This window comes from Lynx rufus, unplaced genomic scaffold (genome assembly GCF_022079265.1).
Source record: "Lynx rufus isolate CCGP_SWC_20201006 ecotype Redwood Valley unplaced genomic scaffold, mLynRuf1.p SCAF_6, whole genome shotgun sequence".
Lineage (NCBI taxonomy): Eukaryota > Metazoa > Chordata > Mammalia > Carnivora > Felidae > Lynx > Lynx rufus.
Genome location: NW_025814878.1, coordinates 79,827,924 through 79,899,609, shown reverse-complemented (window position 1 = coordinate 79,899,609; position 71,686 = coordinate 79,827,924). Strand labels below are relative to the sequence as shown.

The 71,686-nt window shown below is 41.9% G+C and overlaps 3 protein-coding genes across 3 annotated transcripts; 1 reads left to right on the top strand and 2 right to left on the bottom strand.

Annotated features, from left to right (window-relative positions):
* Nucleotides 1–12,347: 12,347 nt before the first annotated feature.
* Nucleotides 12,348–13,125, bottom strand: LOC124529148 (40S ribosomal protein S27-like). Its single transcript, XM_047103021.1, has 2 exons — nucleotides 13,007–13,125; nucleotides 12,348–12,943 (listed from the first exon to the last, which is right to left on the bottom strand). The coding sequence occupies exons 1-2, from the start codon at nucleotides 13,123–13,125 to the stop codon at nucleotides 12,712–12,714; spliced, it is 351 nt and encodes a 116-aa protein (XP_046958977.1). The 3' UTR covers nucleotides 12,348–12,711.
* A 36,426-nt stretch (nucleotides 13,126–49,551) lies between these two features.
* DPPA5 (developmental pluripotency associated 5) lies at nucleotides 49,552–50,399 on the bottom strand. The gene is made up of 3 exons (XM_047101668.1): nucleotides 50,288–50,399; nucleotides 50,035–50,214; nucleotides 49,552–49,610 (listed from the first exon to the last, which is right to left on the bottom strand). The coding sequence occupies exons 1-3, from the start codon at nucleotides 50,397–50,399 to the stop codon at nucleotides 49,552–49,554; spliced, it is 351 nt and encodes a 116-aa protein (XP_046957624.1).
* Nucleotides 50,400–64,895: 14,496 nt separating this feature from the next.
* Nucleotides 64,896–66,797, top strand: KHDC3L (KH domain containing 3 like, subcortical maternal complex member). The gene is made up of 5 exons (XM_047101936.1): nucleotides 64,896–65,064; nucleotides 65,256–65,435; nucleotides 65,695–66,080; nucleotides 66,117–66,368; nucleotides 66,405–66,797. Exons 1-5 carry the CDS (start codon nucleotides 64,896–64,898, stop codon nucleotides 66,795–66,797), a joined length of 1,380 nt encoding a protein of 459 aa, XP_046957892.1.
* Nucleotides 66,798–71,686: the final 4,889 nt, after the last annotated feature.

Sequence of the window (71,686 nt, the reverse complement as noted above, 5' to 3'; positions counted from 1 at the left end):
GTCCTCTTTGTTCTGCAGAGGCCTGGATAGCTGGCTGATGCCATCATTTGGCCGGCATAAGCCCGACTTCTCTCTCTGCCGAGTCCTGCTTCCTTCCCCACCCCTCCACAGGTGTTGATCCCAAGAGTGCTCCCTAATGAACATCCTACACAATGCTACCATCTCAAAATCTCCTTCCTAGGAAAGTTAACTTGCGTTCATTACATCACGAGTGGTGGGGTACCTGGGTAGCTCGGTTGGTTAAGCATCTAACTCTCAATTTTGGTTCAGGTCATGATCTCATGCTTCGTAGGTTTGAACCCCACATTGGGCTCTGTGCTGATAGTGTGGAGCCTGCTTGGGATCCTCTCTCTCCCTCTCTTTGCCCCTCCTCTGCTTGTGCTTTCTCTCTCTCAAAATAAATAAACTTAAAAAGAAAAAAAAAAAGTGGTAAAAGAAAGGGGGTGGGCAATAGGACGGGGTTTGGGAGCTAGATCACTACTGCTTGACTAGTAATGATCCAACCATCATTAGTGGTTAGTGGAGCACAGATAGCCTCTGTCAGAAGGCCATGATCCAATTGTTAGAGTTCCATCACTACTCAGTTTGAATAGTGTACAATATCAAGAAAATATGATGACAGTAGAATTAGGTGGCTACTAAGCTTAATTAATGCTCTAATCTAAAATAGTGATTCTCTGGGGGACCTGGGTGGTTCAGTCGGTTAGGCGTCTGACTCTTGATTGTGGCTCAGCTCATGACCTCACAGTTGGTGAGATTGAGTCCTACATCAGACTCTGCACTGACAGCACAGAACCCGCTTGGGATTCTCTGTCTCCCTCCCTCTGTGCCCCTCCCCTGCACACGTGCACACACATGCACACACATTCTCTCTCTTAAAATAAATAAACTTTACAAAATAAAATAAAATAGTAATTCTCAACTTATTGGTTTTTTTAAATTTATTTATTTTGAGAGAGAGAGTGTGTGGTGGTAGGGGCAGAGAGAAGGAGAGCAAGAATCCAAAGCAGGCTCCATGCTGTCAGCACAAAGCCCAAAGCAGGGCTCTATCTCATGAAATGTGAACTCATGACCTGAGCCAAAATCAAGAGCCACCCAGGTACCCCATAATTCTCAACTTTAAAATGCATTAGAATCACCTAAAGGGCTTGTGAAATGACAGATTGCTACACTCTGCCTCCAGAGTTTCTGATTCAGAAGGCAGTGAATTCTGAGAATCTGCATTTCTAACAAGTTCACAGATGGAGCTAGTGCTACTTATTGGGGACCACACTTGGCGAACCACTGCTTGAGAAAAATTCAGTGCAAGGCTGAATGCAATTAGCACAATTGAGAGTCAAGTCACTGCTAGTAAAAAGGTTCCCATCTACAGCAGGAAAGCAGAAAAAGCTGAGGCCCAGGCCTTAATCAAAAGAGAGTATGACTAATTTGGATGTAAATTTTAAAAATTTTTTTTAAAAATTAAAAAAAAAAAAAAGATGGTATGGGGCGCCTGGTGGCTCAGTGAGTTGAGCGTCCGACTTCGGCTCAGGTCACGATCTCACGGTCTGTGAGTTCGAGCCCCACGTCGGGCTCTGAGCTGACAGCTTGGAGCCTGGACCCTGCTTCGGATTCTGTGTCTCCCTCTCTCTCTGCCCCTCTCCTGCTCATGCTCTGTCTCTCTCTCTCTCTCTCTCTCTCTCTCTGTGTCAAAAATAAATAAACATTTAAAGAAAAATTAAAAAAAAAAAAAGAGTAGCTAAGGGGCATGCCTGGCTGGCTCAGTTGGTGGGGCTTGAAACTCTTGGTCTCAGGATGGTGAATTCAAGCCCCACACGGAGTGTGGAGCTTACTTTAAAAAGAGAGAGTAGCTGAGCTCCAAAGTTGAACTTCCAACAAAGGAAGGCCTACTTTGCCAAGGTTGGAAAAGAATGGGACCCTGATATATAGGATAAGACATCTGGATTGATGCCCCCGAAAATCTTTGAGTTTCCATATTCCTGTGAATCCTCTGAGGCTGCAAAATTGTCTTATCTGAAGAGAGCTACCTCACCCAAGGTCATACTCCCTTCCTGGGGCAGGCCACATTCAATAATTGATCAATGTAGGGATACAAAATCTTGGTCCTCTTACCCCAACTCAGGACAACTTAAGGCCTATTCCTGATCCAGAAATCCCCTGCTCCAGAGATCCAGATGAGGCCTTCCTTAGGCCTGCATCTTAACTCACTTAGCTGGAGTGGCTTCCTTTCCCTCCCCTCCACAGATGCTGATCCCTAATGAGCATCCTGCACATGGATAGGCTTAAAACACCTGCTTCCCAGGAACCCAAACTGCAACACACGGTGAGGCAAGACTGCCCAGGGTTCCTGACACTCTCACTGACAGCCACTCACAGCTTCAGATCTGCCAGAGATAACTAGTTACCAAGTCTCTGTCACACAGTTCAAGTCAAAAATGGGGGGAGTCAAAACTTGACATTGTCTGCTAGACTTTTTCACTCCTTACTTTATGGCAGGATGTAACAGAGTCAAAGTTTTACAAGCAGCCACTCTCCTTGTGTCCTGGCTCCTTCTAGAAAAGTAATAGAGACCAAATACTGGAGGGTAGATGATCCTAAGAACGCTGATGGGAACAAATTGCAGCTGCTGCTCTTGAGCCACTTTTTGTAATATAACTAGAAAAAATAATTTAGGTGTGAATTCATATTTCTTTTTTTCACTATATTTCTTATAGAATGAGGTATCATTAATCTTAAGAGTTTACCACACTGACAAAACAGTCGGTGGAAAGAAAGGATAAGAGAAATGCATATTGATGACTTCTGTCCTGAGGAGGATTAGGCAAGGACATTGGCCAAGCATTAAAAAAAGAGAGAGAGGGGCGCCTGGGTGGCGCAGTCGGTTAAGCGTCCGACTTCAGCCAGGTCACGATCTCGCGGTCTGTGAGTTCGAGCCCCGCGTCAGGCTCTGGGCTGATGGCTCAGAGCCTGGAGCCTGTTTCAGATTCTGTGTCTCCCTCTCTCTCTGCCCCTCCCCCGTTCATGCTCTGTCTCTCTCTGTCCCAAAAATAAATAAGCGTTGAAAAAAAAATTCTAAAAAAAAAAAAAAAAAGAGAGAGAGAGAGAGAGAGGTGAAAACTAGTTATGAAGAGAATAGAGAGCACCAGATAAATCCAGGCAACTGGGAGTTCCATTTGAGATAGATGATCATGCAATATCACTCGGTAAGTCTGTCTATGGAAAATGACAAGCTAATTCTAAAAGTATTTAGAAATACAAAGGATTAAGAAGAGCAGGACTCGCCTGTAGGGGAAAAATAAGAAGGTAGAGCTTTTTTTTACTTATTAAAGTTTATTTATTTACTTTGAGAGAGAGAGCGACTGCATAGTGGGAGAGGAGAGGGGCAGAGAGAGACTCCCGAGCAGATTCCACAATGCCAGTGCAGCACCCCAGGCAGGCTCCATCCCAGCAATCAGGAGATCACGACTTGAGCCGAAATCAAGAGTTGGACACTTAACCAACTGAGCCACCCAGGCACCCCAAGGTAGAACTTTTCTACTGCATATTTAGACCCTTTTAGATATATATTTTTTTTCCTTTTAGACATTTTTTAAATTGCAACAATTAAGACAGTGTGGTTTTGGTGTGAGAATAGACAAATACACCGATGAAAAAAGCAAGAAACCCTAAAATAGACTCATGAACATATGGAGACTTGATTTATAGCAGAAAAGGCACTTCAGGGAAGTGGGGGAAGGGTAGTCTTTTCACAAATGGTGGTAGGGCAGCTGAATACATATCATTGAAAAAGGAAATTAAAAGGGGTGCCTGATTGGCTCAGTCAGAAGAGCATGTGACTCTTGATCTCAGGGTTGTGAGTTTGAGCCCCTTGAGGGATGTAGAAATTACTTAAATAAATAAAACTTTAAAAAATAAATAAGTAAAAAGGAAATAAAAGGAAGAAATGTGATCCTACCTCAAACTATACACAAAAAACAATGGGGAGGAGGGGGAAGAGAAGTGGTTGTGATGTAAAAAGCACAACACAAGGGATCCTTATGGTATCAGAACTGTCCAGAACCTGGACTGTGGTGCTGAATACACAAACCTATAGGTCAGAAAAACTGTATAGACCTGAATTCACACACATATACACACAAACACAAACAAATACAAATAAAACCAGGGAATAGGTCTGTATCAATATCCTGGTTGTGATATTTTACTACAATTTTTCAAAATATTTCTATTATGGGAAATTGGTAAAGTGCACAAAGAATCTTTCTATGTTACTTCTTGCAACTGCATGTGAATCTACAATTATCTCAATAAATTTTTCAATTAAAAAATAAATTATAGGGGCGCCTGGGTGGCGCAGTCGGTTAAGCGTCCGACTTCAGCCAGGTCACGATCTCGCGGTCCGTGAGTTCGAGCCCCGCGTCAGGCTCTGGGCTGATGGCTCAGAGCCTGGAGCCTGTTTCCGATTCTGTGTCTCCCTCTCTCTCTGCCCCTCCCCCGTTCATGCTCTGTCTCTCTCTGTCCCAAAAATAAATAAACGTTGAAAAAAAAATTTAAAAAAAAATAAATTATAGATAAAGTGTAGATTAAATGCAAAAGGCAAAACAACAAACTTTCTAGAAGACAAATAGGGCCTTATGACCTCGAGGACAGGAAAAATTTATTAAATGGGACACAAAAGCACCAACCACAAGGGAAAAAAATTGATAAGTTGAAGGGCATTAAATTTTTAAAATATCTTCAAATGATACCATTAAAAAGGTGAAAAGGCAAACCATAGACCAGAGGAAATATTTACAACACATGTGATGAACAAAGGGCTCATATCCAAGATATATACAGAGCTCCAAATCAGTAAGAAAAATACAGACAACCTAATCAAAAAGTGGGGAAGAGACAAACAGGCACTTCACAACAGAATAAAACTATGAAAGGTGTTCAATTTTATTCAGGAAACTATGAAATAAAACAACTGTGAGACCCCATTAGTTTTCCATAGGAATAGTTAAATTTAAGATTGAAAATACTAAGTATTGGCAAAGATGAACAACATGAACTCTCATATACTATGTTAGGAAAAGTGTAAATGACAACTTTAGAGGGGCACCTGGGTGGCTCAGTCAGTTAAGCATTCCCCTCTCAGTTTCAGCTGAGGTAATGATCTCACAGTTTCATGAGTTCGAGCCCCACATCGGCTCTGCCCTGACAGTGCAGAGCCTGCTTGGGATTCTCTCTCTCTGTGCCCCTTCCCTACTCACGCTGTCTCTGTCTCTCTCAAAATAAATAAACCTTAAAAAAAATGACAAGTTCAGAAAATACTTTGGCATCATCTTTTAAGTTTCAGAAAACACACTACAACTCGGCAATTCTACTCGTAGGTATACCCAAATGGTATAAGCCCCTAGCTAGGTATGTATCACTACCCCCAAGAGATTTGCATTTGTACGTACACTGGGAGACTGTTACAGACTGAACTATGTCCCTCCCCAAAATTCATATGGTAAGGCCTTATACCCCATGGTGATTATCTAGAGTAGGACCTAATTAAGGTCACATGAGGTCATAAGATCTGATAGGACTGATACCCTCATAAGAAAAGAAAGACACCAAAGCTCTAGCTCATGCACTCACTCTTGCTCTCTCTGCACACTCAGAAGAAAGACCATGTGGGATACAATGAGTAGGCAGCCATCGGCAAGCCGAGGCCTCACCAGAAACCAACCCTTGGATCTTGGGCTTCTAGCCTCCAGAACTGTGAGAAAATGAATTTCTGTTGCTAAGCCTTCAGTCTGGTATTTTGTCCTGGCAGCCTTAGCTGACAAGTAAGAAACATACAAGAATGTTTATTGTGGCACTCATTATAATAGCCCCAAACTGAAAACAACCCCCAAACCCATTAAAGTTAGAATGGATAAATGAATTGTGGTATATTTATATAATGGAATATTATACAACAAGGAAAATAAATGAAACAGCTATAGGCAACAAAATGGAGAAATCTTATCCTGAATAAAGTTAGTCATGAAAGGAAACAATATGCATTCTTTTACTTTTACTTTAACATCCATTAAAAAAGAAAAACTTAAGTATAATGTTTAGGAATGAATGCTTAGGTGATATATAATTACAAAGACAAGGAAATGATTACCATACAAGAACTTTTGTTAAGGAGGGGAGGGACTGGGAAAGGCACAAGAGGGACTTCTAAGGTGCTTGTTGACAATAGTCTATTTTTTTTTAACTTAGATGATAAACACATGGGTGGTCACATTGTGATAATTCATTGACCTGTACATTTATCTGTGTTTTGCACACTTTCCTACTCATACACAGTAAAACCTTGGATTGCGAGTAACGTGTTCTGCAAGTGTTCCACAAAACGAGCAAACATTTCTAACAAATTTTAACTTGATAAACATGCGACGTCTTGCAATATGAGTAGTACCTGATACCAAATGTCACATGATCACAACTGAGCTCTTGAAACTCGCTTTGATATACAAATGCTTTGGGTTATAAGCATGTTTCTGGAACGAATTATGCTTGCAAACCAAGATTTTACTATATTTCACAATAGAAAAATTTTAAATATTTCTGGGAATGACAAAATATAAAAAAAAAAATTTCCTAGGAAATCACACTACAAATGCTCTCTCTTATATGATGGCTTATCATAGCAGAAGGCTAAAATTAACTAAATGTCCATCAACTAAGACCAGCAAAATAAGTCATCTTATTTTAATGTCATAATACATCTATATACTTAATTAGCATTTTTTCTTCTTTTTTTATTTTAGACAGAGAGCATGCACAAGTGGGGGAAAGGGGCAGAGGGAGAGAAAGAGAATCTTAAGCAGGCTCCAAGCTCAGTGCAAAGCCCTATGCAGGGCTCAATCCCACGATGCTGGGATCATGACCTGAGCTGAAATCAAGAGCTGGACGCTCATCCAACTGAATCATCCAAGTGCCCCTATTTAACATTTTTAAATGGTTTATTTCTATATGTACTAATATGGAAAAATCCCCAAGATAAAATTATGTTTAAAATATACAGATGAACATATGAAATGTGTTGCCACATATTAAAATATATGTGCATATATAAAATATGCATGTACAAACATATAGTATTTATTTGGACATTTTAGCATCTTGTGGTGCCAAAAAGTAAGGGAGTACTAAAACAAAGGATGGATACATATTGAAACAACACACCATAGAAGCCAACCTGGACAAACTTCCAACCCAAAAGAAAGAGCCAAAGTTGGGTCAACTTGAGCAACAAAAATGATAGTATTGAATTATACCCCAAATAATTTTTTCCCATGCCGCCTCCCCTCCCAAAGAAATTGTTTCAATCCACAGTGCATACTAATATAAATGAATAAATTGGAGAGAAACAACTGTTAAGAAAGATTCCAATTAATAAATGTAAATGAAATGAGAGAAATAAGAAATCACTAAAACAGCACAGTAATCATTGCCTCTGACAAGACTTACCAATAGATGCTAAAATTAGTAAGTTTAATTAGAAGGTTTAATGAGAAACAAGATATTTATATAGTCTCAGTGTATCTCCCCCCAAATATTTAACAATCACAAATGGAAAAACAGTAGGTTTACAGCACAGAATCTACGCAAGTGATTTTCTAGCCAAGTGATCAAGGTTAACATCAGAGTAGCACATACTGACATCATATATCCCCTGATATGCTGTAATGAGAAGAAAACATGGTCGCATCATCTCTGTGGCATCCTTCCCAATAATGCCCAATCAGCTAATCATTAAAAAACATACAAATCCAAACCGAGGACACTTTACAAAATAAGTGACCGGTATTTATCCAAATACCATGTCAAGGTCATGAAAGACAAGGGAAGACTGTGGAACTGTCAAAGATGAGAAGAAACAAAGGAGACAACTAAATATGATGTGGGATCCTAAATTGGATCCTCAAACAGAAAAAGTACATTAGGAGAGGCGCCTGGCTGACTCAGTCAGTAGAGCTTGTGACTTTCGATCTCAATCTCGGGGATGTGAATTCAAGCCCCACGCTGGGTGTAGAGATTACTTAAAAATTAAAAACCTTTAGGGTGCCTGAGTGGCAAAGACAGTTGAGCCACTGACTTCAGTGCAGGCCATGATCTTGTGGTTCGTGGGTTTAAGCCCCGAGTTGGACTCACCGCTGTGGGCGTGAGCCAGCTTTGGATCATCTTTCCCCCCCTCTCTCTCTCTGCCCCTTCCCTACTCACCCTCTCTCTCAAAAATAAACATTTTTTTAAATCTTTAAAAAACTGTTTAAATATTTAAGGGAAAAAACTGCATCAGTGGAACAACTGTTGCAATCCAAATGATTTCTTAGTTTTGAAAAATGTTCTGTTATATAAAATGTTTACTTAAGTAGAAGTTCAGTGAAGGATATACTGGAACTCTGTAGTATTTTTGCAATTCTTTTGTAAGTCTAAAATTATCTAAAAATTTCAAATAAAGGTATAGATCAATGTATGAAATATCCTGCCACACATTAAAATACATCTGTATATGTACATATAAAATATGCATATATAGACAGACATAATATCTCTTGAGGGGCAATAAATGAGAGGCTTACCTTTCTCTACATACCCTTTTGTATCTTCTGAATCTGCATGTACATGCATTACATATTTTTGAAACTAAATTGTTTTTAAGCAAACTCTACACCCAACAAACTCACCACTCCAAGATCAAGAGTAACATGTTCTACCAACTGAGCCAGCCAGGCACTCCTTGGAACTAAAATTTTAAGTAAAATGAGACTTAACGAGTGGTTGCTACACTTGACTATAAAATGGCACTTAGCCTAGAAGCACCTGGGTGGCTCAGTCAGTTGAGCATACAGCTCTTAATCTCAGCTCAGGTTTTGATCTCAGGTTGATGAGTTCAAGCCCTGCATTGGGATCCATGCTGGGCATAGAGCCTTCTTTAAAAAAAAAAAAAAAAAAAAAGGCACTCAGCTTAATGATGAGTTCAGTTTTCACAGAACTACCCTATGAAACAAGGTCCAGTTTCCTTCCAGAATCCATCAGCTACCAATATGTCTGATCTGAGAGGGTTTTACTTTCCTTTTGGGATCTTAAAAATTTACTGAAATCCAAAGAAAGCATAAACTTATTTCTGGGTAATATTATTGCAACTCTGGGAATATATCATAAATATCATTATATATATAATAATATATATATAATGATGCATTCCTAGAGTTACATATATATAATATATATTATATATATAATATATATAAGACATATATATTATATATAACTTATATATAATATATAACATATATATTTTATATATATTATATATATATAAATATTATACATATAAAACTTGTGCTCCACTCAGGTATTAAAATAAGTACAGAGATAATGAAGAAACTAAAGTCTTGATACTAGCATTTCTCCAACTAGTTTTAATGAAACTGTTATAATCTATTTTGTACTCACTGTAATAGAAGAGCAAGACACCATAAAAGCCTAGATTCCAATTCTAACTCTGCCACTCACAGGCTGTGTGACCATGGCCAAGTGGCTTCGTTTCTCTGTGTCTAAGTTCCAAGGGAATGACCTAACCACCCATCTTATGGGTTGTTTTGAATATTGAATAAGATCACACATCTAAAACAGAACATATCTAGCACTTAAACTTTCAAATGTTAGCCAATGTATTTTGAAAACCTTTTGGCTCCTTTTTAAAGCTTTTAGCATTTAAGAGAATCTAAAATATTAGATTTGTGACCTAATTACATTTTAGAAGTTTCATTAAAAATAATCATTTTAGGGGCGCCTGGGTGGCTTAGTCGGTTAAGCGTCCAACTTCGGCTCAGGTCATGATCTCGCAGTCCGTGAGTTCAAGCCCGCGTCGGGCTCTGTGCTGACACCTCAGAGCCTGGAGCCTGTTTCAGATTCTGTGTCTCCCTCTCTCTCTGACCCTCCCCTGTTCATGCTCTGTCTGTCTCTGTCTCAAAAATAAATAAACATTAAAAAAATTTTTAATAAAAAAATAATCATTTTAAAATTTAAGCAAATTACATTTATAAATACATATATTTTGGGTTATTATGAAGGAGTATATATGTATTTAGTTTTATTAGAGAAATGTTAATAGTCATAGAATAAGTAATCAGATATCAAACAGGTATATGTAAGAGTATCCTTTCTCTTTAGGCAGAATGACTCTCCACAAAGCCTCCTGAATCCTCACCCTTCTGGCTTCCTGTTATGTATGTTCCTCCACCTCACAGGACCTGGTCCCTCCACCACGGCTTTGGGCAATATCCCTCTTGCTTTCACAAGGGCTTGAAGGCCTCAATTATCCCCTTCTGCCTCCAGATTGTTAGCCTCTCCCTTCCATCGTGTCATCCCTACCCTGACCCAACATTCTGTCCTTTTCTACAGCAAATGACAAGCTCCTTCTCCATTGCCAGCTATTTCTTTGTTCCCCACCTCAACAAAAAACTATCCAGGTTTTACTATCCAGGAGCTTCATCAGTTCCACTTGTCAAAGAAGTCTACTAGACATACTTCATGTGCATCTCCATTTAAGTCCTTCAACTCATTCCAACCTAGTTTCTAAGAACCCCAGAGTGGCAACTGAACTGTTCTACAAAAGCTAGCAGAAAGCCCTGGGCACACAAACCAAGGACCAGTTCTTTGCCCTCATCTGACTAGACTGCTAGGCAGTATTTCCAGCAGACAACTCCCTCCTTTAAACTCTCCACTTTTACTGGCAGAGAACCAGGCAAGAAAGGAGAGATTGATTCTACAGCAGGGGGGCACTGGGGAACTGCTCCGAAAAAAATTTCACATGGCCCCCAAAAGTGAGAAGCTGAAAACATATTTTGAAAAATTTTGTCTTTCCCTCATCATAATCTGGAAGAAACACTGATCAACACAAAGCCAGTGAAAATTATTTATTATAAAACCATTGAAATGGCTCTTAAAAGTTCGAGTTTGTACTATCAACAATAGCCAAAATATGGAAAGAGCCCAAATGTCCATCAATGGATGAATGGATAAGGAAGATGTGGTATATATATACAATGGAGTATTACTCGGCAATCAAAAAGAATGAAATCTTGCCATTTGTAACTACGTGGATAGAACTGGAGGGTATTATGCTAAGCAAAATTAGTCAATCAGAGAAAGACAAAAACCATATGACTTCACTCATATGAGGACTTTAAGAGACAAAACAGATGAACATAAGGGAAGGGAAACAAAAATAATATAAAAACAGGGAAGGGAACAAAACATAAGAGACTCTTAAATATAGAGAACAAACAGAGGGTTGCTGGAGGGGCTGTGGAGGGGGATGGGCTAAATGGGTAAGGGGCATTAAGGAATCTACTCCTGAAATCATTGTTGCACTATATACTAATTAACTTAGATGTAAAAAAAAAAAAAAAAAAAAAAATTCGAGTTTGCAAAAACTTGAACGTGACACAATTAAGAACAGATGCCCCCACACCCATCCTCATCCCCATCTTTCATGGCACAAAACAAAACTGGATGGAGCCTTGGCCTCCTATTGCCTGGCCAGCACCTCTTCTGCAAGCAATGTCATTCCTGTCCCGAGGTCAGCCACAAGCATGCTGTCTGGATAAGGGAATAAGGGATTCCAGACAGGCCCCAGCCTTAAACTGAGCGTGGAGGTCCCGGCAGAATTTAGCAGCCATCTAAAAAGTGGCTAAAAAGAAAGCAGCTGGTCACGTGCATGTTTTGTGGTGATGACCCCAGAGCGGTGGTTCTCAAACTTTGGCATGCATCAGAATCATCTGCAGTCTTGCTAAAACACAAGTTACTGAGCCCACCTCCAAAATTTCTGATTCTGTGGGTATGGGATGGGCGCCAGAGTTTGCATTTTTTACAAGTTCCAGGTGACTCAGCCTCTGCAGGAGGGACAATGCACTACGTTTTGAAATCCGCTGGCCTAGGGTATCTAGTATATCCACAAAAGAGATTTGGCAGAAGCCTGACCCCTGAAGGAGCTGCCCAGAGAACTCACTGGGGACTTCTAAGCCTGGCGTGCACAGATATCCTAGATTTTCCACATTCAATCTAGCCACAGACTCCTTCCCAATCGCATCTCATTCTTCCTACTCAGGTGCCAGGGCCCACACCCAGGGATATTTAGATTTAGTGACTGTTTTCAGAACTGTCCCAGACTCTTACACTAAAGAAGTGGAGTGAACCAGAAAGATACGGAAAGCGAAAGCCCCCTTCCCAGATCCCTGGGCAAATGAAGCTTTCCGCACCAGGGCCCCTGAAGCTACTCACCTCGATTTCGGCGGATCCGAAGCTGAGAAGCCATTGTCTACTCAGGAGCATCGCAAGGTACTGGTAAAATGGCCACCCAATAATGAAGATCAGTACTCCGCATCCCGGGATGTCTTTCGCCACGATTAAGACATCGAAGCACCTCTGGAATACCGTCAGCATTTCGCCACTCTGGCCTGTGAAGGGAAGAGGACGCTAAACCACAGCCAGGGACAGCCCGGGTACCGCAAGGCCAGCCGGCAGGAAGGACCAGTTATGAGCTTTAGGTTACGAAAGAAAGGAGCACTCGGGGTCAGAGTCCACCCAGGCTGTAACAATGTACAGTTTTGAGTTTTTTGGATCCAAAATCTGCTTATTGGTATAGTTTCCCACTCATGTTGATTCAGGGTGCTTTTAGTGCTGCTTCCGTCCGAAGGAGCATCCTTCCGTGAGCCTTGCTTTTTCTCCGGTCGGCTGGCACAGGCCGGTGGTGCAGCCCACGCACACCACCACCGTCTGAGCGTGGCTGAACACTGTGGTGATTTTGTAGCACCCGGGGCACTCCACGTTCACGAAATAGAAGTTGGGGCTCTGCACCAGGCGCTGGGCGTGTTTTCGTGGGCAGGTCGTCACCGTCGGCAAAAACCTGTATCAATGTATAGTTTAGAGTTCCAGGAAATCTCGAGGACCACTAGGTTAAGGCCTCCACCCTGCGAAGGGAGTAACGTAGGCAGGCACCCGACGATATGCCGACAACGGGACTTCGAAGGGCAGGAGCTTCGCACGCACGCAGCAAACGACGTCGGTAACATCCACAACTCGACACATGAACGATCTCTGGGTTCTGACCGTCCTCTAACGACGGTCCCCGGCGCCGGCGGGGAGCGCGGAGCCACATCCCGCCCCCCAGCCTCCGGGACCGGGAGTGGGGCGCTGTGCTCTCGCAGCGCGCCGAGACCTCCCCTTCCGCGGCCGCTCCTCGCGGCCGCTCCTCCCACCCGCTCCCGCTGAGCTACCCCCCGCCGACTCCGCCGCCCGCCGTTTCCTGTAGCCTCCGAACGAGCATTTCCCGCGTTCAGTCATTCGGTTACCTACCCTGCCGTCTAGGGGCCCTGGAAAGTCCCCAGGACCGCCAGGCTCCTAGTTTTCGAGTGTCTCTGGCCGGCTGCGCAGCCACGTGCGTCTGGCACGGCTGAGACTGGAAATGGGGCCCCCGGGGCACCGAGGGACCAGCTAGTTAGGGTGAAAAGCAGGGGAATCTGGAAAAGGGGATAGGGGGAGAGAAGGGAAACCTCTGAGAATTCCACCATCTTCAAAATCTCCACACCTTCGAGAAGGCCCTTCAGTCCTGCGTCCTGCCACAGTCGCAGGAACCACACCTGCCCTCGGGGGGAGAAACTGTGACGGCGCTCAGATCGCGGCGGCGGGACTCAGAGCCGCGTTGACTGAGTGTCTTCTGCGCGCTGTGTGCTGAAATCGTAACCACCTACGAGAAAACTGAGGCTCCGGAGACTGAACTAGTTTGGAAAGAGGGGAACGTGCACTAGGATCCAAGGCCCTGTGGCTCGAAGGTCCGAGATGTCCGTGCGATACCTGATTCCCCTACCTGGGCATTCTGTCTTACATACTCTAACTTCAGATTCCGAGACAAAGCAGGTCCGCTGGAACCTTCCGGGCAGGTGAGCTCCGCCCTGGGCACCGCTTTCCTCATCCAGTCCCCCAGGCGCCCTTCCCATGTGTGCTCTGCACCTGGGCAGCTCCCACCATTACAGTGCCCAGCAACGCTCGGCCCCCCTCGCTTCTCCGACCCAGGCGGCGGGTAACCCTTGGCAATCATCCGTACCGTGAGATCACTGGGGACTCAAAGCAGGATGAGGTCCGTTCGCAGCCGAGAGCGAGCCCCAATCCCTGGCTCTTTGGAACCATCTCAGATTTAGCACCCCCGCCAGGTTCACCAGGCTCTCTGAGTTGGGTAAAATTTTTCATCTGCCCTTAAACCGCGGATCAACTTTGGGGCGCCTGGGTGGCGCAGTCGGTTAGACGTCCGACTTCAGCCAGGTCACGATCTCGCGGTCTGTGAGTTCGAGCCCCGCATCAGGCTCTGGGCTGATGGCTCAGAGCCTGGAGCCTGTTTCCGATTCTGTGTCTCCCTCTCTCTCTGCCCCTCCCCCGTTCATGCTCTGTCTCTCTCTGTCCCAAAAATAAATAAACGTTGAAAGAAAAAAAAAATTAAAAAAAAAACCGCGGATCAACTTTGTGAAACACATATATGCGCTGTTTGTGTTGTGGTTTGGTAATTGCTGCAATTCACACATAAGTGACGCTTTTTGGTGCATGGGGTTGAGTGTTGGGAGTTTTTTGCAGTCTGTAATAACTTCCTGGACCTGGCCTTTATCAAACCTCTTCTTTTTATTAATGTATTTTTTAATTAAAAAAATGTTAAGTTTGTTTATTTTGAGAGAGAGCAAGAGTGAGAGGGGAAGAGGGAGATAGAGAGAGGGAGAGAGAGATGAGAAGCAGGCTCCATACACCTGAGCCAAAATCAAGTCTGCTGCCTAACCCCTAACCCATTGAGCCACTCAGGCTGCCCTCAAACCTAGTCTTCTACTCTCCTTAGCACAGATTATTTCTTTTTCCTATTACATAAAAAAAAAAAAACCCTAAATATTTCTGGGTTCCCCATCTGCAAGGCAAAAGGCCTTACCTTAGACAAACCACCTCTCCTTCAATCACCGGCACACTTTTTCACTCCTTTCTTTGAGCCTTCACCTTACCTTTTATCTGCAACTGTGTTATAAGTTTCAGGTCTATATACCACCATTTATGTTGTGGTCCCAGAGCCTGAGCTATAGCTATTGGTAAGCACTGGAGACCTCACTTACAAGTCTGGATCTGGACGGCTCCTGGCGCATGTGCAGGACTATTAAAAGTGCCCAAACAGCCTTCACAGTTCACCACACATCTATCAACATGCAGGGAAGTGAGAACAAATTGGGAAGGTAGCCTAAGGGATAGTACTAGGCCAAACTTAAAGTCCTGATTTGGTCATTTACGGGCTGTTTGGTCTTGGGCAATTTATTTATAGGAGATTGGGTTTGCCAGCCTAAAAAGGAAAATAATCTTCTTCTCCTTGCAAGAATTGGGGGGGGGGGGCGGGGAAGATTTCAAGTATTTGAGGACTACTAGGCATAAACTATTGCTGGTATTATTTTTACATGTCTATGTTTCATGGAAAAATGCCTCCACTTGCCTTTCTACCCACCCCTCCCACACAATCCATTCCTCTAGTGGTGAATAAGAAAAGATAGAGGCAGCCTCTTCTTTAAATGTAGCTGCCTTCATGCCTTGCATTTACAATGGCTACTTTTAAGATACAGCATTCCTGAGCCAAAGGCACTAAAGCATATTTTTAAAAACCAGCTTTTCCCCTGTTGTGGCTGCTTGACATTCCATGGATTAATGGCTGTAGGACCCACAGTCAAGATCCAGGCAGTCACAGAATTTTGTAGACTCGTAATTTTTCATTTATTTCAAGGTCAGATACTGACCCCAAAATAAGGTAGGGCATGCTAACTATAGGAAGGGATTTACCTAAGATCCATACTAGGGTCATGGAATCTGTACAGGCCTCAAATTTGCATATGCGGGTCTCAACAAATTCTCTAGAACAGCACTAACGGGCCTTTCCTTTTTGCAATGATGGAAATATATATTTGTACTGTCCAATATGGTAGCCACTAACCACATATGGCTATTGAACACTTGAAATATGGCTAATGGTATGAGGAATTGAGCTTTTAATTTAATCTAATTTAATTGCAATTGCCGCCTGTGACTAGTAGCTACTGTATTAGTGCAACTTTAAGCAATCTATTACCCACCATCTCCCCCAAAATTAATAAGCATAGATTTAGAATTTAGAAAATTTTCTCATAAACATGTAATAACCTAAAATTAAATAACAAAATATTAAATTGAAGCAAATCCTTTCAGTGTTTCCCCCTCCTGAATGAATCACAGACCCAGCTTTGCAAAAAAAAATAACAAAATCTAAGATGAGAGGAGAGGACATTGGCATAGAAAAACAAAGTTGGGGATGTATGTGTCAGCTTTTGCTTTGTTACACATGTAACAAAGAACCACTAAATTTCAGTTGCTTACAATCACAAAGGGTTTTTTTCCCTCATTTATCTAGAAGTTGTCTTCACTCTCGGACCCAGATAAAGGGACCGCCTCCATGTAAGACATGCCAGTCATATGGCTGATATGAAAACAGGTACATGTAATAGCTCTTGAAACATCTTCATTTTTCATTGGCCAAAAGATGTCAAGCTTTGCTATATGACATGAATAGAGTGGGAAGTATATATGCTCCTCCCTCAGGAAGGGGAACCAAGGAAGAAATAAAGAAAAAGAAAGTAGCCTACCTTTCCATCATAGAAAATGAGTGAATAGAGTTATACATTGTATTAGAAAGCAACAAAATCTGTGGTACTTCCATACAATGGGCTACTATTCAGCAATGAAAATAAATGAGTTATCAAGACACAAAAAGCTATGGAGAAAACAAATGCATTTTGCTAAGAAAGAAACCAGTCTGAAAATGCAACACACTGTATGATTCTAACTATATAACATTCTGGAAAAGGCAAATCTACGAGACAGTAAAAAGATCAGTGGTTACAGGGGTTTAGGAAGGGATGATTGGTGAAGTACAGGGTATTATTAGGGTAGTGAAACTATTCTGTATGATATGATAATGGTGGCTACGTGACATTATTCATCTGTCAAGCCATAGAACTTTACAACACAAAGAATGGACTTTAATGTATGCAAATTAAAAAGAAATAATTTAGGAGATTGGGGGAATCTCAGAAAAGAAATCAAACTGTGACAAGAGAATCTAACTGTATTGCAAATGTATGAAAAAAAACTCACTGAAGGGGGAAGGGAGGGAAAGGTGCTGCTACAGGTAACTTTGAAAATGAATTAAATCTGTCAAAACTAAAAGCAAAAGAAGCTGCACATAAGCGGTGTACTCTAGTTGATAAAGTTGTTTCCCACCGAGACACAGATTAACAGTGCTGATACCTCTATACATACATACTGGAATGGAACAATTAAATAAGTGAATGGTGGATGGTGGAAACCAGGTTTCTCATTGTTGGAGTGGGAATTTACTAATAAGTAACGATCTATACCACACAGAATGATCTATATAGTAATGGATTAGAGTTGGGGACATCAGTAGGAACTCATATTTAATTTGATAGATACAGATGTTTAAAATAGAAATATTTGTAGATAGGGACACCTGAGCGGTTTAGTTGGTTAAGCATCCAACTCTTGGTTTGCTTCAGGTCATGATCTCACTGTTCATGAGATTGAGCCACACATGGGACTCTGTGCTGACAGTGTGGACCCTGCTTGTGATTCTCTCTCTTTCCCTCTCCCTCTGCCCCTTACCCACTTATGCACACACTCTCTCTCTCAAAATAAATAAATAAACTTTATATATATATATATATATATATATATATATTTGTAGATACATACACAAGTTAATAAACACTTGTATATTTCTTTCCTCTGTAGCTGAGATGGCCTAAAAGAAACAACATGCCAGTAGCAACAAGCACATTTAGCACCCAAATTTTGGTTTCTAATACCATTCTCCATTAAAAAGGGCTCCTTTGAAAATTGGCTGATGCTAGGAATGGGCAGGAAATATACAAAAAACTCTGGAGTATTTTTTTTTAAGATTTAATTTTAAAAAATTTTTAATGTTTATTTATTTTTGAAGGAGAGAGAGACAGCGTGAGTGGGGGAGAGGCAGAGAGAGGGAGGCACAGACTCTGAAGGGAGCCCCAGGTTCTGAACTGTCAGCGCACAGTCCGATGCGGGGCTCAAACTCACAAGCCATGAGATCATGACCTGAGCTGAAGTTGCATGCTTAACCGACTGAGCTACCCAGGCATCCCTTTTAAGATTTAATTTTGAGGGCACTTGAGTGGCTCAGTCAGTTAAGTGTCTGACTTGATTTCGGCTCAGGGCATGATCTCACAGTTTGTGAGTTCAAGCCTGCCTCAGGGATTCTCTTGGGAATTCTCTCCTCTCTCTCTCTCTCTCTCTCTCTCTCTGCCCCTCCCCCTGTTCACACTCTCTCTTTCTCTCTCTTTCTCAAAATAAATAAATAAGCCTTTTTTTTTTTAAGTTTATTTTTAAGTAACCTCCACACCCAACATGGGACTTGAACTCACAAGCCCAATGTCAAGAGTGGCATGATCCATGGACTGAGCCAAGCAAGCACCCCAAGCCTGGAGTACCCTGAAGTGCCAGAAAATAAGGAAGTTTTAGACAGGTAGGTAGGTAGGTAGGTAGACAGATATACATTGCAGGAACACAGGAGCCAAGTCAAAGAGTTCCCAATGGTCAAAGCTAGAATAATTTACAAAATAAGTAAATAAATATTGGATTGTAACCCAAAGTATAAAATAAATACCCTCAAGTCTATATACATATAAATGATTGTATAAAATAATAAATGCAGAAGAGACAAATCTATGCAGAAGAATTTCAAACAAATTATGTAGAGACTCCACCCTAAACATAACTCCTCACTCCTTAAGTGTGGGCTGTGCTTGGTCACTTCCTTCCTTGGTACTTGGTACTTCCTTGTACTTGGTGCAGCATGGAAGGGGGTGAGGGGAGTGTGTGGCAGGGAAGAATATCTCTACAGTAGAGAATCCTGACAAACACTGCCTTAGCCAGGTGATCAAGGTCAACATCGACTGTCATAAATGGGATGAAAAGGACACTTGACCTCTGTGATCTTCCTCCAAAAATGTATAACTCCAACCTGATCATGAGAAAAACATCACACAAATTCCAGTACAGGGGCAGACTATACTACATCTGACAAGTATTCCTCAAAACCATCAAGGTCATCAAAACCAGTAAAAGTCTGTAAAAATGTCACAGTCAAGAGATTAAATATAACATATCCTGGATGGATCCTGGAGCAGAAAATGTATAGTAGGTAAAAAAAATTAATCTGAATAAAGTATGGACTTTAATTAATAATTGTCATTATTGGTTCATTAATTGTAACAAGTATAATTTGTTAACAATGTATATGATACACTTAATAGTAGGGGATATTAATAATAGCAGAAACTGGGGGGGATATAGTATGGAACTCTACTATCTGCTCAAGTTTTCTACAAATCTAAAACCGTTATAAAAAAATAAATAATAAAAATGAAAGAGGAAATATTTACAAATATGTCTAGAACTTGCCTCAAAATCTAGACAGGGAATATGATAAAACAAGATTATTGATAATTCTTGAAGCTGGATAATACATTGGGCTCGTTACACTGTTCCCCCTACTTCTATTTATGTTTAAATATTTCATAATAGAAAGTTTAAGAAAAAAGAATGACTTAAATCTGTATGCCTAGATATATGAAAGAAAAAAAAGTCTGAGAGTAGGTTATAAAGAAAAGTGGGTTAGGAAAAGGAGTTTACTTTTCCTCTTGTATCCTTCTGTACTGTTGATGTTTGCCCATGTGTGTTAAAAAAAAAAATACAAAATTTAATTGAATAATTTGGCACACTTGCTACAGAAGAAGGAAAGTCCATTTGAATGACAATTCCATCTTTAGTTGATTCTCCAGTCTCAAGGTGTCTTTTTTTTATTATTTTTTTAATGTTTATTTATTTTTGAGAGAGAGAGAGGCAGAGTGCGAGCAGGGGAGAGGCAGAGAGAGAGGGAGACAGAATCTGAAGCAGGCTCCGGGCTCTGAGCTGTCAGCACAGCGACTGATGCGGGGCTCAAACCCACGAACCATGAGATCATGACCTGAGCCAAAGTCGGATGCTTAACCACCCAGGCGCCCCTCAAGGTGTCTTTTAATACAGACTCACTGAATTAAAAAAATCCAGTCGCATCTTGTTTCAGAAAAAGTTTTGTTTTAAATAAAATACATCATTTTTTTGATGCAATGGGAAAATAAATCTTCCTACCTGCCAGCCTAGCTTACTGCGTCATAAATTGGAATCCATGAAGGTGGTGATGAAATCTAGGAAGACATTTCAATAACTGGAAAAGCCCAATAAAGGTACATTTACAAAGAATAAAGCTGCCCAAGACAAAGTGCCAGGAGTTAGGGGTGCTTTTTGCTGTTGGTAGTTGATGTTGTTCTTCTTGATTCGCTTTCGTTTGGAATTATAGCAGATGCTGTGGTAACTGCTCCCCTTCTGCAGAGCCAAGGTTCTAAGCAGCTGTTGTACCATGAACCCTTGAACAAGCCAGACTCAGCAGGTTGAGACATCTGATTATTATTACTAAATAAAATCCTGAGTAGCAAATAAAAGGATCTTCACCAAAAAAATTTTTTTAATATCTGTCTTTAAAGTTCTCAATCTTGGGGCGCCTGGGTGGCGCAGTCGGTTAAGCGTCCGACTTCAGCCAGGTCACGATCTCGCGGTGCGTGAGTTCGAGCCCCGCGTCTGGCTCTGGGCTGATGGCTCAGAGCCTGGAGCCTGTTTCTGATTCTGTGTCTCCCTCTCTTTCTGCCCCTCCCCCGTTGATGCTCTGTCTCTCTCTGTCCCAAAAATAAATAAACGTTGAAAAAAAAAAATTTTAAAGTTCTCAATCTTATACACACTGATATATATATATATATATATATATTTTTTTTTTTATGTTTTATTTATTTTTGAGAGAGAGAGAGACAGTGCAAGCAGGGGAGGGACAGAGACACAGAGACTGAAGACAGGCTCCAGACTCTAAGCTGTCAGCACAGATCCCAACTCGGACCTCATGAACCTCATGCAAGACCATGACCTGAGCCGAAGTCGGGCACTTTGACTGAGCCACCCAGGCACCCCTGCTCATTGCTATTTTAAAAGAAAGAATCAGTTTAGGACCTGGTTAAAAAAAAAAAAAATGAAATGTTCTTGATTTTTGGCTACAAAGTCACCTAAACCATCTTGGGCAGATTGCAGAAGGCTGACTGAACACAGAACTTCCCTGACTCTGAGCACAGTTGTGAGACTCATCCTCAAGAAGAGATAGTTATTTTTTTTTTGATGTTTTTATTTATTTTTGAGACAGAGAGAGACAGAGCATGAGCAGGGGAGGGGCCAAGAGAGAGTGACACACAGTATCCGAAGCAGGCTCCAGGCTCTGAGCTGTCGGCACAGAGCCCGACGCGGGGCTCGAACCCACGAGCTGTGAGATCATGACCTGAGCTGAAGTCGGACGCCCAACCGACTGAGCCACCAGGTGCCCCAAGAAGAGATAGTTATTATACTGAAACGTGATTGGTAAATGAACTTGCAAATTTGTCCCTTATCCTTTATTTATCCCTTTTTTTTAATGTTTATTCATTTTGAGAGGGGGGGAGGGGCAGAGAGAGGGACAGAGGATCTGAAGCAGGTTCGGAGCTGACAGCAGTGAGCCCAATGTGGGGCCTGAACTCATGAACTGTGAGATCATGACCTGAGCTGAAGTTGGAGGTTCAACTGACTGAGCCACCCAGGTGCACATCCTTCATATACTTGATGATCTGTGGGGAATTTTTTTAAGTTTATTTTTTTTATTTTTGAGAAAGAGAGTGAGCACAAGCTGGGGAGAGGCAAAGAGAAAGGGAGACACAGAATCCAAAGCAGGCTCCAGGCCATGAGCTGTCAGCACAGAGCCTTTCGCAGTGCTCTGTGCCCACACAGCGTGAGATCATGACCTGAGCAAGGTTGGAGGTTTCACCATCTAGCCACCCAGGTGCCCCCAGATCTGTGCGGGATTTTAAGAAGAAGGTTGCTTTTAAAAATGCCTTAAAAATCTTTAAGACAGGGCAGCTGGCTGTCTCAGTCAGTAGAACATGGGACTCTTGATCTGAGGGTCGTGAGTTCAAGCCCCACATTGAGAGTAGAGTTTACTTTAAAAAATAAAATAAAATGATGTTAAGAATTGTAAGGCAGAGGTCAAGTTACCTCTTAAATGGGACACCCAGAAATAGGGTACACAAGAATCAGCATAAATAATATTCTAGCTCTACCTAGTGGCCAACAATGGGATTAACTCTGAAGCTAGAAATTTGTCAAATTTACAAAGATGTGAGCATTCTTAACAGAAAGGGAGGAATGTCCATATGGTAGGTTAAAAGTGCAGTAGGTAAAACAAGTGTGGCCAAATGTTCAATCTGGCAGTACTTGTGCTTTTCAGCTGTGCTCTTAAAAGATGACCACGAAGAATTGACTGATTCTTGTATTGGCTGTTTACAACATAGAAGCATATTGACAGAAATAGTCTTTCACAGGAAAACCTTGCAAAGAGGAGGGTCTGGAATAGCAGAAAATCCTCACAGCCAGGATTGTCAGATAAAATACAAGATGCCCGGTTTTATTTGAATTTTATATAAATAATGCTTTATATAAGCACGTTTCAAATACCTAAAACTTAAGTCCTTTCAACAAATGAGAGTTTGGAGGAAGGAGGGTGGGAATAGGAGGTGGGATAAATGGGTGGGCTGTCAAAAGCTACAAACCTCCAGTTATAAAATAAATAAGTACTAGGGATGTAATACAGCATGGTAACTATAGCTAATATTGTATAGTATATTTGGAAGTTTCTGAGGGTAGATCTTAAAAGTTCTCATTACAAGGAAAATAATTGTAACTATGTGTGGACTTATGGTAATTTTGCAATATATACAAATATCTAATCATATTGTACACTTGAAGCAATTACATTATATGTCATTATATGTCAATTACATCTCAATTTTTTAATTAAAAGATGACAACATGATGTTATCAAATTGATGACAGATTTCAAGAAAATATTTGAAAACTTAAAAAAATTGCAAATAAAAACAGGATGGGTATCCCAATAGAAAAATGGACAAAGGAACATGATTAGGCAAATCACAGAAAGGGAAAATAAATGATTTACAAGTATATGAGATGATGGGGCACCTGGCTGGCTCAGTCAGTACAGCATGTGACTCAGTCTCAAGGGTGTAAGCTCAAGCCCCATGTTAGGCATGGAGCCTACTTTTAAAAAATAAGTAAAAAGTAAAAACAAAAAACACAAGTATATGAAATGATCTACCTACCCGTTGAGAAATGTAATATTAAAACAATAAGATGGAGAAAAAGTCAAAGGAATGACACCACCTGACTTCAAGACTTACTATAAAGCTACAGTAATCAAGACAGTGCAGCATTCACAAAACAAAACAAAACAAAACAAACAAAACAAAATAGACAAATAGGTCAATAAAACAGAGTCCAGAGAGAGTCCAGAAATAGACCCACATAAAATACAGTCAACTTATTTTTGACAAAGGAGCAAAAGCAACACCATGAAAAAAAAGTTTTTTCAGCAAATAGTTATGGAAGAACTGGACCAACCACATACAAAAAAAAAAATAATAATAAAAAGCATCACAGAGCTAAATAATATGAAAAACTATAAAACTCCTGGAAGATAACATAGGAGAAAATTTAGATGACCTTGGGTTTGGTGATGACTTTTTATTTATTTATTTTCAATGAGGTATAATGGACATATAACATTATATTAGTTTCAGGTATACAGCATCATTCAATACTTGTATACATTGCAAAATAATCACCACAGTACAACAAAAAGGTTTTTTTCTTTTTCTTTTTGTGATGAGAACTTTTAAGATTTACTCTCTTAGCTTTCTTAAGTTTCATATATGTAATACAGTATTATTAATTACAGTCACCATGCAATATATTACATCTCCATGGCTTATTTATTTTATGACTAGAAGTTTGTACCTTTACTCACTCCCCCCCTTTACCTTTGGTAACCACCAATCTGTGTTTGCTTTCTGTTTGTTTTGTCTTTTAGATTCCACATACAAGTGAAATCATACAGTGTTTGTCTTCTCTAACTTATTTCACTTGGCATAGTACCCTCAAGGTCCATCCATTTTGTCACAGTAGCAAGATTTCATTCTTTTTTATTGTTGAATAGTATTCCATTCTGTATACTGGTGGTAACTTTTTTTTTTTTTTTCAACGTTTTTATTTATTTTTGGGACAGAGAGAGACAGAGCATGAACGGGGGAGGGGCAGAGAGAGAGGGAGACACAGAATCGGAAACAGGCTCCAGGCTCCGAGCCATCAGCCCAGAGCCTGACGCGGGGCTCAAACTCACGGACCGCGAGATCGTGACCTGGCTGAAGTCCGACGCTTAACCGACTGCGCCACCCAGGCACCCCTGGTGGTAACTTTTTTGATGCAATATCAACGGTACAATCCATGAAAGAAATAGTTGATAAGCTGGACTTCATTAAAATTTAAAATTTATGCTCTGTGAAATCTTTCATCTAGCATTTGCTAGAAAATATTTGCAAAAGACATATCTGGTAGATATGTAAATATATAAAAACTCTTAAAATTCAACAATAAGAAAATTGACAGCCTGATTTAAAAATGGGCAAAACATCTGAAAAGACACCTCATCAAAGAAGATATACTGAGGGCTGGGGTGTCTGGGTGGCTCATCATTCTCTCTTTTTTTTTTTTTCTTAATTTTTTAAATGTTTATTTTTGAGAGAGAGAGAGACAGAGACAAAGCATGAGCTGGGGAGGGGCAGAGAGAGACACACAGAATTCGAAGTAGGCTCCAGGCTGAGCTGTCAGCACAGAGCCCAGTGCGGAGCTTGAACTCAGGATCTGTGAGATCATTACCTGAACCGAAGTCAGACACAACCAACTGAGCCACCCAGGCGTCCAAGCATCGTTCTCTTGATTTAGGCTCAGCTCATGACCTCATGAACCAAACCGTGAGCCCTATGTCAGGCTCTGCACTGATAGTGCAGAATGTGCTTGGGATTCTCTTCCTCTCTTTCTGCCCCTCCCCAACTCATGCATGCTCTCTCTCTTGAAATAAATAAACATTAAAAAAAAGAAAGAAAGAAAACATACAGATAGCAAATAAGTATGTGAAAAGATGGTTCACATGATTGTCATTAAGGAATTAAAAATTAAAACAACATTGAGGCATCACTACACACCTATTAGGAAGGGCAAAATCAAAAACACTGAAAACAACAAATGTTAGCAATCATTCATTGCTGATGGGAATGTAAATTGGCACCCTCACTGAAAGACAGCTTGATAGTTTCTTACAAAAGTAAACATATTCTTACTATATGAGCCAACAAATGCACTCCTTTGATCTACCCAAGTTGAAAACTTATGTCCACACAAAAGCCTACACACAGATATTTATGGCAGCCTTATTCATAACTGCCCAAACTTGAAAGCAACCAAGATGTCCTTCAGCAGGTGAATAGATAAATAAACTGTGGGTACCCAGACAATGGAATATTGCTCAGTACTGAAAAGAAATGAGCTATCAAGTCATGAAAAAACCTGGAGGAAACTTAAATGCATATTACTACATGAAAGAAGCCAATCTGTAAAGGCCACATAGCGCATGATTCCAATTATTCTAGAAAATGCAAAACTATGAGGCAGTAGAAAGATAAGTGGTTGCTAAGAGTTAAGGGGAAGGGAGGGTTGAATAGGCAGAGCACAGAGATTTTTAGGGCTGTAAAAGTATTCTGTATGATGCTATAATGGTGGATACATGTCATTATACATTTGTCAAAACAGAATAATAGAGAGGCTGTGTGTGTGTGTGTGTGTGTGTGTGTGGACGTTTCTGGAAATCTCTATAGTTTCTGCTCAATTTCACTGTGAACCTAAAACTGCTCTAAAAAATAAAGACTATTTTTTAAGGGGTAGTAGGTGTGGCAACTCTGAGCCCATTGCCCACCTGGAGGTTATAAAGGGGAGGCTTGATCACCGGTAAAGATTTGATAGAAATAAGTGAGAGAACTTCAAAGGTACCACTCAGAGAGCTTGACCTGTATTCTCTAGAATTTGGTAATGAAGGGGGTGGTCCCCATGCCTAAATAGTCTTGAGGCAAGGAGCTGACTAGTTACTCTGACTCCCAAGGGGAAGAAGTGTGTTCAGGAGAAACAGGCTGCACTTCCATAGAAAGAGAAGCAAAAGCACTTGTTTCCTATGGGTTCCTTGAAGTAGAAGCATCCTGAGTTGTTTTGAAGACACCAGCAAAGTGACTCAAACTAGCCAGGTGAATGTGGTAGAAACACAAGACAGACAAGAAAATAAGAAAGAGTTCAGGGGCACCTGGGTGGCTCAGTAGATTAGGCGTCCAACTCTCTATCTTGGCTCAGACCATGATCTCATGGTTTGTCAGATCGAGCTCTCCATCAGGCTCTGTGCTTACAGCATGGAGCCTGCTTGGAATTCTCTCTCTTTCTTTCCTCTCTCTGCCCCTCCACAGCTAGCTCTCTCTCTCTCTCCCTCCCTCCCCCTCTCTCTCTCTCTCAGATCAGAATAAATAAACTAAAAAAAAAAAAAAAAAAAGAGTTCCAGTTCAAGACATAAATTCTTTTGAGAGAGATTGTATTATGTGCCAGCCCCCAAAATGATTAGACAGGATTTCTGTCTTTGCACTTTTGAGCCAATAGAAGAAAAATAAGTATTCAAAATTTTTCAATATAATATAATGCTGAGACTTAGATTTTATACTGCAGGGACTTGATGCCATTGCTATTGAAAGATATAAGCTGTTGAAAGTGGATCAGATTTGATGGAAATGTGGATGGATATGATGGAGACAAATATGGAGCCAGAGAGACCAGTCAGATCACAATATCAGTTTCAAGCTCAAAGTTGAGTGCTAGGGGACTGACCTAAGAAAGTGGGAGTAAGTATAGAAAAGAAGAAGCAATTCAGGTAAAATATGAGAAAGAGGCAAAACCTGGCTAAGCTTTAAGACTATAGATAGATTTAGGGGTGCCTGGGTGGCTCAGTTAATTAAGCATCCGACTTTGGCTCAGGTCATGATCTCATGGCTCCTGAGTTCAAGCCCTGTGTCGGGCTCTGTGCTAACTCAGAGCCTGGAGCCCACTTTGGATTCTGTGTCTCCCTCTTTCTGTGCCCCTCCCCTGCTCATGCTATGTCTCTCTCCTTCAAAAATAAATAAACATTAAAAAAAATTTTAATGAAATAAAAAAGTAAATAAAGACTGGATAGATTTAGGAAATGAGGGCCAAAAATTTAAACTAAAATTTACAAAATAGGGGTGTCTGCGTGGCTCAGTCAGTTAAGCGTCCGTCACTTTAGCTGAGGTCATGATCTCACAGTTTGTGGGTTTGAGCCCCGCTTCGGGCTCTGTGCTGACAGCTTGGAGCCTGCTTCAAACTCTGTGTCTCCCTCTCTCTCTCTGCCCCTCCCCTGTTCATGCTCTGTCTCCCTCTCTCTCAAATATGAATAATAAAACCTTAAAATTTTTTTAATAAAATAAAAAATAAAGCAAACAAAATGAAACAAGTTTTTTGCTTTTGTTTTTGTTTTTGTTTTTTTTTTTTTTGGTGGTGGTGAAAGAAATAAGGATTTGGTTCAGAAAATACAAGATTCTATTGTATTCATATCAGACTAGCAAAAAAACTAAGCATATCAAATTTTTGTGAGCATATTAAGAAACTGGAACCTTATGAAATTTTGGTATGACTGGTATGACCATTCTGGTGTACCATTTAGCAGTATTTAGTGAAATTAAGTGTGAGAAGTAGGAACATAACCTACATCACGGAAAGCACACTACTAGCTAATTGCCTGAGAAATTTCCCCACATATCCACAAGGGGGCATATATATAAAGACGTTAATAGCATTGTTCCTGGAAATAGGAACTAAAAACAATCTAAATGCCCATCATTAGGGGGAAACATAAGTAAAATGTGGTAAATGCACACAAAGCAGATGTCAAAAGCAATTAACTACAGATATGCCCAGATGATCTTTAGGACATGGTATTAGATTTTTTAAATAAGCAAGAATTAAATCTATAGCTTAGTAATATTTGTGTAAATTTTAATCATATGCATACCCAAAGCCATAAGATATTTTTACAAGGTCTTATGACAGGCACATTTGAGTAGAAACCTGCAGAAATATGAAAGGGGTGAGGGATAAGAATCAATGTGAAGATAGGGGATGGGGGGGCAATATTCATATATATGAAACAGGAGAAGGGCTTTACATGTACCTATGGGACCCATGCATCCTCAACTGAGAAGAATCATGGCCTCAACATTTTCTGTTGAAGTCTAGGGGAAAAAATTAAACATCTGACAAAGCTACCTACACATTTGCAAGGAAGTAGACAACAACTATATAAACACACAAGGAAGAAGGGAAGAAGGTAGAAAGGAAGGGGAGAAGGTATGATGGGAGGAAATGCATGCAAGACATCAAGTTCCCTAATTACAAAAAAACATAAATCTCGAGGAAAAAAGGAAATTCTTGACAATTATTTCAAGTTATAGAAAAAAATATACCAATATGCTTTTTTTCTATAATAGAAAAGTTGAAACTGAAGTTTATATGGAAAAATGAACATTGCAAGAATAGCTAGGAAAACAGAAAAGACTATGAAAACACTGAAATGGAAGAATTATGAGTGGGAACACGTTCTACCAGATACTAAAATGTACTACAAAACTTCATAATTAAAAGAGTGTGGTATCACAACATGAATAGACAGACCAGTAAAACAGAATAGACAGTCCAGAAATAGGTACAACATGTAGATATCTAGACTGTGATAAAATCAGATCGCTGAGACAAAGATGGACTTTTCCCATCCATATATTTGGACAAATGGATAGCCCTTTACAAATAGAGAAAACTAGATCCATTCAAATAACAACATAAGAAAAACTCCAAATGGATAAAAGATCTAAAAAATTTTTTCTATTTTTTTTCAGCCCTCAAAGATTTAAAAATTTTTAAATGTAACTACAAAAGTCCTAGAGGAAAACATGAGTGAATTCCTCTAAAAGTTGTATATAGAAAAAAAATCTTCCTAACCAGGACAAAAAAATTAATAACATTCATTTCATAAAAATAAGTAAATGTGAGCATCGAAAGATAGCATAATATCAAAGGAAAAAGCAAATTGGAAGAAAATATTTGCAATATATATCATGTTCCCAAAAGAATGCTCTGATTCCTCCCCTGGAGAAGGAAGAAGGTGGAAAAGGGGGTGATATTCAAAAGTTCTAACATCCCTAATATATAAAAAACTTTTAAAGTTCAAGGAAGAGGACCAGGGCACCTGGGTGGCCCTGTCAGTTAAGCATCCAACTTCAGCTCAGGTCATGATCTCACAGTCCGTGAGTTTGAGCCCTGCATCAGGCTCTGTGCTGACAGCTCAGAGCCTAGAGCCTGCTTTGGTTTCTGTGTCTCCCTCTCTCTCTGCCCCTTGCCCACTCCCACTCTGTCTCTCTCTCAAAAATAAATAAGCATTTAAAAAAAATTTTTTAATAAATAAAATTGAAGGAAAATAGCAAAATCTGATAGAAAATGAGCAAAGGCATGAACAAATTACCAAAGAAAAATTAAAATAGCCTTTAAACATATGAAAAGATGTTCAATTTTACTCATACATGCAAACTAAAAATACACTGAGAGAGCATTTCTTTTTTCTTTTCAGGAACTGGTATTTATTATCAAAGTCATATTTGATGTCAACAAGATGCCACAACTACAGAAAAAAATGCACACGTTGCAGTCTCAATGCAAACAGTCAAATGGAACCCCAGTCATTAAAAAAGTAATTCAAATTACCCCAAAAAGCAACTGAATTTTTATTTATTTTTTTAAAGATTTTATTTTTAAGTAATCTGTACACCCAATGTGGGGCTCAAACTCAGGACCCCGAGATTAAGAGTCACATGCTCTTCTGACTGAGCCAGCCAGACACCCACAACTGAATTTTAAAATATTTTTTAATATTTTTAATTAATTAATTTATTTTTTTACATTTATTTATTTTTGAGAGACAGAAACAGAGAGAGACAGAGCACAAGCGGGGGAGGGGCAGAGAGAGACAGAATCTGAAACAGGCTCCAGGCTCTGAGCTGTCAGCATAGAGTCCAACGCAGGGATCAAACTCACAAACCATGAGATCATGACCTGAGCTGAAGTCAGATGCTTAACCAACTGAGCCACCCAGGCGCCCCTTTTTCTTTTTTAAATATTTATTTATTTTGAGAGAGAGAGAGAGAGAGAGCATGAGCACACTCATGAGTGGGGTAGGTGCAGAGAGAGAGGGAGAGAAAATCTCATGCAGGCTCCAAGCTGTCAGCACAGAGTCCGATGCAGGGCTCAATGCCACAACCCTAGCATCATGACTTAAGCCGAAATCAAGAGTCAGACGCTTAACCAACTCAGCCACTCAGCTGCCTCTAAAACATCTTTATACATCCAGCCAACAAATTGAATTGGTTAACAAGAAAAAATACACATTCAGAGGTCTGGTATTGATGTTTTAAAAAGGCAATTGTTTGTGCATTGCTATCTATTTGAACCTCAATCTCTCAGCCAACATGGAATCAGAGGAGGGACTTACACTAGCAGATAAATTGTCTGCTGTAACTGCCCCAAGTGTGCCTGTCCATCAGATACCTGTTCTTGCAAGAATGTTGATTAAAACCTCCCTTCACTGTGCTCTGAGTCTCCATGTCCCTCCTTTGATTGGGTCAGGGGGCTTATTTCTCACGCCACCATGCAGGAAAAAATTAAGTCTAATGAGACAAAATGATGATCCTATGTGACCCAACATAAACTCTGAGATACTACCTGTGGAAGCACAAATTGGTATGACTATTTTTAGCACTTCCCAACTCATTTTAAGAGGCTTCTATTACCCTATTATTAATACTAAATGATAGCACCTAAGATCAATATCTGCTATAAGTATAAATGTAAAAATTCTCAAAAAAAAGCTATTACCCTAGTGGCACCTGGGTGGCTCAATTGGTTGAGCATCTGACTTTGGCTCAGGTCATAACCTCACAGTTTTTAAGTTCAAGCCCTACATTGGGCTCGCTGCTGTCAAATGTTGTCAGCATGGCCCACTTCGAACCTCTGTCCCCATCTCTCTCTGCCCCTTCCTTGCTCATGCTCTCTCTCTCAACAATTAACAAAAAAAGGGGAAATGAAAGCTGGTGTAGCCACTCTGAAAAACAGTATGGGGGTTCCCCAAAAAACTAGAAATAGAACTACCCTACAACCCAGCAATTGCACTACTAGGCATTTATCCACGGGATACAGGTATGCTGTTTTGAAGGGACACATGCACCCCCATGTTTATAGCAGCATTATCAACAATAGCCAAAGTATGGAAAGAGTCCAAATGTCCATTGATGGATGAATGGATAAAGAAGATGTGGTATGTGTGTGTGTATATACACACACACACACACACACACACACACACACACAATGGAGTATTATTCGGCAATCAAAAAGAATGAAATCTTACCATTTGCAACTACGTGGATGGAACTGGAGGGTATTATGCTAAGTGAAATTAGTCAGAGAAAGACAAAAATCATATGACTTCACTCATATGAGGACTTTAAGAGACAAAACAGATGAACATAAGGGAAGGGAAACAAAAATAATATAAAAACAGGGAGGGGGACAAAACAGAAGAGACTCATAAATATGGAGAATAAACTGAGGGTTCCTGGAGGGGTTGTGGGAGGGGGGATGGGCTAAATGGGTAAGGGGCACTAAGGAATCTACTCCTGAAATCATTGTTGCACTATATGCTAACTAATTTGGATGTAAAATTTAAAAAATAAAAAATTAAATTAAAAAAAAAAAGCTATTACCCTATCAAACCCAAAAGGTTATAAAAGGAATAAAACATCACAATAAGAAAAATAATCCAGGGGCATCTGGGTGGCTCAGTTGGTTGAGCGACTGACTTCGGCTCAGGTCATGATCTCATGGTTTGTGAATTCAAGCCCCGCATCGGGCTCTGTTCTGAGAGTTCAGAGTCTGGAGCCTGCTTCTGATTCTGTGTCTCCCTCTCTCTGCCCCTCCCCCGTTCATGCTCTGTCTTTCTCTCTCTCAGAAATAAATATAAAAAAAAAAAATTAAAAAAAAAAGAAAAAGAATCCTAGCAAGGCAAGACAGTTTCAACATTCAAAAATAAATTAATGTGGGGCACCTGGGTGGCTCAGTGGGTTAAGTGTCCATCTGACTTCGGCTCAGGTCATGATCTCACAGTTTGTGAGTTTGAGTCCCATGTAGGGCTCTGTGCTGACAGCTCAGAGCCTGGAGTCCACTTGGGGTTGTGTCCCCATCTCTCTCTGTCCCTCCCCAGCTTTCTTTCTCCCTCTCTCTCTCTCTCTCAAAAATAAACATCTAAAAAAATTTTTTTTAATAAAAAAGCAAAATTCAATCAATGTTGAATTCCAGTCCAAGATGACAACATTGAAAGACCTCACTTCCTCCGCAGATACAACAAATCTATGCCAATAAATAGAGCAATTCCTCCTGAAAAAGAATTTAGGGCTGATTGAACAGCTTCTGCATAACAAAAGACATAGAGAATGGCAGGAGAGATGGTAACAAAGGGAACTCCCACCCCCAATGCTGAAAACTGCAGCTAGGGGAGTGATAGTACTGAGGTATGGTGAGCAAATTTCTCTGCCCTGGGGCACAGAGAAAAAGCTGCAGTTTAAAACGGCAACTAGAATATAAAGAAACCAGCCCTAGAACCTTGCCAAATGTCAGGGAGCTTCTGGAACTCTCTCCAGGTCAGAAGGGCTTGATGAGCTCCAGAGTTTATGTTTCCCCTCCATCTTGATAGCACAGACAGAAACAGTCCTGGCACCGTAGCTGGCCTGCCACCTCAGTGTTCCCTGGGCCCCTAACCCACACCAGTCCCAGTCATTCCAGCAAGGCAGCTCCAGTGTGGAGCACACCAGAACACCCCTAGTCAGTCTCACTACAGTTCCAGCCATCTTGACAAGAAGACACAGGTGAAAAGCACCCAGGAACACTCCAGGCCTGTACCACTTTGGCTCCTGATAACTTACCAGGGCACCCGGAGCAAAGTACCCAGTAGCCCACACCTGCCTCAGCTCCAGCTGCTCCACCACGGTGCCCTCTGCATGGAGCACCCTGAGACACACCAGCTTGTACCCACTTCAGCTTCAGCTGTCCTACCAGGGTGCACTCTATGCAGAGAGCCCTGGGACTGCCCCAGCCTGCACTCACTTCAGATCCAGCCATCCCACCAATGTGGCCCAGAACAGAGTGCCCCAAGATTCCCAGCCCATGCCAGCCAACCACAGTCGCCATGCACACACAGTCTACATAGGCAGTGACCATACACAAAATCATTCCTTCAAGTTAGAAGTAGCTGTTCTGCCTAACACATAGAAACAAACACAAAAAAGGAAAACAAAATGAGGAGAGAGAGAAAAATATGTCCCAAAGGAAACCAAGACAAAATCTCAAAAAAACATAAATGAAATAGAGATAACAATTCACCTGATAAAGAATTCAAAGTAGTGGTCAAAAAGATACTCACCAGACTGGAGAGAAGAGCGAATGAACTCAGTGAGAACTTCAACAAAGAGACAGAAAATACAAAAAAAGGACCAAAGAGAGTTGAAGAATACAGTTACAGAAATAAGAAATACACTATAGGGAATCAACAGTAGATTAGAGGGTTATAATCTTGAAGACAGAGTAATGGAAAGCACCTAAGCTGAAGAACAAAAAGAAAAAACAATTTTTGGGGGCGCTTCGGTGGCTCAGTTGGTTGAGCATCTGACTTTGGCTCAGGTCATGGTTTCTTCATTCATGGGTTCACATCCATCGGACTTGCTGCTGTCAGCACATAGCCTGCTTTGGATCCTCTGTCCCCCTCACTCTCTGCGCCTCCCCTGCTTGCCCTCTCTAAAACATAAATAAAACATTAAAAAAAAAATACTGAAGGTTAAAAATAAAAAATAATTTCTTTAAAAATGAAGGTAGAAAAAAACAAAAAACAAAAAATAAATAAATAAAAATGAGGGTAGGTTGGGGCTCCTGAGTTGTTCAGTTGGTTGAGCTTCTGACTCTTGGTTTTGGTGCGGGTCATGATCTTGTGGTTCCTGACTTTGAGCCCTGAATTGGGCTCTGTGCTGTCAGTGTGGAACCTACTTGGGATTCTCTCCCTCCCTCTCTCTCTCTCTGCCCCTCCCCTGTTCTCTCTCTTTTTTTCTCCTCTCTCAAAATAAATAAATGAACTGTAAAAAAAAAAAGTTTTTTTTTTAAATTTTTTTTTCAACGTTTTTTATTTATTTTTGGGACAGAGAGAGACAGAGCATGAACGGGGGAGGGGCAGAGAGAGAGGGAGACACAGAATCGGAAACAGGCTCCAGGCTCCGAGCCATCAGCCCAGAGCCTGACGCGGGGCTCGAACTCACGGACCGCGAGATCGTGACCTGGCTGAAGTCGGAGGCTTAACTGACTGCGCCACCCAGGTGCCCCAAAAAAGTTTTTTTTTAAGTGTTTATTTTGACAGAAGGACAGAAAGAGAAAGTTGGGTAGGGGCAGAGAGTGAGAGGGAGAGAGAAAGAATCCCAAGCAGGCTCCACACTGACAGCGCAGAGCCTGACTCGGGGCTCAATCCTACAAACCATGATATCATGACCTGCGCCGAAATCATGAGTGGGACATTCATCCGACAGAGCCACCCAGGCACCACCCCCCCCCAAAACTTTTTTAAAGTAGATAGGTTAAGGGATGTCTTGGTCAACATCAAGTAAACAATCATGTGCATTATAGAGGTCCCTGAAAGAGAAGAGAGAGAGAAAGGAACAGAAAATTTATTTAAAGAAATAATAGCTGAAAACTTCCCTAACATGGGAAGGAAACAGGCATCTAGGTTCAGGAAACAGAGAGACTTCCAAATAAGATGAACCCAAAGAGGTCCACACCACAACACTAAATAATTAAAATGTCAAACATGAAATATAAAAATTCCTCACCCAGAACTTAAAATTAAATTGAAATGAAATTAAAAGCTCTGAGAGTAGACATGAAAATCTTCATTAAACAAGCACTCCATGTGACTTTATGTTTACTAAAGAGGTACTTCATATTAGAATCACAGATTTTTAAATTCCTTAAGGTTGCTTAATGCAGGTACCAATCTATAATGAAATGTATGGTGGGGGGTGGGGAGTGATGGACAGGGTAGGAAGTATGCTGAAGCTTTGCTAGACCTACTAGTCTAGAAACTTGTGGGACCCAAGGAATTTAACAAAAATCCCCTACCCCTGGACAAGCAGAGCAAGACTAACTCCATTTTGTGCTACACCCACCATGTCATGTATAACCCCCACATGACCTACTTATTGCTTAAGACACTCCCCCACCCTAGTCAAGCCGCTGAGCACACCCTTACTGGAAACCAGCTCATAGAGGAATGCGGAACCCCTAACCGCCAATTCTTAAACCCTGCCTTTTGCCCGCCAAACTTGCGCGCCAATTCTGACCAGAGTGATAGGCTAGTTCAAACAGTTACTATAGGGTAAATGGTAATTCAATTGGCCACCTGCATGTGGACTGACATGATTATGCAACTTTCTGTGTGTGTTACAATCTCATTGGCCACTGGCCCCTATAAAACTGCTACCCCTCTTAACCTAGGGGTCCAAGTCCCTGCTCTGCTGTGTCGGGTATGCTTGGGCCCAAGCTCGAGCTTGCAAACAAACCCTCCTGTGTTTGCATCGGTATCGGCTCCTTGGTGGTCTCTCGGATTCGAAATCGGGGGCATTACAAACTGGTTTTGAAAATGACAATTTTCCTGAGGGTGGAGAGTGTACCAATCAGATAGGGTGACAGAAGGTATAAGAACAAGCACTGGTGACTGAAGTGTCTTAAGTTGTGGGTGCTTAATGGCTGTGGTTCATCACATAAGTTCTTCTGTGAAGTAAACTGCATTTTGGTGACAGTTTTCCAAAACTGTGGTGAGAAATAAACTAGATAGACTGATATATAATATAAAATGTATTTAGGGGCTTCTGGGTGGCTCAGTTGGTTGAGCAACTGGCTCTTGATATCGGTTCAGGTCACGATTTCACAGTTTGAGTTTGAGCCAGTGTGGGGCTCAGAGCTGACAGCAGAGTCTGCTTGGGATTCTTTCTCCCTTTCTCTGCTCCTCCCCACCACACATGCACACTTTCTCTCTCTCAAAAATCAATAAACATTAAAAAAATAACATACACATGTATATATATATATGTATATATGTGTATATATATATATATATATATATATTTAAATTTGACTTATTACTGGAGCACCTGCCTGGCTGGCTCAGTGAGAAGAGTGTTTAATTCTTGATCTCAGAGTTGTGAGCTTAAGCCTCATGTTGGGTGTAGAGATTGTTAGGGTCAGGCGCAAGGCAGGGTAAAGATAGGAGTCAGAGGCTAAAAAATTTTAGCAAAGGCTTTATTTGGGAACTAAGGTCTCAGGCGAGGTTCCGTGACTCAGGGAGAGAGAAGTCAGGGAAGTCGCACCCAGGTGTGGTGGGGTGGGGTTTTTAAGCTGCAGCGGTTCCGGGTTTAGGTCCGGGTGGGCCTTTTTCACATCAGGTCGTGCTGTCGCTCGGTGATTGGTTGACCTCCAATTCGTTCTGGCACGCTACTAGGGGCTTTTCATTGGGTTGCTCTGGCAAGATGGCCATCCCCTCTACTGTGGTTCCAAGGACATCCCAACAGAGATTACTTAAATAAATAAATAAATAAATAAATAAATAAATAAATTTGACCAATTACTAAAAGATAAAAATTGAAATTTTTAGGAGTATGGTATCCTTTTAAAGCCAAAATATCTCATTACTCATTATTTTGGATAATTTTTATCACCACCAATCACTCTCAAACCAACATATAACTTTAACTTAACGAGCTATAACCACCAGGTTAAACAATTTGAATAAACTGTTGATCTAATTTCTTAAATTTCTTAACTTTGTTAGGTAGAAGCTAGATATGAGCAGTGGAAGGAACGCAGGAGGCAGAGTCCCAAGTCCTTGAGGGGGGGAATGATAGAGACTTGAACAGGAGGCAAGGATGATGATAAATAGGTCCCAGATTAGAAGGTAAGGGTGGGGAGATCCGCAAAATCCCGACTTTGCAGTTTCCAAAACCTTGGGACTAACAGACCAAGAGTCACAGGTGCAGAGCAAGTGCTCTCCTCTTCCATCTCTGCCCCAGGGTAAGCCCTACATTCATTATAATGCATTTGCCTTGTGGTTAAAACTCTCCCCCACCCCAGTGAGAAAGACTGCCATGATGGTCTGGTACAAACCTTGCAGGGTCAAAAACTCCCCGTACCCACCTGTAGTATGAGTCCCACAAATGATTGAAAGCAGCCTCCATGAGAGACCACCCCAGTGTACATCTCGGCTCCTCCCAGCCCAGGAAGACCCAACAAATAAAATTCTAAGGGCAGTTGTATCCCGAGGAACCTGCCTGCTGTCTCTTAGAGAGTGTACTGTTGCTTTAATAAAACTGTTGCTTTCACTTTAGACATCAATCTCTAATTCTTTATTGCTAATATTAGTGCCAGGAGTCAAGACAAAACACTTTTCACGTTGACAACCTCAATGCACATTAGCCTTGGAACTTCTCTTTTCAAAAGATAGATAACTTTTTTTTTTTAAGTTTTATTTATTTTGAGAGAGAGAGCATGAGCAGGGGAGGGGCAGAGAGAGGGAGAGAGAATTCCAAGCAGGCTCTGCAGAGCCTGAAGCAGGGCTAGAACTCATGAACCATGAGATCATGACTTGAGCCAAAATCAGGAGTCAGACACTTAATTGACTGAGCCACCCAGGCGCCCCTAGATAACTTTAAATACAGACAAATATAATGAAGGCTTTCTACTCTATTAAAATTTGTCACTAATGTTAAGCTTACCTATTAAAGAGAATGTATGTGAGAAAGAATGTATGTGATTTTTGACACTTTCCTAATTTCACAGAGCATGGTAATATCTCTTTTCTAAATTTAAAATTTTAGTTAAGAGATAATCAGACCATTAAAATAAAGTGTTTTCAGGGAGTCTGGGTGGCTCAGTCAGTTAAATGTCTAACTCTTGTTTTCGGCTCAGGCCATGATTTCATGGTTCTTTTGATTGAGCCCTGTGGGCTTTGAGTTGTTAGTGGGAATTCTTTCTCTCTCTCTGCCCCTAACACACTCGTGTGCACATGCTCACTCTCTCTGAAAATAAGTAAACATAAAAATAAAATAAATAAAATAAAACAAAATAAAATAAAGGGTTTTTTACTGTCTGAAAAAAGCGGGGCACCTGTCTGGCTCAGTCAGTAGAACATGTGACTCTTGATCTTGGGGGTCATGACTTCAAGCCCCTTGTTGGGGAAAGAATTCACTTAAAAAAAAAAATCAATGTTATCCACCACGTTCCCAGACTAAAGAAGAAAAACCACGAGATCATACCAGTTGATGCAGAAAAAGCATTTGATAAAATTCAACACCCATTCAAGACTTAAACAAAACAAACCCAAACACTCCAGTAGGTGGAGAAGAGAACTGCCTTAACCTGAGTGATATTTGATTTACAATAAAATGTATACATTTGGCCTCCATCCCCTTTTTGGTCCAGAGAGCTCCTAAAACCCTTAAAATTTCCTAAGTGAGGAGAGTGATAAGGGTGCCTTTTGTCATGTTAATGAGGTGACTTTTGGATCCCATCACTGCTTAAGTTTAGAGGGTGTGTAGAGGGTTGAAACATTCAGTCCCACCCCACTGACCTCTGGGGGAAAGGAGAGGGGCTGGAAGTTGAATCAATTACCCATGGCCAGGGACTTAATCAATCATGTCTTTGTAAAGTAGCCTCCTTAAAAAAACAAAAAGACAGGGTTTGGAGAGCTTCCAAGAGTGTAAACATGTGGAGATTCAGGGAGGAGGCATGGAAACTCTGTATCATTTCCCCATACCTTGCCCTATGAATCTGTTCATCTGGCTGTTGCTAATTATATGTTTTATAATAAGCCTGTAATCTACTAAATATTTTCCTGAATTCCTGAGCTGCTCTAGCAAATATATTGAATGAGCCTGGGGAGAGCGCAATAGAAACCTCCAATTTATAGCTAGTTGGTCAGAAGGCAGGGTTCAACTGGCATGGGGGAGGGGAAGCAGTCTTGTGTAGTAGACTGAGACCTTAACCTGCGGGATCTGATGCTATCTTTAGGCCGATAGTGTCAGAATTTAGTTTAATGGGTGCCTGGGTGGCTCAGTTGGGGCTCTGTGCTGATACCTGGAAGCCTGCTTTTGGATACTCTGTCTCCTTCTCTCTCTGCCCCTCCCCTACTCATGCTCGTGCTCTCTCTCTCAAAATTAAACATTAAAATAAAAAATAATCAATAGCCAAAGTGTGAAAAGAGCCCAAATGTCCATCAACAGATGAATGGATATAGAAGATGTGGTATGTATACACATTGGAGTATTACTCGGCAATCAAAAAGAAAGAAATCCTGCCATTTGCAACAATGTGGATGGAACTAGAGTGTATTATGCTAAGTGAAATTAGAGAAAGACAAATATCATATGACTTCACTCATATGTGGAATTTAAGATACAAAACATGAACATAAGGGAAGGGAAGCAAAAATAATATAAAAAAGGGGAAGGGGGACAAAACATAAGAGAATCTTAAATGCAGAGAACAAACAGGTTCATAGAAGGGGCTATGGGTGGGGGGATGAGCTAAATGGGTAAGGGGCACTAAGGAAGAAACTTGCTGTTATACAAAGGGGATGAATCACTGGAATCTACTCCTGAAATCATTATTGCACTATATGTTAATGAACTTGGATGTAAATTAAAAAATAAATAAATGAATTAAAATAAAATAAAATAAAATAAAATAAAATAAAATAAAATAAGAATTTAGTTTAACTGTAGGACACCCGGCTGGGGTTGCAGAAGTGCTTGGTGTGGGAAAGCCTACACACCTTTCATAACCAGAAGTGGCAGAAGTGAAATAGTTGTAGTAGAGTACTGAGAGGACAGGAGACACACAGGAGGAGTTTTTCCTAAGCAAGTTGATGAAAAGCATCTACAAAAACCTCCATCTAACATCATATTTAAATGGTGAAAGACTGAATGTGTCCCCTCTAAGTCAGTTCAAGGCAAGAGAGGGGCAGGAGAGAGGAATTATAAAGGAGCAAGAGAAAACTTGGGGATTTTGGAGATGTTCGTTATCTTGATAATGGTGATGGTTTCACTGGTATATACAAATATGTCAAAACTCGGGGCGCCTGGGTGGCGCAGTCGGTTAAGCGTCTGACTTCAGCCAGGTCACGATCTCGCGGTCCGGGAGTTTGAGCCCCGCGTCGGGCTCTGGGCTGATGGCTCAGAGCCTGGAGCCTGTTTCCGATTCTGTGTCTCCCTCTCTCTCTGCCCCTCGCCCGTTCATGCTCTGTCTCTCTCTGTCCCAAAAATAAATAAACGTTGAAAAAAAATTTTTAAAAAAAACAAATATGTCAAAACTCATCAAAATGTACACTTTTAGCATGCCATTTATTCTGTGTCATACTTGTTAAAATTTCTCAAAAACAAAACAAACCACAATTGGATACTCCTATATATTTATTAAAAAGCTAACCTTTTTAAAATAACTTTTCAGGGGCACCTGGGTGGCAGTCATAATCTCATAGTTCATGAGCTTGAGCCCCACATCAGGCTCTGTGCTTTAAGTGTGGAGCCTGTTTGGGATTTTCTGTCCCCCCTCCCCTCTCTTTCAAAAAAATAAATACAGTTTAAAAAACAAAATAATAATTTTCATACCAAATCCTGGCAAGAAACATTAATGATTTATAATAGTAAATTGAGGACTAACTCAGATATAAATAATAGCCGATATTCCTCTCTATACAAAATACCAATACCAAATAACAAATTTTCCCACCAAAGCCCGTAATAAGATGTTAAAATAGGACTCCCAATCTTTGTAGTTTTGTCTGAGGCCCCAAAGCTGAGAAAAACATATATCAAGTACTCTCACATTCAACAAGAGGAAATTATAACACCTATAGAGGGCTTGTAAAGCAGACTGCTTGGCAAAAATCCAATTCCACCAACATTAGCCCATCACCCAATTCCAGGCTATATATAAAGAAGGCTAAGATTTAAATGAGTTCTTTAAAGACTTGTGTCCACACCATGGGAGAAATCTAGGGATCTTTCCCCAACCCCTTCCCAAGCCAAGAGAGGGGTCTTCAGGAGAACCGCCAAGAAATTTTCTGTGTCCTCTATACTTGATGGAACACAGAGACTGGTGGGTGGGTGAGTTTCAGATCTGCAAAAGTCTAAAGGCAAAGGGCCAACCAATTGTCCAGATGGCAAAACATGGAGAGAGGACTAGTGTAAAATGGAAAGGTGTTTCCTTGCCAGTGGGGCAAAAGTGCCTATGTCCTGTGGACCTAGAGAAAAAAGCCACCTTGAGTCATCTTGAAAATGCTGCTCAAGGGGCGCCTGGGTGGCTCAGTCGGTTAAGCGTCCGACTTCGGCTCAGGTCACGATCTCGAGGTATGTGAGTTCGAGCCCCGCGTCGGGCTCTGTGCTGACTGCTCAGAGCCTGGAGCCTGTTTCAGATTCTGTGTCTCCCTCTCTCTCTGACCTTCCCCCGTTCATGCTCTGTCTCTCTCTGTCTCAAAAATAAATAAATGTTAAAAAAAAATTAAAAAAAAAAAAAAGAAAGCAAAGACTTTAAAAAAAAAAAAAAAGAAAAAAAAAAAAAAAGAAAATGCTGCTCAACAGAACTCCATGGAACTCCATTCCAGACTCTATACAATCCTCTGGTGGGTTCCTCAGAGATCCCTCCAGCGAGGGCCCTTTGACTACAGGATCCCATCAAGGGTGAATCCTCCTCTGACTGGCTATTTGACTCCTTAGTTTTGGCTCACAGCAAATCAAACCCTTGGAATTTCCTGAGGCAGAGCCATCGAGGTGTCTTTTTCTATGTTAATGAGGTGACTTTTGGACCAGGATAACCAACCACTGATCAGAGGGTTGAAACTTTCAATCCAGCCCTTAGACCTCCAGGGGATAGGGGGCGGGAAACTGAATTGATCACCAATGGCCAACGACTTAATCAATCATGTCTGTGTAATGAAGCCTCCATTAAAAATCCAAAAGGAGAGGGTCCGGAGAGCTTCTAAGTTAGGGAATAGGTGGAGATTTGGAAAGAGTGGTACATTTGGAAAAGCATGGACGCTCCTTGCCCTTTGCCCATCTCTTTCATCCAGCTGTTCTGTGTTATCCTTTCATAATAAACTGTCAGTCTAGTGAGTAAATTGGCTCCCAGAGTTCTGTGAGCCACCCTAACAAACCCAAGGTGGGGTGAGGGTCATGGAAACCTCTAATTTATAGCCATTTGTTCAGAAGTACAGGTAATAAGCTGGACTTGCACCTGGTGTCTGAAGCCCAAGGAAGGGGGCGTTGGAAGCTCCAATATGTAGCCCATTGTTCAGAAACACAGGTAATAACCCAGGTTCATGACTGGCATCTGAAGTGGTGGTGATGGAGGGAGGCAGTCTTGTGGGACTGAACCCTTAACTTGTGGAATCTGATGCTATTTCTGGGTGGGTAGTGTCTCCCCTCTCTTTGTCCCTCCCCTGCTCGCTCGCGCTCTCTCTCTCTCAAAAACAAATACACATTTAAAAATTAAAGAAACAAAAACAAAACAAAAAAAATGGGGCACCTGGGTGGCTCAGTCGGTTAAACATCCGACTTCAGCTCAGGTCATAATCTCACAGTTCATGGGTTCAAGCCCCACATTGGGCTCTGTGCTGACAGCTCAGAGCCTGGAGCCTGCTTCAAATTGTGTCTCCTTGTCTCTCTGTCCCTCTCCCTCTCACTTTCTCTCTCTCAAAAATAAACAAAAATAAAAATTTAAAAAAAAAAAAAGAGAGGAATTGTCTATCTGTTCTCCCTTTTAGTTCCTTTCTTCATACCCAAAGCCCTGATTCATTCCACCCTAGTTTCTTTGCCTTACCTGTCCCTCATTAAAGTCCCACACCTGTGGCAGAAGTTCATGCTAGCAGTCCTTGAAGGTTGGACATTTTATTTTTATTTTTCAACAATATAGCTGAACACTATTTAATTTGGCAGCTTAATAAAATTAAATCTTAGACATCCCCTGTGCAACAACAATAACCATGCTTTCTGCTAAAGTTAGAAAAACAGGGGCACCTAGGTGGCTCAGTCAGTTAAGTGTCTGACTCTTGATTTTGGCTCAGGTCATGATCTTACAGTTCGTGAGTTCGAGCCCCATCGGGCTCTGTACTGACAGTGCAGAGCCTTCTTGGGATTCTCTCTCTGCCCCTCCTCTGCTTGTGCTGGCACTCTCTCCCTCTCTCCTCTCTCAAACTTTAAACTTTTTTTTTAATGAAAAAGAAATAAAAACAAACCGCATGAAATTAGGTCCAGATTTTGATGGCTGAAGTCAGGTTAGGATAACCTAGTGTTTCCAGAACTGCTATTGCAGAGATTACAACATGGACCTGGTACAGCCATCTCTCTTTGAACAAAATCTAATTCCCAAATTCTACATGCCAAACAGATAAACCTCTTCTTCCTCATTAGTTAACCATACAATTTAATGTTTCAGATTTAGTTCCTGTAAATCACGTTCCAGATGCTTGCTTTCTGAAAATATTCCCTGAAATCCTGAAAATGCTCCCTGGCCACATCTTCATTTTTGTTTTCTCCCTAGAGCAAGGTTCCTGAGCAGGTGGCAAAGCAGACACTCAACAAAAGTTTCCAGATTAAACAAACTGATGGGAGCAGGGGGGAGGCAAGGCAGAGGGATTAGAGAGGAATCAGGATGTAAACTGAGATCCTAGCTGGAGGGGAGACAGAAACTGAACTTGAGTGGTTCTGAGGAACCAGAGCTTCTTCAACAGCTCACCATCAGTTTAAACCCCTGGATGACTTCTCCTGCTCTTAGCATGGTCTGCAAGGCCTTGGGCTGACCTGCTTCCTCCCTTCCCAGCCTTAACACCGTCTGCTCTGCTTTACTTCAATCCCAGCCACTCGGCCCAAGCGTTGGTTCCCAAGGTCTCTACTGGGTGGCGCATTTGCTCCAGTCCCTTACGCCTGGCCAGGCTCACTGCCAGGCTCACAGACTGACTTACTTGGGGAAACTTCCCTAACCGCCCCCCCCCACCACCACCCAGGTCAGTCCCAAGCACCCTGAAGCTCCTCCAAACACTTGATGGCCAGACAGCCCCACTCCCAGCGATGCCCTGGGTCCTGGGAGTCCTGGCTGCACCTCCTGGGGAGCCCACAGTGAGAGGGAGTGGAGATCTGTTTGGGCACTCCTGTGGGTCTCAACCAGGAATGCCTACACCTGCTAGGAATCTCCCCCTTCCCCCACTCCATGCAAGGAGTAAAATTGTTTCTTGTAATCTTCAAAACTTATATACATATTTAAATGTGAATATATGAATCATGAGGAGGGGGTGTGACTGATGAGCCTTGGTTTTCCTAATCTGTAAAATTACAGTATTGAGAGAATTAGGTGAGTCACTAAATGCAAGATCTTGATGGAGTTCCTGGCAGGCAAGAAGGCCTTAATCAGCACTGGCTATTGTTAACCACTTTTGGGCCAAAGGATTTCACTAGATTGGATTTTGTTCCTGTTCATCAATTCTGTTTTGTAAGCAATCCAGGCTTTCCTTGGCTAAATCCTAGATTTTCCTCCTCTCCAAATCTCATCAGTGCCAAAGTCTGACCTTCCCTAGGGCAGACCCCTCATCTCCATTACAATGAAAGTTGTTTTGCCTTTCATAATCATGCACTTATCCTTGGAAAACTGGTCAAAAGCTTAAAACTCAAGGGGGAAAAAAAAAAGGTAGCCACCCCCAAAACAACCTTTTTTTTTTTTTTTTAATCTTCAGGTTATTCCAAAACCTTTCTTATGAATTTTCTCAAAGTTTTGTGTATGTGTGTGTGTGTGTGTTTTTTTTTTTTTTAATTTATTTTTTTTGGGACAGAGAGAAACAGAGCATGAACGGGGGAGGGGCAGAGAGAGAGGGAGACACAGCTTCGGAAACAGGCTCCAGGCTCCGAGCCGTCAGCCCAGAGCCCGACGCGGGGCTCGAACTCACGGACCGCGAGATCGTGACCTGGCTGAAGTCGGACGCTTAACCGACTGCGCCACCCAGGCGCCCCTGTGTGTGTGTTTTTAAGGGCTAAAACATCTTCATTCCAGGGTGTGCATGGAATCTATGGCATATTCTTAAATTTCCAGATTTTGCTACTTTGACCCAGATTAACCTAAAGATGTTTTCTACCCTTGGAAGCACTGCCCTCGGGACGAAATTTGTAGATTTTAAGTGCAAGGACAGTTTTTGTTGTCGTCGTTGTTGTTTTTAATGTTTATTTATTTTGAGAGAGGAGAGAATCCCAAGCAGGCCCCTGGAGGTCAGTGCAGAATCCCACAAGGGGCTGTATCTCACAAACCAGGAGATCATGCCCAGAGCTGAAATCAAGAGTCCGATGCTTAACCGACTGATCCACCCAGATGCCACATAAGGGCAAGGACAGTTTTGTGTGTTTCATTTGCATTGCAGAATTTGGATTCCCAACTCTCCAGTTTACATTTCCACACACATTCATTGCAAACTGATTGTTTGAAGGGTGCACTAGCCAAGGACAATTTGAGGGAACCACAACTGTTGGTCTGTAGAGCAGACTCAAGCAAGAAGTACAGAACTCAGAAAGACTATGCATTTTAACAGATCAGCAAAAGAAGAGTATGCCAACCATCTCTGGATGAACTTGTAGAGAAACAGGCAATATTACTGCTGGGGGTGAAATTACCTTAACCCCTGTGGAAGGCGATTTGGTAATATCTATCAAAATTATATATACTTTTTCTTCTCTGGACCAGCAATTTTCCCTAGAATGTAGCCTACAGACTACTTGCAAACTGGCAAAACAATGACTTTCAAATATTCACCACACCTATGTAAAAGCCAAAGGTTGGGAACAACCCAAAAATCCTTTGGTAGAGAACTAATTAAATGGAATAATGCCCAGCTATAAGGAAGGAGGAAAATAATCTACATTTATAATTGTAATTGTATTAAAAAAAAAAAACAACTCTGGGAGAGTGCATAGACAGCTTTTTATTTTGGGAGAGTAGAAATAGGTAGATAAATGGATAATAATTTTTATAATCCTATAAATGATAGGAAGGTGACTTTTCTATCATTTTGGGATTCTGATCCATGAGTGTGGTACCTATTAAAAATTTGCAAGTAAGTGTTAAATATTACTGTTACTTAAGAAAATGCTGTTTATTCCAATATAACTACAACCAGTACTCTCCCCTTAGTCCATAGTTCTCATTACATTGCAACCATTGACAGGTTTTCAAAAATATCCTGCCCAATGCTGTTCCGTTAAAATGTGCCCAAAGCCATAGAGAACCACCATGAGGTGACCACGATTCACCAACAATCTCTTCCCTGGAAACTAAGATGGCACCCGCCAACAGCCCACCTCATCCCAAACGAGCCCCTCCCCAGTCTATGGAGTCTTGGGCCCTGGTATTGCCTCTGGTCCTGGCAACCAATGATTCTGCCATGACAGGCCATGAGATCTCCTTGCCTGCAAGGAACAAATGTGCAAGACAGACCAACCTTTGTAAATAATCAAGCCCTCTTACTGCATGGAGCTAAGCCAGCTTCCCCTCCTGACATTCCAAATAGGAGGAAATTCATTTATATGTGTCTAGTTCTTCAAAATCAGAGGTACAGTTGTTTTAACAATCATTTCTTGTGGGTGTGGGAAATATGAGACTGATTTCCCCCCCAAAATCTTGGGCAGGAGCTGCTTTCTGACCAGAGTATTGGTACAATTCTCAAGGCTTGTAAGGAAGGGTGTCAAAATGCCAATTGAGGTACATGCCTGGTCTCCTGCTCTACTCGCCAAAGGAACTTCAACGGTGTGCCAAAATGCATCTTTGTTTTCCCAGTTACCCAAAAGCTGTATGGTGTGCTAAAGACCCCAAAAAACAGGACAAGCATTCCACACTTTCAGGAGACAGAAAAACAAGGCCCTTTACAAAGGATTTCCATGGCTTCTCCCATTGAGTCTTCAATAATGAGAACCTTAAAGGATTGGGCTGGAGGCCGGAAGGGAGCAATCTAGTTCCAGCGGCAGTGGATGAAGAGCAGCCTTCCTCCTACATTCAAGAAGTATTTATTGAATGCCCATTGTAAGGGACATTGTTCTAAGACTTGACATAGTCTTAGGACATAGTCTTGGCTTATTTAATCCTCACTACAACACATTGAGATAGTTATTATCCTCATATTACAAACAGGACACTGAAGCACAAAGGCTGACATGCGCGTGGCTCCAAACCTAATAGGTAGCTGATAATTTTTCAAACCCAAGCAGTCTAGCTTGTATCAGCGTCTTCTGAAATAACCCTTAAACATTCTATCCTACATATTGCCTGTTTAAAAAAAAAAAAAATCCCTGTCTTGCTGGTGTTTACACTATAGTGGAAGAGAGGAGGAAAATGAGCAGCTAACACTGTCAGTAAGGTTTACAAATGCAATGAAGAAAAGTAAAGTAGGTTAAGTAGAGACTGTGAAGGAGTGGACCTCTCTAGAGATGAACATGGACCTGAGAGAAGGGATCAGAACAATTTGAAAATGTGAGAAATGTTCCAGGCTCAAGAGAGAAGATAAAAGCCCTGAAGGGGTACCAAAATGGTTTGCTTGAGAGGCAGCAACAGGATAATAAACTAGATTACACAGGGCCTTACAGGTCAGGCTAAATAAATGTCTCTCAAAAATAAATGTTAAAAAATAATAATAATAATTAAGAGTGGCTGAAGAACAGATCGTGAGATAACTAAAAAAACCACTGAAACCTGTTTGAGTCTCTTCCAGGAGTCCCGGCAAGGGAAGATGGGAGTGGAGACGGCAGGGCTGGAGAAAATGCAGGTGCAGGAGGGGCTTCAATTTGGGTTATTTTTTTGAAGGCAAAGATGATTGGGCTTGCTCCTGGATTTCATGTGAGGTGTCAACGATGGCTCTTAGTTTTTGGCCAGAACCACTGGGCTAAAATGGTGGTGCCATTCATTTAGTGATAGTGAAGGGGGTGGGGAGCAGTTACCTGACGGACATGCCACCTTGGCCTCTTGCAGAAAACATCTAATTGATAGTTTTCTCTCCCGTTATTGGTCAATCTCCCGAAGAAATAGTCAACACTTCTTACTATGTGATGCCAGTTATAAGTACCATACATATATAAACAGCTAAACCTCACAACTTCATATGGAGTCAGATGCTATTATCTCCAAATTAGAGACTGAGGTGGTTGAACAACCTAAGGTCATAGGGCCAGAAAGCTCCCTAAGTGGGATTCATTCTGATCTGTGAACTACCAAGCTAATCTCTAGTAGGGAAAAGTGTAGTCCCCAGTCTGACTGTCCCTCCACCATCAGGATTGAGTCCCACCTATTGTAAACCTTTCATCTACCCCCTCCCCCATTTCACTTACCCTTTGGGGGGCCAAGTGTGGTAATTTTGTATAAGTGTGGTAGAGAATCCCAGAGACCCTTTCAAGAGGTCTGTATGGTTTTCCCTTTTCATATTCCTATCTATAAGGCTAAATTTTCTTCAAATTCCAACCGAAATAACATTCTGCAGCAGACTAAATGCAGAGAACTCAGCTAGTGGTCTTCTATTTGGTTTACATGTATATAAAAGTAGTACATTGAAAAGGTACTGGCACTTCTATATTTGTTTGAGAATATTTGCTTTTCATTTTATACATGTTATGTTCACCTATTATAGTTATGTTTAAAAAGAATCCAGGTCAGTTCCAGACAATATCACATTTCCCCTAAGACTGACTGAGTTTTGGTCAAAGCTGCATCTCAGAACCCAACTCCTAGACCCTCCCTTTTTTTTTTTTTTTTTACCCCAAGTGTGCTCTTGGACATTTCTAGCTGTGAAAGTTTTAATTAAGGGTTAAACTCAAGGGCCACCTTGGCTGTGATGTTATCTCCAATATCTTCAATGAAACATCAAGGAGCTATTTATTCAAAATTTTATTCTTTAATTAGCGAACTTGGGAGGACAGGGGCAGGTGGCAATGGTAGCTACATTAGGACTCCGAGGCAAAGCCAGAGACCACAAACAGTTGGTTTTTCCTTGCCAAGATGGAGCAGACTTTAAACCAGGCCAGATCATTCCAGCTCTGACCACAGTCTACTCTCAATCCTGCATCCAGGTGCGTTGGTTGCTAACTGGCTTCACTTCATCCAAGGACCTAGATGCAGGGCCTTCATGGCATCCTCCAGCTTGAGCATCCCTGCACCAGAAAGCAACAGATGTTCATGAGGAGAGAGGGTAAAAGCCTGGGCAGTTCTCAGCCTCTTTAAAGGTTCATTTCTGGGACTTCCCAGCCCAGCGGTCTGCACCTGGAATTCTTGGGAGTCCTCAGAATGTGGGGTCGCTGAGCCCATTCCAATATCCCCCAAGAAGCTAGGGGGAGTGTTGGAGGGAAGGGAAGAATGGGGGTCAGGTCTCAGGTAATCTTCCCCTATGAGGCCAGTCCCAGGCAGCCTCTCTTCGTAGTCTTAATCCAGGGTCTCTAGGACCAAGAGACGGCATTACTGGGGACCGCCCGGGTGGTGCCTAATGTGCGGGTGGTGGTTGCCAGCGGAAGAGAGGGAGAGTTGAGAAGGGCTACAGAAGAGGGAGTAAAACTACCCAGGCTTCCCCAAACCTCTCACCTCGTTCCTGTCGCTGGCGGTGCCACTCGGCCATGGACTGGAGCATCCATTTGGCCCTAAGCTTGTACAAGTAAGAGCCATAAACCACGACCTCGGCGAGTCCCGAGGATTCCAGAACCTTTAACTCAAGCATGACTTTGCTGACTCGCTCGATGTACGGGATTCGAGATCCACCTACGCCTGTTTGGGAAAGGAGATGAGCGCTCAGGACCACGGAGACCGAGACGCCTGGGTCAGGGCTGGGCTCACTCACCAAACATAGCTTCCAAGAGTTGTGTCTGGACCTGAAACACCTCAGGATCTTTCAAGTCGTCGGGAATTTTCACCCACGGTGGAATATCTTTTCGTTTCGGCAGCGTCCCCATCTGCACTGGTTTCAAAACCAATTACACTCCAACCCAAGCTAGGCCTAACACAGTCAGCCAGGGCCACGGCGCGGGCTGGAAGTTGAGCACCTGGACAGGCCCCGCCTATAACAAGCCCCGCCCCCTGCCTGGTGCCCTAGTCGGCCACTCACAACGCTCCGCCGGCCCGCCTGCGCTTAGGTCGTGCGCGTGACCACCTCCGTCACCTTACTCTCTCCCCAGCACCGGTGGGCCCAGCTGCCTCAGAGGGTATAAGGGTTTCTGCCGACTCGTTGCTTCCGCACCAGGATCTCTTGGCCTGGGGAGTGTGTGGGGGAGAGGGCGATGGCAGCTCTTCCCCTGGGAACAAGCGGTTGGGCCTGAACCCCCAAAAGTCGAAAACTGAGGTTTGAGGGTGCGAGAACCACAGGGGAGCTGCCAAATCAAGTTCTTGCCTCCCACGTTCCAAAGGAGGGTTCCATTTCCCCTGGACCTAACGGGGCCCAACCCTGAGTCTTCACTGAGACCCCTACAACTCATGGGGACTTGGGAATTAAATTGCTGCCATTTAACAAATGAGAAAAGGAGATTCAGAAATTATTTATCTTCAAGGAATGTGATGGGGGCTCTAAACTGCCCCTGTGGTCCACGTTCCTTGAAGCCCATGAGTCTGGAACTTTTAAATCTATCCGGATTTCAGAGCTCAGGTGTGCCACACCTGGCCATTTTGGCCCAAACTGTATGTTTTTAATGTTTATTGATTTTGAGAGAGAGAGAATGTGAGTGGGAGAGGGGCAGACAGAAAGGGAGAGTGAGAGAATACCAAGAAGCCTCCACACTGTCCAGACTTCTGGTTCTAAATAGTTTTGTTTAGGGGCAGGTGGGTGGCTCAATCAGTTAAGCACCCAACTTGGGCTCAGGTTATGATCTCAGGTTTGTGAGTTCTTGAGTCCTGCATTGGGGATTCTTGCTTGGGATTCTCTCTGTCTTTCTGCTCTCCCACCACTTGTGCACACACACACTCTCTCTCTCTCAAAATAAATAAACTTAAAAAAATAGTTTTATTCATTTAAAAAGCACATCATTTGTAGTTCATACATGGGATTCACCCAATGAAAGTGTGATTTCAATGTTTCGTAGCTTCATAAATGCAGAGATGAAGCTGACTTTTCCCAAGACCTTGTTCTGGTAACATCTAAGCCCATGAGCTTACTACTAAGACTATTTCTTAGGGCAGACTTCCTCATATTCAGTCAAAAACTAGGTTCTTGGGGTGCCTGGGTGGCTCAGTTGGTTGAGTGTCTGACTCTTGGTTTTGACTCAGGTTGTGATCTCACAGTTGGTGGGTTCAAGTCTGGCTCTGTGCTGACAGTGTGGACCCTGCTTGGGTTTCTCTCTCTCTCTGCCTCTCCCCCCTTCTCAAAATAAATAACCCTTAAACAACTGTGGGATTTTAGCAACCACTAATGTAATCAATTTATATAATTATCCATGGCTAAAACTATCAAATATTCAACTATTAAGGAACTGGATATTCACAAGTTCTGGAAGGAATGACAGGAGAGAATGTTCCTTTACAATATAGAGTTGGAGGATGCCACCTCAACAAAGACCAGAATTAGCATCACCAATAGGACAAATGGACTACTGGTTTGTCAATGTCATATAAACAAAAATGAAGACTTTTATTAATAAAGAGACAATGAAATGCAATGCATGATTCAAATCCTGAATCAAAGGCAGAGACAGAACATTTTAGACCAATGGGGGCTGTTTTTTCTTATAACATTTTATTTTTAGGTGCACCTGGGTGGCTCAGTCAGTTAAACTCAGGTCATGATCTCATGGTTCATGGGTTCAAGCCCTGCATCCAGCTCTGTGCTGACAGCTCAAAGCCTGGAGCCTGCTTCAGATTCTGTGTCTCCCTCTCTTTCTGCCCCTCCCCTACTCATGCTCTGTCTTTCTCTCTCAAAAATAAATAAACATTAAAAAAATATTACAAATGATTTTATTTTTAAGTAATGTCTACACCAACATGGGGCTCAGACTCACAATGTTGAGATCAAGAGTCACATGCTTTACAGACTGAGCCAGCCAGGTTCCCCCAGTGGGGACATTTTAATATGGATTATGTTGTAAAGTAATATTTGCATATATGTTCTATCATACAGAACTTGTAGAACATGACAAGTATTTTTAATTTTTTTTTAATGTTTATTGATTTTGAGAGAGAGAGAGAATGTGAGTGGGAGAGGGGCAGACAGAAAGGAAGAGTGAGAGAATACTAAGAAGGCTCCACACTGTCAGTGCAGAAGCCAACACGGGGCTCCATCTCACAAACCCTGACATCATGACCTGAGCCAAAATCAAGAGTCTGATGCTTAACCAACTAAGCCACCCAGGCACCCCAAGTATTTTTATTATATAAGGGAAAGTGCTGTTTCTCATGAGAAACATGCTGAAATATGTAAAGTGAAGTGTTGATATCTACAATTTACTTACAAATATTTCAGCCCCCTGCCAAAAAAAATGAAACACTATCATTTTCTATGTATATATAGAAAGCCAATGTGACAAATGTCAACAGTTGATTCTCAGTAAGGACATACAGAATTCTTTTTACTTTTCTGTGGTTTTGCTTTTTTGCTTTTTTATTTTTTTTAAGTAGGCTTCATGCCTAACTTACAGCTTGAACTCATGACTCTGAGATTAAGAGTCACATGCTCTACTGACTGAGCCAGCCAGGCTCAGTTCAAAACCTGTGGTTTTGAATTTTAACGGAAGGGAGGAGAAGTAATTGTGTGTTAGTTAGCTAATACAAAGTAACACTATCGGGGGACAAAAGTGCAACCCATCTCCTCGGTGAGAATTTTCTTACCATGCTTTCTAAATACTTTCCTGTACCTACTCCCACAACATTTCTTTGGCTGGAAGTTCAATGTAGTATGTATGCATGTATGTATTTAAAAGCTCCTATTTTTAAGGGGTGCCTGGGTGGTACAGTTGGTTAAGCATCCGACTCTTGATTTTGGTTCAGGTCATGATCTCATAGTTCGTGAGTTTGAGCCCCACATTGGGTTCTGCACTGATGGTGTGGTACCTGCTTGGGATTCTGTCTCTCCTTGTCTCTGCCCCTCCCCTGCTTGTACTCTCACTCTCTCTCTCTCTCTCTCTCTCAAAATAAATAAATATAAACTTAAAACTTTTTAAAAAGCTTCTATTTTTAAGCAATCTCCATACCCAACATGGGGCTCAAACCCACAACGCCAAGATGAAGAGTCGCATGTTCCACTGACTAAGCTAGCCAGTCATCTCACCAATATAGTATTTAAAGAAGCAGATAGAGAGGCACAGGAATTATGTCTAACTTGAGGGCATTAGAGACAAGCCTGCATAACTATACAAACTTATTTCAAACTTGTAAAACTGTACAGACTTAGAGGATAAACAACCAAGACTTAAATTGTTGGTTCAGAAAGTATGACCATCCAAAAATATTGGATAATAATGACTAATGTCCCTTCTAAAGAGCTCATGCACAATTAAATCAGCACAAGTGTCACATCAGCAGCTTATAAGCACTGGTTTCCCCACTCCTATCAATGATTCCCCCACTGTCTGCCTAGCCCCTAGGATAAGTGACTATGGAGCTCTCGTTGCTTTTTCACTTACCCATTTTGATTGTAGTTTCACAAACTGCTGGTTTGGGGGCCTATTTGGCAAGTGGTGTGATTTACTAAGGAGAGTTATATTCCTGTCCCCAACCCTTCCTCAGAAAGTGTGCTACTACCAACCCCTTCTTGCTTGAGGAATACCTATCTTAACTTTTGTTATTTCCCAGGATGCAAGTATTTACGTGTCTCCCTTTAATTTCCCAGTCTGGTTAACCTTCTGACTCTTGATTTCAGCTCAGGTCATGAACTCACTGTTCGTGAGATACAGCCCCTACAATGAGCTCTGCACTGACAGCATGGAGCCTGCCTGAGATTCTCTCTCTTCCTCTCTCTCTGCCCCTCCCCCACTCATGCACACTCTCTAAATAAATAAATAAACATTTAAAATTTATATGAAAGTGTGGCTTAGTTGGTTGACTCTAACTCTTGGTTTCCACTCAGGTCATATCCCAGGGTCATGGGATCAAGCCCACATTGGGCTCTGCGCAGAAGGTGGGGCCTGTCTAAGATTCTCCCTCTGCCCCTCTCCCCTGCCCATTCTTGCTTTCTCTCTAAAATAAGAAATTAAATTAAATAAAAAATAATAAAATTTATATGAAAAGGCCAAGGAACCAGAATAGCTAAAACAATTAAAAAAAAAAAAGTATGATTAATCTGCCTAAATTTAACTATCATTTTATAGCTATAGTAATCAAGACTGCGTGGTATGGGCAGATTAAATGTAAAATATATGGACATAAAGACTTTAGGGAAAAATACAGGAGTAATCTTTCAGAAACTAGGCTAATCTAAGAGTCCTTGGGTTTGTCACCAAAAGCTTGATCCATAAAAGAAAACATTGATCAATGGATCTCATCTAAAGTAAAAACTTTTGTTAAGAACCTGTTAAGATGAAAAGGCGGGATTCCTAGGTGGCTCAGTCAGTTGAGCATGAGACTTTTGGTTTCAGCTCAGGTCAAGATCTCACAGGTTTGTGGTTCGAGCCCCAGTCAGGCTCTGTGCTGACAGCATGGAGCCTGCTTGGGATTCTCTCTCTGCCCCTCCCCCACTCACATTGTCTCTGTCTTTCTCAAAAATAAATAAATAGACTTTAAAAAAAAAAAAAAGAAGAAGAAGATGAAAAGACAAACTATAACTGGGAGAAAACATTTGGAAAACACATATCTCACAAAGAATGAGTGGATCAGTTAGTTAAGCTTCTAACTTCAACTCAGGTCATGATCTCAAGGTTCATGAGTTCCAGCCCCACCTCGGGCTCTGTTCTGACAGCTCGGGAGCCTGAAGCCTGCTTTGGGAGAGACAAAGTATGAATGGGGGAAGAACAGAGAGAGAGGGAGACACAGAATCCAAAGCAGGCTCCAGTCTCTGAGCTGACAGCACAAAGCCAGATATGAGGCTCAAACTCACAAATGGTGAGATCATGACCTGAGCTGAAGTCGGATGCTTAACTGACTGAGCCATCCAAGCACCCCTCTCTCTTTTTTTTTTTTAATTTTTTTTTGTAATCTTTTTTTATTTTTGAGGGGCCTGGAGCCTGCTTTGGATTCTGTGTCTCCCTCTCTCTCTGACCCTCCCCAACTCTTGCTCTCTCTCTCAAAAATATATAAAAATATTAAAATTTTTTTAAATGAATAAACATTAAAAAAAGAACACATAAAGAACTCCCAAAACTCAAGAGTAAAAACTAATACAAGTAGAAAATAAAAGACATAAAGACATTTCACTTAATGGGATATAGAGATGCCTAGTAAGTACATGAAAAGATGTTCATTATCATTTGCTATTAGGGAAATGTAAATTAAAATATAAATAAGATGGGGCACCTGGGTGGCTCAGTCAGTTGGGCATCTGACTTTGGCTCAGATCATGATCTCACAGTTTGTGGGTTTGAGCCCCGCGTCAGGCTCTGTGCTGATAGCTCAGAGCCTGGAGCCGGCTTCGGATTCTGTGTCTCCCTCTCTCTCTGACCCTCCCCAGCGCTCACTCTGTCTCTCTCTCTCTCAAAAATAAATAAACATTAAAAAAAAAAACCACCTAAATGAGATACCATACACAACTATTAGAATGACTAAAATTAAAAATAGGGACAACCCTAAAGTGAAGCTTCAGAAAAACTAGATCACTTGTACATCGCTGATGGGAACTCTGAAGAGAATCTGACAGTTCCCCAAACAATTAAACAGAGTTACCATAGGACCCAGCAATTACTCTCCAAGGTATTCACCCAAGAAAAATGAAAACATACGTCCACACAAAGACCCTCACACGAATTTTCAGAGCAGCCTTATTTGTAATAGCCAAAAGCTGGAAACAACACATATGTCCTTCAACAAGTGAGTAGTTAAATAAACTGTGATATACTTTACCATAGAATAGTACTCAACAATAAAAAGAAACAAAGTGTTAACAGAAACAGCCTGGATGGGGGTGCCTTGGTGGCTCTGTCCGTTGAGCATCTGACTCTTGATTTTGGCTCAGGTCATGATCCCAGGGTCATAGGATCAAGGCCTACATTGGGCTCTGTGCTGAGCATGGTGCCTGCTTAGATTCTCTCTCTCTCTCTCTCTCTCTGCCCCTCTCCCCTGATAGCTCTTGCTCTCTAAAATAAAAAATTAAATTAAAAAAATAACGAAATTTATATGAAAAGGCAAAGGAACCAGAATAGTTAAAACAATTTGGGGGGGGGGGTGTGTGTGTGGAAAGAATGACCAGCCCCAGGTGGAGCTCCATGCTGAACATGGAGCCTGCTTAGGATTCTCTCTCTCCCTTTCTCTCTGCCCCTCTCCTGCTTTCTCCCTCCCTCTCTCAAAAAAATAAATAAACATTAAAAAAAAAAAAAGAAGAAGAAAGAAACAACCTGGATGAATCTCCATAGGATAATGCTGAATGGGGGGGGGGGGGGGAAGGCCAATCCCAAAAGTTTACATACTATATAATTCCATTTACATAACATTTTTGAAATGACAAAATTATTGAAATGAAGAACAGATATATGTAAGTGGTTGTCAGAAATTAATGAGGGGGTAGGGACTGAAAGGACGTGGGTGTGGCTATCAAAGAGCAAGATGGGGGATTCTTGTGAAGGAAATGTTCTGTGTCTTGACTACACCAATGTTGATGTCCTGGTTGTGATATTGTACTAAAGGTTTGCAAGATGTTACCATAGGAGGAAACTGAGTAAGGGTACATGGGAACTCTCTGTATTTTTTTTCTCTCTGTATTTTTTATTTCAACTGCATGTGAATCTACAATTATCCCAAAATAAAAAAAGTTTAATTAAAGGAATGGAATCAGAATTTTAAAATTTCTGGGGCGCCTGGGTGGCTTAGTCAGTTGAGCATCCGACTTCAGCTCAGGTCATGATCTCACGGTCCGTGAGTTGGGGCCCCGCATCAGGCTCTGTTCTGACAGCTCAGAGCCTGGAGCCTGCTTTGGATTCTGTGTCTCCCTCTCTCTCTGCCCCTCCCCCACCCATGCTCTGTTTCTCTCTGCCTCTCAAAAATAAAGAAAACTAATAAAAAAAAAAGAATTTTAAAATTTCAATATCTGTCTGAATGTCAGTCGCAATCTTGGGACCCCTTTTTAGCTGCCATATACCATTGTGTTCTATTGGTAGTGAAAGGTGGATAGTTAAGAGACTTAAAGAGAACACTGTGGTACAAAATGATTAACAATATGTTCTTACATAAAGATCATTTCCTGCTTAATGCCATTCACAGTAAAGTCAACTACATATTTTTTAATTATTTTTTTAATGTTTATTCATTTTTGAAAGACAGAGACAGAGCACAAGCAGAGATGGGGCAGAGAGAGAGGGGAGGGACACAGAATCTGAAGCAGGCTCCAGGCTCCGAGCTGTCAGTACAAAGCCCAATGCGGGGCTCGAACTCACAGACCGTGAGATCATGACCTGAACCGAAGTCGGATGCTCAACTGACTGAGCCACCCAGGCGCCCCTAAAGTCTACTAGATATTAAACATTATAACTTCAGGTTTTTTTCTTATTGTCTAATTCATTTGCTTTTCTTCTGTTGGAGAATGTTTACATCATTTTGCATTGAGCATCTCTATTAAGTAGCAAATAATTGGATATTTTAATCCACTCAGGTTTAATTCTGGTTGAAAACTTCAAAACCATCTGAGTGTGTTATTAGGGTAGGCCTTTCCCTAAACACTCACTACCCCTCAACACCTGTTACTAGCTATAAAAGTAAATACTTTCTTGACTAAAGAAGGTAGGATGGGAGCAATGCAAGAGGTGGGAGGGTGACAGAGATCTTCCAAAAAGCTGAGGTCAGAGTCTTCCTGGAAATAGCATTCCAGAGCAGCTGGTGGCTCCTTTTACTGTTAGAAGAAATAATTTTAATTATTTACTTTTCAGGCCTAGAACACAGTATAAGGACACTGGAGCCAGACGCATCCATGTTGATAATTACAACATGAATTATTAATTTATTTGTTTATTTACTTATTCATTCACTTGTTTATTTAATTTTAGAGAGGGAGAGAGAGAGAGAAAGAGAGGGAGAATCTTAAGCAGGCTGCACACTCAGCGTGGAGCCCAAAGAGATGCTTGATTCCAAAACTCTGGGATCATGACCTGAGCTAAAATCAAGAGTTGGACAATCAACTGACCTGGCCACCCAGGCACCCCACAACTTGTATTATTTAAAGTGGGATGTGCAGAAGATGATAAAGCTTTCTTTACAGTGGACTTCAGTGTTTTTTAATCTAGACCATAAGAGATACAAAGCAGGAGTAGAAAGACCTAAAACAGAACAAAAGATGCAACTAGAAATACTCTTTTTTGTTATAGTTGTTTTAGGTAGTATAGAAATTTTATTTCTATAGTAGAAGCATCTATTTTGATTATAGAAAAAATAACAGTCTTTTAAAGTCAAGGTAATGAAGCAGAAGTATATATTTTTTCTTATATGTCCATACTCAAATATCACATATGGTTTTAAGACATTCTGAAATTAACAAGGAACAAATGCAGAATCAAAGTAGTATCTGTGAACAGAAGAGATGTATTAAAGCTACATGATCAGCCCTGGAAATCGGAAAATCCAGAGTGATCTCATATAGTGATTCTCAACTTTCTTGTGCCTTAGAATCACCTGGATTGTGGAAGAAGCACCTTCAGGGGATTGAAGACAAATCACCAGGTTAAGCAAGTCCTTGGTCTCAGAATAAATACCAAAAGGAATAAAGATACAAACTCTGTTCCTCAGCGAGGGGAAAAGACAAAATACACCAAGATATGAGATCCGATTTTCACTCACTGTTATTTCTGCGAGCCTCAGATTCAGGAATAATAATCACTACTACTCTCAAAATTGTTCCACAGATTAGGTCACATAGTGTGTGATTAGTGCTTCCTTAATTCATTCACACACAGCTACTATCATTATTTCATCATCATCATCATCATCACCATCCTCTAATACAGAGGACATCCTTCCCCCACCCCAATACCACTCCCACATAGCTGTTATTATTTATTTAAAAAATCATCACTCATGGATTTCAAGCTCATGGACTACTAGCTCCATTTTTATATTGGTACCATTTTGACTAGCTTCAAGCATTCACTTACATTAAGATTTCAGTACATGGTTGAAATGACAATTTTTCTATCTAAACTAAGACAATGAATTCAAAGAAAAAAGGAAACTAAATTTTAAAAAGTGTGTGTTGCTTCTAAAGTATGCAGAACTCACATAAGGGGTGGCCAATGGAGAGAACACTGAAAAATCTTATGAGACTGCACTGGGATTCCCACAAAAAAATTCTACACATATCTCCCTCAGTGAATGTTGGGTGTAGACAACCCTACATGCTCAGAGCTTCTAATTAGTTTTTTAGTTCCAAACTTCAGTGATTACCAGACAAACCAAAACAGCATAGGGCAAATGAAAAAATAAAAGAAAAAGAAGAACACTGGTCCAGAAGGCCAACTTTTGAATAACAAGAGAAAGAGACAGGAAACACAAGGGGGAAAAATGTGTGTGTGTGTGTGTGTGTGTGTGTGTGTGTGTGTGTGTGTGTTTTAAGTTTATTTATTTAAGAGAGAGAGAACACAAGTGGGAAAGAGGTAGAGAAAAAGGGTGACAGAGGATCTGAAGCCAGCTCTGGGCTGACAGCAGAGAGCCCAGTGGGGCTCAAACTCATGAACTGTGAGTGGAAGTCAGACGCTTAACCAACTGAGGCCACCCAGGTGCCCCAGAGGAAAAAAAAATGTTTAGTGAAATAATTGAAGATCATTTCCCAAAGATTAAGATCAGAATGGCCTAAACTTGTCAAAAGCATCAGTGGAAGCTAGAGGACAATAAAGTAAAGCATGAAATTTTGAGGGGAAAATTATTTCAGTCAAGAATTCTAAGGCCAGGGACAGTTGGGTGACTCAGCCTGTTGGGTGTGGAACTCTTGATTTCAGTTCAGGTCATGATCTTGCGGTTTGTGAGTTTGAGCCATGTTGTCAGCACAAAGCCTGCTTCAGATTCTCTCTCTTTCTCTTTCTGCTCCTTCCCTGCTTACACACATGTGTGCACTCTGTCTCTCTCCCTCTCTCTCTCTGAAAAAGGAAAAATTTTAAGGCCAAATGTCCAAATAACTACCTGGATAGAATAAAAATATATTCCAACATGCAAGGCCTCAAAATATGCATTTCCTCAGAAAATAATAGAGGATTTACTCCATCAAAATGAAAGGAAGTCTCTCTCTGAAGAGAAGTCAAATAATGAAAACTTTGCCTCAAATATTATGAACTTGGTGAGAGAATCTCTGGTTCTCAGGGTGAATGTAGCCCAGGTTAAGCCCAGTGTAAACCACCACTAAGAGTCCAAATTCCTTATCCCTTACCTGAACTCTCCCACCATGTTCCCCAAACCCATTCACTCCCCAGATGCAAAAACACTCCCAAGCATTTGGCTAAGGCAGGTAGTAAAGAGCAACAAAAAGGGTTAATCTTTGTACTACTGAAAACTCCTTTTTAAAGCTAATTGTTAACCCAAATTAGACTCCAAAACTGAAGGGACAATGAACGATAATGAAATAACTGCATATGTCATATATATAATTTTAAAGTACTGTAGAATGAACCAATCTATCTGACAGCCTTTGAAAATTATAGGAACTACAATATTATAGCTAGGAACATTAGGCTAGAAAGCTGACAGCTATGAAATTTCTAAGTGAACTTCTTAACTCTAAGCCACCTTTACATGGTTCAGTAGAAGAGAACATTTTATTTCAAAAATTCTCTTGAAACTTGCTTTTATTTTTTTTGTTGCCTACTGCTCTTAAGTTCCACCTGAAAAAATATATTTCTCATCTTACTAAACCTAGCACATTAGGCATCAGCATCTATTGCCACAATTGCCTTTAATGCTTCCACTGCATGTTTCAGTCTTGTTATCAGCTTGCAAGTCTCTATTTCTTTGTTTAGCCTGAACTAATTGTGCTCACAATGCTGCCTTTAATTTTCTGCTGCCTTCCTGGAATTCAGCTAGCTCAGTCTCAACTTCTTAGAAGCTGATCAGAAACAAAGTGGGAAACATAAGTATAGTAGAAACCACAAGGATCCTCTTGAAGATGATTATATATAAATTTAATAATTTTTGCCTGAATGCTATTGATACTACTATAAAATCTACTAAACAAACAAACAACAACAACAAAACCAAACAGGCACATGCACAAAGAAAGGAAGTCATGGGATCCAGAGAGCCCAGGACCCAACACCAGAAAAAGGCTGTGGTAAACTACAGGATGATGGGCCTGGAAAGCAACTAACTTAGATTAGAACAGTTAAGACCGAAGGAGCAATACTGTCAAGATGAAATGATAAAGTGCCTGCTGGGCTTGAAAGGACAGGAGAAATTTACATAGTAGGGCAGTTTGGAGATAAAGGAGGAACACATAGAAATATAAGCATTTTTTAAAAGTTTATTTATTTATTTTGACAGAGAGAGAGCAAGTGGGGGAAAGGCAGAAAGAGAGAGAGGGAAGGAGGGAGACCCCCCAAGCAGGCTCCACACTTCCTTCCTGGAAGGAAGCTCAAACACATGAACCAAGAAAGAAGGAACTTTGAACACATGAACCAAGAGACCATGATCTGAACTGAAGTTGGACACTTAACTGACTGAGCCACCCAGGTGCCCAGAAAAGTAAGCATTTTAAAAAGAAAAAGAAGCATTTGAACAAAAAAGCAATTAATAACATCAAGAAAAATAAAAATTTACCCAAGAAATCATATTGCAGTTTATGAATATGATTTACAAGGTCATAATAGTATAAACTTGAACACTGCTCTAACAAAATCATAGTACTGAAGTGGGGCAGGGGGGTACCAGGTCTGATAAATATAGGTAAGCTGGGAGAGGAGGGTGAAAGATGGTGTATTTTTTCTTTTTTGGAACCTTGGGGGTGATTTATGTGCATACAAAAGAGTGTTTAGAGATTTCTTTGAAAATTAATATTTCCTAAAACTGTAAAAACCAGGGGCGCCTGGGTAACTCAGTTGGTTGGGCGGCTGACTCTTTGTTTCTGCTCAGGTGATAGCCTCACAGTTTGTTAGATCTACCCTGAGTGGGCTCTGTGCTGACAGTGCAGGAGACTGCTTGGGATTCTCTCTCTCCCCTGCTCACACGTGCACTCTCTCTTTCAAAATGAATAAACATTAAAAGAAATATATATTCAAATTGTAAAAATCAAACCTTTAGTCCTTCCTTAAGCTTTCAAGTTTTTCTTTCAAAACTCACTATCCTATTCATAAGTGTAGAAAGTTTTAAAAGTTATGTTTAATGGGCTACGAATGACATAAGGTCTCCTTGACAAATTTGATTAACTAAACAATCTCAGAAACAAAACAAAACAAAAACAAAAACAAAACCCATTCTCATACATGGCAAAGAGCTTTGCAAAGTACTTTAATAGCCTCAAATAACAAGAACTTCTCAATTACTAAATAATTCTTGTAAATAAAATAAATAAAACGTATGAATATATTGAAACTGAAGTTCTTCTCAGTGATCCAACACTGAATATAAACTAAGATTTCATCTTAAAGTCATATATCTAAATCCATGACTTAACTATATATTTTATTTTTTACTTTTTTATTTATATATTTTAAATTGGAGTTACAAAACTGTTTTTCTAATATAATAAATTATCTAAAATATTACAGCAATATAAAATACCATGTATATGGTTCCTTTCTTTTTAAACCACTTTGAAGAATAAAGCACAATAAACTGCTTATATTAAAATGTGTACAATTAGCCAGTTTTGACATACAAACCATATCCAGTGAAGCCATCACTGTAATCAAGATAATGCACATTTCCATCATCCCCGAGAGTTTCCAAATGCCTCTTTCCAGTCCTTTCCTCCCTGCATTCCCCTCCCTGGGCAAGTACTCCATGCTTTCAATCCATGCTTTGTATCCATGAGAATACTCCATGCTTTCTATAGATTAGTCCACGTATTCTAGGATTTCATATAAATGACAAATCACTTTTAAATATTAATACTCTAATTTTAATTCTCTTAAATATTTCCATTCCTAATTCTAAAACTTCAATGAAGTAAAAGATCTCTACACGTGCATAATGACAATAACATGCGTAGAACTCTAAGTTTCCTCTTACACCAACTAAGAAACAATATATTATCCTATATCATTTGCTGTAAGAAAGAGATTTCAGACTAGAGATTTTCATAGAAATACTTCTCGGATTGGATTCTTTTTGGCAGTACTGATGGGACATTAAAATTCAATTTATAGTTGCTATGTTAGTCAGTCCGTAACCTCCAGAGGGGATAGTTATGGAGCCCAGATCCTTGGGTGTCAGTTATACACTCAATTGTTCTGTCTACCCAATCGTTCTGCCAATCCATTCTGTGATTCTTTGAATAGATTTTGCCCTTCTTTGGCTCTTAATTCACATTCTACTTAGGTCTCAAGACTTTTGATCCTGTCAGACACCTACAAATTTCTCATGCACTTCTTTGGCCTACAGAACTCCCACAGAGGATACAAGTTTGAACCTGAGTTCAGAGGCTCTCTCACCTCTGGGCCTGGGCATGACACCCCAACTACTAAAGTTATATAACTTTATCTTCCTGAGTAGCAGTTCATGGGTAATGCTTTAAACTGGACAAAACAAAAGAAACAAACAAAACCAAGACATAGAAATAACATGTTACTTAGAGAATTTGCTCTGGATGTGCTCAGCTGTCTCTGACAAGTCAAGGAAGAAGCTGGAAATGTGATGGTCTCTGAGGAGGGAACTCAGTTTTCAGGGTTCAAGATAAAGTGGGACTTACTTTAGCCCTTGAACACCTTTTTTAATCCTTGAGTTTTTACTTCTTTAATGCATTTCATTAGGTTTTCCATGAAAAAGTCATTCCAACCCCTCAGGAATGCTGGTCCCATTTGAACCGTCTGAAAAGCACCTGTGTCTGCGCAAATATCAGTTCGCTTCTCTGAAAGGTGTTGTCCAGATGTTGGATCTTCCCATGCCTCTACCGGGCCGTCCTCATCTCCCCGAGACCTGCTTCCCAGAAGAAGCTCCACCTCTGGCTCCCAGGGCCTGGGGAAATGGGCGGGTCCAGACCAGTGGCCCCTCCTACAGCGCCCAGGTGCTCTACCCAGTGCACTCCTGCAATCTCGGGAAGAAGCCCAGGCTGCGGAGTTTGGGAGGCGGATGGGGAGGGGCTTACCAAAAGCCCTTGAAATAAGGCCCTGGCCAAGCCACAACTGCCGCAACTGATACTAACCTTGGCCTTCTTGGTTTGCAGCTTCACGGCCGCTAGCAGCAAGGCCTACTGCAGCATGGCCACTCCTAAGCGGTTTCCGACGCTCGTACAGCTGGAACAGAGAGAAGGGACGCTATTCGAGGTGCTCGGTAACCTCACCAAGCGACCCTATTGGTTCCACTCCGAGTACCTGAAGAGTCCGAAGGCTGTTCACCTCGAGGCGTGGCTGGTGGAGGCGATCTTCGGTGAGTGGGTCTGAGAGCGGTGGCCAATGCGGTCTTTCCACCCCCGACACTCCTATCCACCCCGCCCCCCAGGCTGGCCGCGTTCCAGGGCCAGCCTCTCCAGTGGTCCTAGCCCCAAACCAGCGCTACCTTCTCCCGCCGCCTTCCCCTCCCAAATCCCGCCCCTCACAGCCTCTTTGCTTCCTGCACAGGTCGGGGAGGAGAGCACATACCACACGTCGAGTGTGTGTCACAGACCCTGCTTCACGTTAATCATTGGGACCCCGAGGGCGAGGCTGAGATCTTGATATTTGGTCGGCCCTATTACCAGAAAGATGTATCCAAGATGATCATGAATTTGGCTGACTATCATCGCCAACTCCGGGCACAAAGTATGAAACCGGGAATAGTGAGGGGTACCCTAGGTAGGCCATGGGTTCCTTGGTAGAGATCTTGATGCTTCCCGGAGATCACCGGGCAGCGGTCTCATCCTCTCAGTCCAGGAGAGGGTTTCCTTCTTGCAAGGAATATAGAAGGTCAAATTAATCCTGCACTCTCAGGTTCCAGACCCTAATCCCCCAGCCCATTTGGATAAATCTTCTTGTGGAGAAAGTAGGGGACACAGGTAAGGTCTCCACACTGTTCTTCCAGGCTCAGAGAAGGCCCCTGCCCAGGATGTAGGGACGCAGCGGTCCCCCGACGCTGTCCCGGAGGCGGGGACCCAGAGCTCTCCAAAGTCTGTCCGGGAGGCGGCGACCCAGCGGTCCGACGACGCAGCTCCGCAGGTGGCGAGCCAGAGCTCTCCGAAGTCTGTTCAGGAGGCGGCGACCCAGAGATCCCCCCACGCTGCCCAAGAGGTGGCGACCCAAAGCTCTCCGAAGGCTGTCCGGGAGGCGGCGACCCAGCAGGACCCCAATGCTGTCCGGGAAGCGGCGACCCAGCAGGACCCCAATGCTGCCCAGGAGGTGGCAACCCAGAGCTCTCCGAAGGCTGTCCGAGAGGCGGCGACCCAGCAGGACCCCAGCGCTGTCCGGGAGGCGGCGACCCAGCAGGACCCCGGCGCTGTCCGCGAGGCGGCGACCCAGCAGGACCCCGGCGCTGTCCGCGAGGCGGCGACCCAGCAGGACCCCGGCGCTGTCCGGGAGGCGGCGACCCAGCGTTCCCCCGGCGCTGTCCGCGAGGCGGCGACCCAGCAGGACCCCGGCGCTGTCCGGGAGGCGGCGACCCAGCGTTCCCCCGGCGCTGTCCGCGAGGCGGCGACCCAGCGTTCCCCCGGCGCTGTCCGCGAGGCGGCGACCCAGCAGGACCCCGGCGCTGTCCGCGAGGTGGCGACCCAGCGTTCCCCCGGCGCTGTCCGCGAGGCGGCGACCCAGCGTTCCCCCGGCGCTGTCCGCGAGGCGGCGACCCAGCGTTCCCCCGGCGCTGTCCGCGAGGCGGCGACCCAGCAGGACCCCGGCGCTGTCCGGGAGGCGGCGACCCAGCAGGACCCCGGCGCTGTCCGGGAGGCGGCGACCCAGCAGGACCCCGGCGCTGTCCGCGAGGCGGCGACCCAGCGTTCCCCCGGCGCTGTCCGCGAGGCGGCGACCCAGCAGGACCCCGGCTCTGTCCGCGAGGCGGCGACCCAGCAGGACCCCGGCGCTGTCCGGGAGGCGGCGACCCAGCAGGACCCCGGCGCTGTCCGGGAGGCGGCGACCCAGCAGGACCCCGGCGCGGTCGGCGAGGCGGCAACCCAGCGCTCCCTGGATGCTACCTAGGGCCCGGTTACCAGGTTATGAAAGAACTTCGGGCCCGGAAGCAGAAGCCTGGCAAGGTTGAAATGGAAGATCTTACTGGAGCTCTGTTCACCTAAGTCCTGATTCTTGCTGCAGAAGCTGGGGAAAGAATGGTGTGGGTAGTTCTTGGTCCCTGCCCCCATGTTAAATGTTTACAAACACTGATCTAAAGAATCCTAATAAAGAATTGAATTTCCCTAGTGTCTGTTAATTATCAGATAAAAGGGGAAGGAGAGGCCATTCTTCCAGCAGCCAGTATCTGCCCTAGGCTGCTCTCTACCCAGAGGCAGGTGAGACGTCTTGTGTTCTTTAATCGCAAACATCTGGTTTTACCTGTGAAGAGGCTTCTCCCGCCCATCGAGTCCGTCTTCCTTGGAAAACTTAAAGCCTGTGGTGTTTCTACTCTAGGTGATGTGGGATGAAAAAACTTGGTTCCAATACTGTCCTCCTGGCTGGGCATATCGTGGCTCTGGAAGCCGCGAGTGACTTCCTAGCCCGGCCACCTGACGGCGAGGAAGGAGAAAACTGGGAGAAAGAGCCAGGACTGCCCTGGTCCTCGAGTTTGGGTCGGGTCACCCGACCTTCAGTGAGTTTTATCGCAAGTGAGACACTAGCAGTCCTGGAGACTCCTCCCTTACTAATCGCAGCAGCGAAAGTGCACTGGCGGGGGATGATGGCTAGCCTTCTTTGCCACTTTTTAAAAACTTTAGTGTTTATTATTTCTTAAAGAGAGGCAGCATGAGCGGGGTGGGGCAGAGAGAGAGAATCTGAAACAGGATCCAGGCTCTGAGCTTCCAGCACAGGGCCCACAGGGCTGGAACCCACAAACCCAGAGATCGTGACCTGAGCTGAAGTCAGAGGCTTAACCAACTGAGCCACCCAGGCGCTTTTTTTTTTTTTTTTTTGATTGAAATATACCTGACCTGTAACATTGTGTAAATGTAAGGTGTACAGGTTAATTTCAGATATTTACATATTGTAATATGATTGCCCTTGTAGTGATAATCAGCACCTCTATCAGTTTGGCTTTCTGCTCTACTCCTAGCAGCTGGGAGCCAGTGTCTAGCTAGCAGAAAGAAGCAAACTGTGAACAGCTGGGTGCTTGGATAAATAAAACATACATTAATCTTGATTGTGAAAATTTTCACTTAAAAATTCCAAGGAAACCTAACTTTAAAAACCAAGGGAGTGGTATATCTATCATACACTCTTTGGTCACCACTAATGGATGACCACTCCAATTTTAAATTAGCACTTATTTTAATAAGGGAAATAAAATGCAAAGCTGAATTTTAATGGGTTATTAACTGTTTTTAGAAGAAGCAAAGAAAAGCCTGGGTGGAGTGAACTTCAAACATTTAAGACTCAAAAACAATCCAGGCTCAAAATTTCAATTGAGGCCACCTCAGAGTAGAATGAAGACTTGATATATCTTTTTAATCCAGAAGGGGAATATCAGAGTAAATAAAGAACAAATGTTCAATTAAAAAAAAAAAACTATTAGGGGCTCCTGAGTGGTTCTGTCAGTCAATATTCAGACTTCTGACTTCGGCTCAGGTCATGATCTCAGGATTTGTGAATTCGAGCCCCATGTTGGGCTCTGTGTTGGCAGCTCGGAGCCTGGAATCTGCTTCAGATTCTGTCTCTCTCTCTACCCTTACCCTGCTCACATTCTGTCTCTCTCAAAAATAAACATTAAAAAAAAATGTTTTTAAAAGCCCTATTAGACTCTTAAAGTAGGGCATGAAGCAGTGCCACCTGAGTTTTCACCCAGCTGAAGGTCTCCAGAGCTCTCTATCTGCCCTTTTCAACCTATTCTCTTATGGAAAATCACTTTCAACAGTTTCACTTGTACTTATGTCCACGTGTGTCACTTCTCTATTTTTTTCAATACCTATCCCACGGTTCTAACTACGTAGCTTTATAGAATGTTTTAATATTTAACAGGACAAGCCTCTCACTGTTCTATTGGCACTCTTGGTCATTTGTTTTCCAGATAAAGGAACTTATTTAAAAACAGAAAATTGGTTGAGAGAAAAGGTGTATACAGATGCCTTCTAAAAATATTGGGTTCTATTAGGGTACACTGGAGTGCTCATTTCATTCTTTAAACTACAAATACATTATATATGCATTACAGAGTATGTTTTACCAAGAAGATGGTGAGTTAGATGGGAAACTCTGGGAACTGAGACCCATGGCAGTCAATGAAAAGATTGTGAAGGAACAAAGGCAAAACTGCAAAAGTCTGGAAACGATGACATGTTTGTATATTTTTTCAGGTGAAACTATTGACAGCTAGTAAAAAGGTCAGTCTGGACAATTTTTGAATAGGCTGATTAGAGGCATCAAAGAAAAAAGTTCATGGTTGATAGAATCTGTAGAACTAACTTCTGAGGTTAGCTGTAGGCCACACATGTAGCCTATCTCAAGGTCTTCCCACAGCTTCATTTTAGTTAAGCCAGGTTGGTACTACTTAGCACATCAGAATCTCTCAGTTTCACACTTTCAATCAAAATAAGGCCTTTTTATTTATTTTTGAGAGAGCATGAGTGGGGGAGAGGCAAAGAGAGAGGGAGACACAGGATCTGAAGCAGGCTCTGCACCAACAGCAGTGAGCCCGATGTGGGGCTCGGATTCACAAACCATGAGATCATGACCTGAGCTGAAGTCTGCTGCTCAACCGACTGAGCCATCCAGACGTCCCAAAACAAGGTTGTTTTTGTTTTTTTTTTTAACATCACTAAGAGTGGGACAAACAAGGGATGCCTGGGTAGCTCAGTCAGTTAAGCATCCAACTTTTGATTTCAGCTCAGGTCATGATCTCACAGTTCGTTGGGATGGAGCCCTGTGTCAGGCTCTCATGCTGACAGTGTGGACCCTGTTTGGGATTAACTCTCTGCCCCTTTCCCTCACATACTCTCTCAAAATAAATAAATAAACTTTAAAAAGTCAATATGGGGCACCTAGGTGGTTCAGTCAGTTAAGTGTCTAACTCTTGGTTTCAGCTCAGATCATGCTCTCACGGTTCATGAGTTCGAGCCCCACGTTGGGCTCCATGCTGACCATGCAGAGCCTGCTTGGGATCCTCTCTTTCCCTCTCTAGCTCTCTCTCAAAAAATAAACTTAAGAAAAAAGAAAAAGAAAAACCATGTTGTCCCTGATTCTTTACAATTAAGAGGTTTATTCTAATTGCTCTTAAAAAGAAATAAAAACTATGAGATGAGTCTAAATTCAGGTGTGGAGGAAAAATGAAAGCACGTGGGACAGTATAAAGAGTTTGGATCCTGGAATCAATGTTTTGGTTCAAATCTCACCCATCCATCCCAATGTCCTAGCTCTGTGACCTTAGCAAGTTAATCATGTTCCAAGCATCATATTTAGGTGCTTGGCACAAGGCCTGGTAGGTGATACAAGCTCTAACACTTAGCTAATATTACCCCCAAATTCTGAAAAGAATGACAATCTTTTTATTATTTAATTTTTAATTATTAAGTTATGAAGGTAGTAAAAATACCGTATCAGCATACGGTGAAAGGGAACACAGAGAAAAACCATACTAAATGTGTATTAGTTTGCTAGGGCTGTCATAACAAGACAACACACCGGGTGGCTTAAATATTTTCTCAAAGATGTGGAGGCTGAAAGTCCAAAATCAATGTGTCAGCAGGATTGGTTTCTTCTGAGGCTTCTCTCCTCAGCTGGCAGATGGCTGCCATTTTGCTGTCTTCTCACATGGTCTTTTCTCCATGCACCCACCGATCTCTGTGCATATTTCCCCTTCCCATAAAGGCCCCAGTCATATTGGTTAAGGTCCCACCCATAGGATCTCATTTCGTTTTTTCTAATGTTTATTTATTTTTTAGAGAGAGAGAGAGAGAGAGTGTGCACGCAAGTGGGGGAGAGGCAGACAGAAAGGGAGATACAGAATCCAAAGCAGGTTCCAGGCTCTGAGCTGTCAGAGCAGACCCCAATAAAGGGTTCAAACTCACAAATCATGAGATCATGACCTGAGTTTTGAAGTCAGACACTTAACCAACTGAGCCACCCAGGCGCCCCCCTCATTTCACTTTAATTAGCTCCTTAAAGGCCCTGTCTCCAAATACAGTCACAGTCTGAAGTACTGGGGGTTAAGGGCTTCAACATGTTAATGTATGTAAAGGATGAAAAATGCACAGGATCATTTAATAATTCTGGATAATTTTTAGACAATTAGAATGTTTTAAGCATAATCCTCTTCCTCCAAATAACATTATAAAAAGTGTTTAATGGTTTTGTAGATATCCCAGTAGTAATAACCTGTTGGAATTTTTTTTAATCAAATTTCTGCAGAAGGATAAACGCAGGAGTGCCTAGGCTTAATTAAAAGGGGTTGGGATGAGGATGAGGGGAAATCAGACAGAAAATAATTAGTTTAACTACAGAAAATGGAATTTTTTCGTATACAAAAAATTTGAGAAGGAGGGGAAAATATTGGTTATAATGGGCCATTATTTGTTACAAAAGCTCATACAGATAATAAAAATTCCTATCTTCAGAGTTGAAAGAAGGAATATAGGAATAAGAAATGTAAAAGCATTTTACAAAAATGTGAATTAGAAAAACGTTCGATATCACCTGTAATCAAAGCAGCACATTTAAAGTTTTTTAATGTTTACTTATTTTTGAGATAGAGAGCATGCATGAGGACACACACGAGTTGGGAAGGGACAGAGACCGAGGGAGACAGAGGATCCCAAGCAGGCTCTGCCCTGACTGCAGAAAGCTGGATGCAGGGCTGGAACTCACAAACTGTGAGATCATGACCTGAGCAGAAGTCAGATGCCTAACTGATTGAGCCACCAGGAAACCCCCTCCCCAAAGCAGCACAT

Excerpts from the sequence above, each read along its gene's own strand:
- DPPA5 (XM_047101668.1), bottom strand. The coding sequence starts at position 50,399 with ATGGGGACGCTGCCGAAACGAAAAGATATTCCACCGTGGGTGAAAATT. Across the intron at positions 50,215-50,287 it reads ACTCTTGGAAGCTATGTTTG|GCGTAGGTGGATCTCGAATC; the intron begins GTGAGTGAGCCC and ends TTTCCCAAACAG. Across the intron at positions 49,611-50,034 it reads CCGCCAGCGACAGGAACGAG|GGATGCTCAAGCTGGAGGAT; the intron begins GTGAGAGGTTTG and ends TTTCTGGTGCAG.
- KHDC3L (XM_047101936.1), top strand. The coding sequence starts at position 64,896 with ATGGCCACTCCTAAGCGGTTTCCGACGCTCGTACAGCTGGAACAGAGA. Across the intron at positions 65,436-65,694 it reads TCGCCAACTCCGGGCACAAA|GCTCAGAGAAGGCCCCTGCC; the intron begins GTATGAAACCGG and ends CTGTTCTTCCAG. Across the intron at positions 66,081-66,116 it reads ACCCCAGCGCTGTCCGGGAG|GCGGCGACCCAGCAGGACCC; the intron begins GCGGCGACCCAG and ends GCTGTCCGCGAG.
- LOC124529148 (XM_047103021.1), bottom strand. The coding sequence starts at position 13,125 with ATGTGTCGAGTTGTGGATGTTACCGACGTCGTTTGCTGCGTGCGTGCG. Across the intron at positions 12,944-13,006 it reads TACGTTACTCCCTTCGCAGG|GTTTTTGCCGACGGTGACGA; the intron begins GTGGAGGCCTTA and ends ACATTGATACAG.